Source organism: Rhinoderma darwinii, chromosome 3 (assembly GCF_050947455.1).
Source record: "Rhinoderma darwinii isolate aRhiDar2 chromosome 3, aRhiDar2.hap1, whole genome shotgun sequence".
Taxonomy (NCBI): Eukaryota; Metazoa; Chordata; class Amphibia; order Anura; family Rhinodermatidae; genus Rhinoderma; species Rhinoderma darwinii.
Genome location: NC_134689.1, coordinates 94,027,186 through 94,094,019, shown reverse-complemented (window position 1 = coordinate 94,094,019; position 66,834 = coordinate 94,027,186). Strand labels below are relative to the sequence as shown.

At 43.4% G+C, this 66,834-nt stretch overlaps 1 protein-coding gene across 1 annotated transcript; it reads left to right on the top strand.

Moving 5' to 3' along the window:
* The first annotated feature begins 9,549 nt into the window (after nt 1-9,549).
* Nucleotides 9,550-31,919, top strand: THOC3 (THO complex subunit 3). Its single transcript, XM_075860008.1, has 6 exons — nt 9,550-9,763; nt 9,986-10,142; nt 12,669-12,873; nt 14,655-14,816; nt 17,765-17,865; nt 31,503-31,919. The coding sequence occupies exons 1-6, from the start codon at nt 9,557-9,559 to the stop codon at nt 31,664-31,666; spliced, it is 996 nt and encodes a 331-aa protein (XP_075716123.1). The 5' UTR covers nt 9,550-9,556; the 3' UTR covers nt 31,667-31,919.
* Nucleotides 31,920-66,834: the final 34,915 nt, after the last annotated feature.

Genomic DNA, 66,834 nt, shown 5'->3' with positions numbered 1-66,834 from the left:
TACACATAGTATCAGTATCGAAGTCCAAATTCTGGTATCATGACATCCCTACTCCCAACCATTTGGTGATCAGGAGTTATGGAAACAACTGAGCTTAGCTATTTCCTTAACCCCTTAAGGACGCAGCCTAGTTTTGGCCTTAAAGGAACAGTGTCATGGCAAATAATTTTTTTTATATGTTAAAGATGTTAGTGCTTTAATAAAAACGTTTTTATTCATTTGTGTGTTTGTGTTTTACTTTTTCTTATTTTTACACTTTTTCTTCCCTATGGGGGCTGCCATTTTTTGTTCCATTTCTGTGTGTGTCGATTAACGACACACACAGACATGGAGTACGGCAGCCACAGTCCCATAGGGACTGTGAACGGCTCCCGTCCCATTCACGTCCGTGTACGGCGTCTGTGTGGGAACTGCGCATGCGCCGCTCCCACACAGTCCTATTCGAAATTGGCGCCGTCCGGCGCCATTTTCCTGTGGACCGGAAGTCGCGGCCGGACTGTAATATTACTACTTCCGGTCGCGGCTTCCGGACTTGTGCACATGGAACAGCGACAGCAAAGGGAGCGGACGGGCCGGAGGGAGCCGCGGCGGCAGGAGCAGGTAAGCGATTTCAATGTATGTTAGTGTTTGTGTGTGTTTACTACTGTATGTAAACCTACTACACTGTGGGTTACCTCAAAAAATGGCGACACACAGTGTAGGAGGTTAAACCTTTCAAACCCCTCGTTTATCCCGGCACTAGCTAGGATAAAGGAGGGGGGATGCAGAGAGCTCACTAGAGCGAGAGCTTTTAACCCAATGTTGCAATGCTGCAATTTTGGGAACTAGCTCCAACTAGCTCCATCTAGTGACCAAAAATGGGTAGTATTATAAATTTTGAAAAATTTGAAAAAATTTATAATATTTCCTGACTCGCGAAAAAAATAAAAAAAATTTGAACAATGTTTAATCACCCACACACTAAATGTTTAAATTTTAAAAAAAAAACATGTTTTTGGGGCGACACCATGCCTTTAACTGGTTGCCGACACAGGACGAGTATGCTCGTCCTGAGCGGCGAGCACTTCGCGCATTAGGACGAGCATACTCGTCCTGTGTGACAGCCGTCTCTGCCGTCTCTGTGTGTGCGATCGAGAGCGGGGCAACGGCTGTAATACACAGCCACGGCCCCGCTCTGACAGCGGAGAGGAGAGAAACATCTTCTCTCCGCTGTTAACCCTTTGAACGCCGCGATGACAGCTGATCGCGGCGTTCAAAGAGAGGGGACTGCACATTGATCGCGTCACAGAATATAACTGTGACGCGATCAAAGCCCACAACTCGTATGGCCAGACAGCCCAGGGTCCAGTGAAGGACCCCAGGGCTGTCTGAACATATTTCCTGTTGTTAGGGCATACTGAGGTATGTCCTAACAACTGCCTGTGTACGATCAGTAACAGGCTAATGTACTGGCATATAGATCTATGCCAGTACATTGCAGTTACAAAATAAAAATCAAAATAATAAATCCCTTTATGGGATTAACAAAAAAAGTTAAATGATTGTAAAAAAAAAATAATGGTAAATAAATAAATAAAAAGTTAAAAAAATACACAGAAACACACATTTTTTATAATAAATAAACTTTTTAAAATATAAGTCCAAAAACATGAAATAATATAGACATATTTGGTATCGCCACGACCGTAACAACGTGTACAACAAATGTATACCATTATTTATGATGATCGGTGTATGGTGTAAAAAAATAAATATTAAAACTGCTGCGCAACTGCTTTTTTTCTGCATTTTAATCTAATTAAAAATTTATAGAAATTAAACGATAATGTATTTGTACCAAAAAATGGTACGTACATAAAGTACAACTCGTCCCGCAAAAAACAAAGTCTCATACAACTACGTCGTACAAAAAATAAAAGCGTTATGAGCGTCGGGATGCAAAGAGGGAAATGTAAAAAAAATTGCTCTGTCCTCAAGGCTAAAATTGGCCGTGTCCTTAAGGGGTTAAAGAGGCTCTGTCACCAGATTTTGCAACCCCTATCTGCTATTGCAGCAGATCGGCGCTGCAATGTAGATTACAGTAACGTTTTTATTTTTAAAAAAACGAGCATTTTTGGCCAAGTTATGACCATTTTTATATTTATACAAATGAGGCTTGCAAAAGTACAACTGGGCGTGTTTAAAAGTCCAAGTGGGCGTGTATTATGTGTGTACATCGGGGCGTGTTTACTACTTTTACTAGCTGGGCGTTCTGACGAGAAGTATCATCCACTTCTCTTCAGAACGCCCAGCTTCTGGTAGTGCAGACACAGCGTGTTCTCGAGAGATCACGCTGTGTCGTCACTCACTTCCTGCCCCAGGTCCTGCATTGTGTCGGACGAGCGAGGACACATCGGCACCAGAGGCTACAGTTGATTCTGCAGCAGCATCGGCGTTTGCAGGTAAGTCGATGTAGCTACTTACCTGCAAACGCTGATGCTGCTGCAGAATCAACTGTAGCCTCTGGTGCCGATGTGGCCGACACGATGCAGGACCTGTGAGTGACGTCACAGCGTGATCTCTCGAGAACACGCTGTGTGTCTGCACTGCCAGAAGCTGGGTGGTAACGAACAGAAGTGGATGATGCCGATTCGTCAGCATCATACACTCCCATTCCTAACGCCCAGCTAGTAAAAGAAGTAAAAACGCCCCGATGTACGCACATAATACACGCCCAGTTGTACTTTTACTGTAAACACGCCCAGTTGGACTTTAGCAAGCCTAATTTGCATAAATACAAAAATGGTCATAACTTGGCCAAAAATGCTCGTTTTTAAAAAATAAAAACGTTACTGTAATCTACATTGCAGCGCCGATCTGCTGCAATATACAGATAGGGGTTGCAAAATCTGGTGACAGAGCCTCTTTAAAGAGGCTCTGTCACCAGATTTTCAAACCCCTATCTCGTATTGCAGCAGATCGGCGCTGCAATGTAGATAACAGTAATGTGTTTTTTTTTTCAAAAACTAGCATTTTTGGCCAAGTTATGACCATTTTTGTATTTATGCAAATGAGCCTTTCTTAAGTACAACTGGGCGTGTTTAAAGTTATGTCCAAGTGGGCGTGTATTGTGTGTGTGTACATCTGGGCGTTTTTACTTGTTTTACTAGCTGGGCGTTGTGAATAGAAGTGTATGATGCTGACGAATCAGCATCATCCACTTCTCTTCGTTAACACCCAGCTTCTGGCAGTGCACAGACACACAGCGTGTTCTCGAGAGATCACGCTGTGACGTCACTTCCTGCCCCAGGTCCTGCATCGTGTCGGACGAGCGAGGACACATCGGCACCAGAGGCTACATCGACTTACCTGCAAACGCCGATGCTGCTGCAGAATCAACTGTAGCCTCTGTCGCCTGGTGCCGATGTGTCCTCGCTCGTCCGACACGATGCAGGACCTGGGGCAGGAAGTGACGTCACAGCGTGATCTCTCGAATTTAAATTCATCTGCTTATAAAACAGACGGTTATACCACCCAAAATAGTCACTAGTTCACATTTCCCATATGTCTACTTTAGATTGGCATCGTTTTTTGAACATTATTTTATTTTTCTTGGACGTTGCAAGGCTTAGAACATAAACAGCAATTTCTCATAATTTTAAGAAAATTTCAAAAGCCTTTTTTTTTAAGGTACCTCTTCAGTTCTGAAGTGGCTTTGAGGGGCCTATGTATTAGAAACCCCCATAAAACACCCCATTTTAAAAACTAGACCCCTCAAAGTATTCAAAACAGCATTTAGAAAGTTTTTTAACCCTTCAGGCATTTCACAGGAATTAAAGGGAATGTGTTGCCAGAAAAACATGTTTTTTTTTAAAAAATTAAACATTTAGTGTGTGGGTGATTAAACATTGTTCAAATTTTTTTTATTTTTTTCACGAGTCAGGAAATATTATAAATTAATTCTAATTTATAATACTACCTATTTTTGGTCACTAGATGGAGCTGTCCCCAAAATTGCAGCTTTGCAAAATTGGGTAAAAAGCTCTCGCTCTAGTGAGCTCTCAGCATCCCCCCCTCCTTTATCCTGGCTAGTGCCGGGATAAACGAGGGGTTTGAACGGTGTAACCTCCTACACTGTGTGTCGCCATTTTTTGAGCTAACACACAGTGTAGTAGGTTTACATACAGTAGTAAACACACACAAACACGAACATACATTGAAATTTCTTACCTGCTCCTGCCGCCGCGGCTCCCTCCGGCCCGTCCGCTCCGTTTGCTGCCGCTGGTCCAAGTGCACAAATCCGGAAGCCGCGACCGGAAGTAGTAATATTACTGTCCGGCCGCGACTTCCGGTCCACAGGAAAATGGCGCCGGACGGCGCCAATTTCGAATTGGACTGTGTGGGAGCGGCGCATGCGCAGCTCCCACACAGACGCCGTACACTGCAGTCAATGGGACGGGAGCCGTTCGCAGTCCCTATGGGACTGTGGCTGCCGTATTCCATGTCTGTATGTGTCGTTAATCGACACACACAGAAATGGAACAAAAAATGGCAGCCCCCATAGGGAAGAAAATGTGTAAAAATAAGAAAAAGTAAAACACAAACACACAAATGAATATAAACGTTTTTAATAAAGCACTAACATCTTTAACGTATAAAAAAATAATTTGTGATGACACTGTTCCTTTAAAGCAAAGTGGAGGTGAAATTTGCAAATTTCATTTTTCTTGCTGAATTTCAATGCTATTCAATTTTTTTCTGTAACACAGAAGGTTTTACCAGAGAAACACTACTAAATATGTATTGTCCAGATTCTGCAGTTTTTAGAAATGTCCCACATGTGGCTCTTCTGCGCTCCTGGAATAAAACACAAGCCCTAGAAGCAAAGAAGCACCTAGTGCATTTTGAGGCCTCTTTTTTATTAGAATATATTTTAGACATCATGCCAGGTTTGAAAAGGTGTTGAGGTGCCAAAACAGTAGGAATCCCCCAATAGTGACCCTATTTTGGAAACTAAACCCCTCAAGGAATTCATTTATGGTTGTTGTTACCATTTTGACCGCACAGTTTTTTCACTGCACCTATTTGAATTGGGCTGTGAAATTAAAAAAATTTCATTTTTTCCAATAAAATGTCATTTGTGATCAAAATTTCTTATTTTCACAGAAAACAAAATACCCCATTTTGTTGCCAAATTTGTCCTTAGTGCGGCAATACCCCATTTGTGGTGATAAACTGCCGTTTGGGCCCATGGGAGGGCTCAGAAGGAAAGGAGCGCTATGTGTTTGTTGGAGTCCAGATTTTGCTGGATTGGTTTTCGGGTGCCATGTCGCATTTGCAGAGCCCCAGAGGTATCAAAGCAATGGAAACCCACCAGAAGTGACCCCATTTTGGAAACTACACCCCTCCAGGAATTAAAATATGGTTGTTGTTACAATTTTGACTGCACAGTTTTTTCACAGCACCTATATGAATTGGACTGTGAAATGAAAAAAATTTCATTTTTTCCAATAAGATGTCATTTTTTATCAAAATTTCTTATTTTCAAAGGAAACAAAATACCCCATTTTGTTTCCCAATTCTCCTGAGTGCAGCAATACCCGATTTGTGGCGATAAACTGCCGTTTGGGCCCATGGGAGGCCTCAGAAGGGAAGGAGCGCTGTGTGTTCTTTGGAGTGCAGATTTTGCTGGTTTGGTTTTCGGGTGCCATGTCGCATTTGCAGAGCCCCAGAGGTATCAAAGCAATGGAAACCAACCAGAAATTACACAATTTTGGAAACTACACCCCTCAAGGAATTCATTTATGGGTAATGTGACCATTTAGACCCCATAGTTTCTTCACAGAACTTATTTGAATTGGACTGGGAATTAAAACAAAATTTATTTTTTCCAATAATATGTAGTTTTGGCTGAAAATTTCTTATTTTCACAAGAAACAAAATACCCCATTCTGTTGCGCAATTTGTTCCGAGTGCCGCAATACCCCATTTGTGGTGACAAACTGCCGTTTGGGCCCATGGGAGGGCTCAGAAGGAAATGAGCGCTATTTGTTCTTTGGAGTCCAGATTTTGCTGGATTGGTTTTCGGTTGCCATGTCGCATTTGCAGAGCCCCAGAGGTATCAAAGCAATGGAAACCCACCAGAAGTGAACCCATTTTGGAAACTACACCCCTCAAGGAATTCATTTATGGGTGTTGTGACCATTTTGACCCCATAGTTTTTTCACAGAACTTATTTGAATTGGGCTGGGAATTAAAACAAAATACATTTTTTCCAATTATATGTAGTTTTAGCTCAAAATTTCTTCTTTTCACAAGAAATAAAATGCTCCATTTTGTTGCCCAATTTGTTCTGAGTGCCGCAATACCCCATTTGTGGTAATAAACTGCCGTTTGGGGCAATGGGAGGGCTCAAAAGGAAAGGACCAACATTTGGCCTACTGCAGATTTTCTGATGCGAAGTGATGTATTCAGAAGTCCCTGAGGTACCAGTACAGTTGAAACCCCCGAAAAGTGACCCCGTTTTAAAACGACACCCCTTAAGGCATTCATCTAGAGGTGTAGTGAGCATTTTGACCAGAGACATACACCCCATAAACTGTAATGTGGGTTCTCACGGGTATGGCAATACCCTACATGTGGCTGTTATCAGCTGCCTGGGCACACAGCAGGGCTCAGAAGGGAAAGATGAGGGGGATAAGCTGAGCGGAGTGCATCAGGGTATGTAAAATTGGGGTAAATGATAAACCATGGGATGTATGATACATTTTAAAACACTCTTCGATACAGAGCTCTGGTTTTTCAGGACACGTGTCACATTGATATATTGTGTCCTCCCTTATCCCCCTCTTATAGCAGACTTTGCACCTCTTTTGACTTTTTCCCTTCTTGCCAGTTTGGGGAACTTCTCCTGGAAAGTGTTGCCGCCCTGGTACGATGCGTGTGGCCTCGCTTCCAGAAGTACTGGGTGCCCCCCCTTCTCGGTTCCTAAAGATTAGGTTCTTGATAATCACCTCTTGAAATTCCAGGAAAGTTCCCCTCTGGCCTGCACATCGATGTAGCACGTACGCATTGTACAATGCCATCGGTATGATGTGCACGGCCAGCTTCTTATACCACACCGCATGGCGCTGTAGGGCTTCAGGACTTGATCTGACAAGTCCACCCCTCCCATGTACCTATTGTAGTCCAGGATGCAGTCTGGTATGGGGGTCTCTGTACTGGTACCTCGTACAGGTACATGGGTACTGGTGTGGGCATGTATTGTTGTCAATACAAGGACATCTCTCTTGTCTTGTACTTGACACACAATATGTTGCTGCTAGATTGTGCCCTGCTCTCACCCCTTCTTGTTTGCCCAAGCAGAGTCTTAGGGAGGCCTCTCAGATTTCTTCTAGCAGTGCCGCAGTACTTCTGGAAGCGAGGCAGTTGAAGAGTGGGACGCTGGTAGAAAAGTGATCCAGGTAGAGGTGGTAAACTTGGTCCAGCAGTGGGTGCACCAAATCCCAAACAATTTTTGCATTAACTCCCAGTAAGGAAAGGGGGGGGGGGTGGGCATTCTGGGGGCTGAATATTGGTGTCCCTTCCTTCATATATCCTAAATTTGTAGGTATACCCTGATGCACTCTCGCACAGCTCATACATCTTCACGCCATACCTTGCTCTTTTTATAACACAAAAGGTTTTTAATAGAGAAACACAACTCAATACTTATTGCCCAGATTCTGCAGTTTTGAGAAATATCCCACATGTGGCCCTAGTGTGGTAATGGACTGAAGCACCGGCCTCCGAAGCAAAGGAGCACCTAGTGGATTTTGAGCCCTCCTTTTTATTAGGCACCATGTCCGGTTTGAAGAGGTATTGTGGTGCCAAAACAGTGGAAACCCCCAAAAGCGACCCTATTTTGGAAACTAAACCCCTTGAGGAATTCATTGTAGTTTTCTTGGGGTGCATGCGGCTTTTTGATCAGTTTTTATTCTATTTTTGAGTGGCGTGGGGACTAAAAAACAGCAATTCTACTATTGTTTTTTTATTCTATTTTTTTTACTGCGTGCACCGTGCGCTATAAATTACATATTCACTTTATTCTGCGGGGCGATACGATTACGGCGATACCAGATGTTTATAGTTTTTTTTATGTCTTATGGCGTTTGCACAATAAAATACTTTTTGTAAACAATCATTTACTTTTTGTGTTACCTTATTCTAAGAGCCATAACGTTTTTATTTTTCCATCAATAAAGCCGTGCGAGGACTTATTTTTTGCGTAACGAACTGTAGTTTCGATCAGGACCATTTTTAGGGACATGCGACTTTTTGATCTCTTTTTATTCCTTTTTTGGGAGGTGAAGTGACCAAACAATTGTGATTGTGGTATGGTTTATTATTATTTTCTTTTACGGCGTTCACCGTGCGGGATAAATAACGAAATAATTTTGTAGTTCAGGCCGTTACGGACGCGGCGATACCAATTATGTATAGTTTATTTGTTTGTCTATATATTTTTATTAATAATAAAGGACTGATAAGGGAAAAGGGGGGATTTTTACTTTTAAAACTTTTATTTTCTTATTTTTACTCAACTTTTTTTTACTTTGTCCCACTAGGGGCCTTGAGGGTAGGAAGCCCTGATCGCAATTCTAATACACTGCACTACATGCGTAGTGCAGTGTATTAGAACTGTCAGCTACTCACTGACAGCAAGCATAGTGGGTCCTGACGTTGTCAGGACCCACCAGGCTTCCGTCGATGGCATAGCCGGACGCCATTGTTAGGTGTCCGGTTGCCATAGTCACCATCACCGGCCGCTATCGTGTAGCAGGCTGGCAATTGTAGCTTAACCCCTAATAAGCCGCGATCCGTATTGATCGCGACTTTTAAAGGGTTAATTAGCGGGGACACAGCGATCGGTCCCCGCTATGGGAGCTGCGGCAACCGCTGTACAAGACAGCAGCTGTCACAGCTCTTGCATGTGTCGGGAAGACGGCCGAAATGGCCGTTACTCCCGCGACGTAATATTCCGTCACTGAGCGCGAACTGGGCGGAAAGGTCTAGCGGAAACCCATCAACAGAACCTAACGCTGATGTGAACACACCCTTAGGGGCATACTGATGTCTCGTAGAGGCATCAGCACCGTTAGTCTATGCCTTCCCCGGTATTGCCACTGGAGAGATGCAGTAATCTGAAAATCACAAGACTCCTGTTTGGATTGCTAGCAGCTGCTAAAGCAATCATGGTAAAAAATAAATAAAAAAAATGTGTCTACTATATCTATTAAGGCCTGGCATTATATTTAAAGTGACTGTCACACTGGACGGTCACTTAGTTTAAAGGACATGCTCTTCAGGCTGCACAAATTGCAAACTAAGAATTCCATGTATAAACTTCCATATAGAAACCTAACACTAAAATCCTAACATTGCAAATCCATTTTTGGAAATGCTCTTTTCTATTATAGTGTGCAGGCCCTACAGAGTTGTCGCTGTTGCCCGAAGCGTACATTTTTCCGCAGAACTCTCCTCCCAGGTGCAGTAACCCGGAAGTGCTAGCTGGAGTTGCCTTGGTGCCGCGGCGCTGATGAGTGACGTCATTTGCCGGCGTCTTCCGTCCATCATGTCGGCTCCAGCGCTGCAGGAACATTTTAGAGCGAACAATAAGACCCGAGAGTTCCCCGCACACAGCGCTAAGGTGCACTCGGTGGCCTGGAGCTGTGATGGACGACGCCTCGCGTCTGGCTCTTTCGATAAGACGGCCAGTGTATTTTTGCTGGAGAAAGATCGGCTGGTGAGACTCGGTGTGAACTGTATGTTCCAATCATTTTTATGCGATTTTATCTCTACCTGTCGCACTAGTCGCGTGTATGTGCAGTGCAGGCTCAGTTGCAGTTGACTGTAACTTTGGAGCATTGTGGTAACTGGATCTGTATAACGTTAGGAGATGGCTTTGATTTGTGAGTTGTTGTACATGTTCTATATCAAGTCTGATATTTTTTTTTTACATTTGCAGATAAGAGAGACTAATTATCGCGGTCATGGCGATAGCGTCGACCAACTCTGCTGGCATCCCACAAACCCAGATCTCTTTGTTACTGCATCAGGTGACAAGACTATTCGTATATGGGATGTTCGATCTGAGAGGAGCCTTACAACTGTTACCACAAAAGGTTAGTATCCACGATACCCTGTGCTCATAGGAACTGTACAGTGAATTGTTAGGCTGGGTTCACACGACCTATTTTCAGGCGTAAATGAGGCGTATTATGCCTCGTTTTACGTCTGAAAATAGGGCTCCAATACGTCGGCAAACATCTGCCCATTCATTTGAATGGGTTTGCCGACGTACTGTGCAGACGACCTGTCATTTACGCATCGTCGTTTGACAGCTGTCAAACGACGACGCGTAATTTGACTGCTTCGGCAAAGAAGTGCAGGACACTTCTTTCCAACGTAATTTGAGCCGTTCTTCATTGAAGTCAATGAAGAGCAGCTCAAGATTTACGAGCGTCACAGACGCCTCGCATAATGCGAGGAGGAGCTTTTACGTCTGAAACGACGCAGCTGTTTTCTCCTGAAAACAGTCTGTCTTTTCAGACGTAAAAGCCTCTCATCGTGTGCACATACCCTTAGTCTGGCATCAATGGAAATTGATGGGTGCCAGATAATCAAATATTCTGGATTATTGGATGGTTATAGAAATTTACCTATGTGCGCGCGCGTGTTGCTCTCCCTTTTTCAGTCCAGGAAAGTTAAAGAAATCGTCAAGCAAGCAGCGCCACCTCTCCATTGAATCCTGTGGAGGATGTGAATACGCAAACTGGGGCATGCAACCCCCATTCACCCAACAGCGCCATGACTGGGGCACGCATCTATGGTGTATCTTGTGGATATTCCATAAATATTTAAGATGGAACTGTTTAAGGTCCCTATTATGGTGCATTACACACAGACCCCCTTCAGTTTTCCTAAGCTTAGCTTTGATAATAGTAGCGTTTAGCCTTAAAGGGCATGTGTCGCTAGAAAAAATAAATAAATATATATATATTTTAGTTAAACTGTTAGTATATAAATGATTACACATTGTTCTAATTTTTTCACAAGTCAGGAAATATTATAAATTAGATTCTAATTTATAACATTTCCCAGTGCTGGTCACTAGAGGGAGCAATTCCCAAAATTGCAGCATTGGCATGTGGTAAAGCAACCTCATTGCTTTATGCTGCAAAATTGGAGAAGACACACTCGCTCTAGTGTCCTCACAGAATCCCCCCTCCCTTATCCTGGCTAGTGCCAGGAGAAAGGAGGGGATTGAACGGTCAAACCTCCTACACTGTGTGCCGCCATTTTTTGAGCGAATACACAGTGTAGGAGGATTAGATACAGTGGTAATCAGACAGTATAACACGAACCTACACAAACATAACTTACCTGCCGCTGCTCCCTCCGCTCCTAGTCCTTGCTTCTGAACATATGGACGGAAGCCGTGTCTGTAAGTCGTCATCTTACTGTCCAGCCGCGGCTTCCGGTCCACATGAAAATGGCGCCGGATGTCGCTCTGCCGAAGACCTTCCTTTTAGTCTGTATGGGAGCGGCGCATGCGCTGTTCCCACACAGACAGCGTACACTATAGTGAATGAAACGGCTCCCGTTCGCATTCTCTATGGGGATGTATGTGCCGTATTCCATCTCTGTATGTGTCGTTAATCGACACATACAGAGATGTAAAAAAAAATGGCAGCCCCCATAGTGAAGTAAAAGAGAGAAAAAAAGTACAACACAAAGACACAAATAAATAAAATTCATTTTAATGACCTACTAAAAGCAATAACCTCTAAAAAAAATTTTTTTCCGTGACACCTTCCCTTTAAAGTGGTTGTCCCAGAATTGACAATTATCATCTACACAGGATAGGTGATAATTCTAATCACTGAAGGACCCCCGCCTTTTCGTGAGAATGGGGGGTCTTGAATCTCTAGCTCTTCTTATCTGCACCCCCCGCAGTGAGAAGTAGCTTAAATGGAGCAGCAGTCAAGCATGCCCCCCACTGCCTTCAATGTCAGAGACTAACTTAAACAGCCGACCACAGTACACGGCTTATTCTGTTATTCTTATAGACTTTAAATGGAGTGGCAGTGCACAAGCTTTGTCCGCTTCTCCATTCAATGTCCTCCTCACTCCGGTTGAGCATTTAGGAGGACGGCTGGGTCCGGGACCCCTACTCTCTCGATCGGTACTGGTCCCAGCAATCTGACAATAATCACCTATATACCGGATAGGTGATTATTGTCGATTCTGGGAACATCCCTTTAAAGATGTTTCTCAGGGATTTTAATCATATTCAAGTTTGCCATTTTACAGATTTCATATGTTTATAGATGGTTGCCAGTGGCTATGAAATATAAATACTTTATAAGTTAGCCACAAATATCATCCCGCACACCTATTCTTTATAATGTCTGTCTCTTGTCAGAATTGTTTGGAGGGTATTAGTCCAAACAGGACACGTACAACTGAAAAAGTTCTCCATCTGATATGTACTTATGCAGCTTAGTTCTTTTTAGTATTTCGCCACATACAACATCGTATGTACAGCCACAATAAGTGTACATATGTGATCCTACTTTCTGCAAAACACAAGACCTCAAAGCTCCGATCCTATTACCTATCGATCTTGTATTATGTCTTTCCTTTAGGTGAAAATATAAATATCTGCTGGAGTCCAGATGGTCAGACCATTGCAGTCGGGAATAAGGACGATGTTGTCACCTTTATAGATGTTAAAACGCATCGCCCCAGAGCAGAGGAACAGTTCAAGTTTGAAGTCAATGAAATCTCCTGGAACAATGATAACAATATGTTCTTCCTCACCAATGGGAATGGGTGCATTAACATTCTGAGGTACGGTGTCTTTCATTCATCACATATGTGTGTTATGTCGCTCTTTGTAATAATCCATCTTTTCTCTTTAGTGATTTATGATCCTATACATTTTTTACATTTTGCTAAAGTGTACCTCCTCCAGTGAAAAAAGATTATAAATCAGGAGTGTGCACTATAATCGTTGTATTACCGTTTTTGCTCCGAGCAGCAGCACAGACAGTCTATAGTCTGTGCTGCCAGCTGCTCATAATGATAGTGTCCTACTCGTTTCCATGGCTCCCGTTTCCAGAACGGCTGCCAGCGCTATAGGATCCGATAGCGCTGGCGGCCGCCCTGAATACGGGGAGCCATGGAGATGAGCAGGGTTCTGTCTCCTATTGAAGATGTATGAGCAGCTGACAGCACGTACTATAGACACTCTGTGCTGCTGCTAGAAGCAGAAACGGTAATACAATACGATTATAGTGCACACTCCTGATTTAGGTTGGGTTCACACGAGCACATTACGTCCGTAATGGACGGAACGTATTTCGGCCGCAAGTCCTGGACCGAACACACGGCAGGGAGCCGGGCTCCTAGCATCATAGTTATGTACGACGCTAGGAGTCCCTGCCTCGCTGCAGGACAACTGTCCCGTACTGTAATCATGTTTTCAGTACGGGACAGTAGTTCCACGGAGAGGCAGGGACTCCTTGCATCGTACATCACTATGATGCTAGGAGCCCGGCTCCCTGCCTTGTGTTCGGTCCGGGATTAGCGGCCGAATTTCGTTCCGTCCATTACGGACGTGATGTGCTCGTGTGAATCCAGCCTTATAGTTGTTTTTCAATGAAAGTGGAGGTACTTTACATAAATTCATAATGTTTTTCAATCTCTCTGTAAGCTGGTCATGCACAATTATTTTTTCGGTCACCTAGTTCCAATAATTTTCCAATTCTCCCCAGCTTTCTCTGTAAACCTGGTTGCTTGTCTCTTCTACATGGCATGTCAAAGGTAAACTCCGGCAGTGGCACACAGTCTCTCTATGCCAGCACCCTCCGAAACACTGCAAAATAAAATAAATCTAACCCCAGAAATTACCCATAAACCCACAATCAAGTTCTAGGTTATAGCTGCCACTTTTTTTTTTTTTTTTTTTATGACCGAAAATGCAGGATGCCCTTTGCTTTGGCACCTCATCTCTACGAGAGTGACAATACATATTATTTATGAATATCTACAGTGGGGACCTACACTGGAAGGTGCATACAAATTATAGTGTCATTTATTATAGATATAGATTTTTTTTTTTTTTTTATTTATTTATTTTTTTTTTCCGTTGGGACATCCAAAAAAATCCTAATATATTTTACAATACTCACTGGAAATCTTCTGTTGATCGTATCCCTATGTACTTTGTGATGACTCGGTTGCAGTGAGGTTTCATCCATGGTAATAAAATGTCACATGACCACAACATTCAATAGCGGCTAAATCCGCAGTGGAAATTATTCACCTCGTTTGGACTTAGCCTAAAATGTACAGTATCTTGTACATACACGCTCTTAGGCCTCTAAAACTTGGCGTTTACAGGTATATAAATAACCTCTGTGTGTAACGACATGAACTGATGTTCTACAGAACGCTGATGTGTCCCTGTCTTATTGGAAGATGGATCTGTCGCTTCACTGACTGCTTCCACAGCAACAAGCTTATTTTCATAATCTTGTACGGTTCTATAAAGGCCTAAGCTTCATCAGTGAATAACATCTGCTATTGTCTGTAAGTAATGTATTTTTTGGTTTTTTTCTGTATTCCAGTTATCCAGAGCTCAAACCAATTCAGTCTATTAATGCGCATCCCTCAAATTGCATTTGCATAAAATTTGACCCTACTGGAAAGTACTTTGCCACTGGCAGCGCAGATGCCCTTGTCAGTCTGTGGGACATAGAAGAGCTGGTGTGTGTGCGCTGTTTCTCCCGGTAAGAAGTTTTGGGTTTTCAGAGGTAATTTCTTAGGTCAGTTTTTCTGAGGATTGCATGCTGCAATTTTTTAAAATAAATATTGTAGTACTAGTATTAAATAATTTTCTACTCTGGAGACTGACTTTATTCATTGGCTGCAGTTAGTAATGTATCCTCAAAGATACTTTTCCCTAAATAAATTTACATGAAATAGGAACTACACTTTTGGTATGTCCATAGAGATATATCAAAAGTTTGAATCGGTGGTGGTCCGGCAGCTGAAGCCCCCGCCCTTGCTGAAACGAAGGTGCAGAAGCCCTCAGCTGAGCACCCTGCACCGTTGGTTATGATTTGAAGCTCCTAGTGTTAGGAAACGTCCGTCCCTTTAAGATCACCTTGACTACTAGTCAAGCTTCTGGGCTGTTCTGGTTTTACTGATCAGCCTATATCTTTTCTGTCTTTCTTCCTATCAGGTGTAGGATTCAGTACTTAAAACCTGGGTTGCTTCTATGTTGTTTGCTTGTGAATTTCCTTGCTGCATGTGTTTGATCAAGCTTCTGACTAAACCCTGTACCTTTTACTATTTGGACTTCTTGGAACTGGACCTCGGCTTGTCTCAGCATTACCCTTTGCTTACGAATTTGGACTTTCTGATCCCGGCTGGCACTGGCCTCTGCTATTCCTGACATTCCTCAGCTTTGTGATTTGGACTTTCTGTTTACCCTCTGGCTGTCTTGTTGCCTATTCTGGTAATGCCTGAATGGCACCTCTTATCCAACACCGAACTCTGTTTTAAACAACCTGGGTTCTATACAGCAAAAATCATCTGGCCTTGTGGTGGGCTCTGGAAAAAACCATAGAGTAGCCTTAGGGGTTGTTCATCAGAGTTGTGACGGTTGCGGATTTATTTGCACGCTCAGTCTCGACAGTCTCTAGCAGACTTTGGGGAATCGCTCACATAGCAATTCCATAAAACTTCCACCCCTGGGAATTGCTTAACCAGTTATTCCATAACCCCAGGGTAAAGACTGCTCTCATAGACGTTCTATGTAAGCCGTCTTGAGCTTGACAGAGCGTCGATCACAGCAGAAGGTGCAGGGCACCCTGCTCAGCTGAGCGCTTCTGCACCTTCATTTCAGCAGCAGTGAGGATGTCCGCACCCAGACCTCATCCGATCCATACTTTTGATATGTCTCTGACGTATCAAAAGTTTGAAGATGGTGTAGTTATTTAAGTATAGGTCTTAACAAAATATTCAGTGATTTATTTGTATTTTTTTTAAACTATACGGAAGTGTAAAATTGTATCTTATTTTGGAAAAGCTGGGTGACGCTATTCGTGTCCACAAGAATGTTATCGGTCTTTTTAGATACACCTGAAAAAAAAGGTTGTTTTTTTTTTTAGCTGTGGTAGCGGCCATATTGGCTGTCGCCCATATTCATGGTCAAGAAATTATTGAATAGACTTAAAGGGGTATTCTGATTTCAGAAAATCAGTTAAACTGTACCAATTCCTCATGTATTGCAAGATATCTGTTTGCTGTCATTTCATTACGAAACTTAAAGGTGTCTTCCAATACTTTTTTTAATCACTGCAACGCTTCTCAATTTATCTATTAATGCCCCCTGAATATCGTTATCTAAATTTTTATTTTTTAATTTACCATTCTATTTTGTCTACACTGAGAGGTTTGTTTACCTCTGTGTGTTCGTTGTCTTGCTCTTCCGGTCATACAGTTCCCGGCATGTAATGCGCCGACACCTTGGACTCATCACGCTTACTTCAACCGGCTATAAACCTTTTCTTATCTCCGTTGCCGTTTTACTGCTCTCATTATATCTGTGAGAGCTAAAGATAAACATGCAACGTATCATGGCTGTACCAAGCAACACTCTTACGTAATCGTATAAAAGAAAACTTAATTTGAGCCCAGAACTGGAGTTCCAGAGCATAGCGCTAGTATAGGATTTGCCCCGTGATTCTGTGGAATCCCCTGACATCACAGTCCGTATATGGACAGTGTTATCAGGGCCTTCCCCAGAGTCGTAGTCCCGGGCAGAGCGCTAGTATAGGCTCTGCTCCGGGACTATATAGAATCCCCTAACCCTAGCACTGGAGTCCTTGTCAGAGCGCAACTAGCTACTGGCCCCTGGCATACTTTATTCTGATAGTTTCCAGTCCGCTGCTAGGGGGAGAAAATGACACGCAGGCCCTGTGACAGCGCAGGAGTGGGCATGCATAGTGAATACTGCTAGTGTAGAAACCACACATGATCAGAGACTAGCCGTGTTTACCACGCATGCCCACTCCTGCGCTATCACAGCCCCTGCGCGTCATTTTCTCTCCCCTAGCAGCAGACCGGAAACTATCAGCAGAAAGAGAGTATCCAGTCCACCACTTCCCTCAGTGTACAGTGACGTCAGGGATGACATACCCGTACACTGAGCCAACTGGAAAATGGAACTCCGATCATGGACGGGCTAGCGCCTGAAGTAAGGATTTTGCTACTGGAGACGCATCACGTGACCGGCGCTGGAATCGGGTGTTAGAAGATTAAATCAAAACGTAAGTATATTACAAGTTACATTTTTTTTTTTTTTTTTTATACGTGTAGTGAAATAGAAATTGGTTAATTGGTTCCGAAAAAACCCTTTAATTGTTTACTTCCAGTTAAATCTGTCTCGGTCATGTGATGGACACAAGTGCATGGGTCGTTACACGACGCCACTCTGATACACATACTTTCACGTGCCCAGGCCAGACTTTTATCAAATGGAAGTAAAAAAAACGAATGTTCTATTGAATCACAACAAGAAAAATATATGGGAAAATTGTATAATTTGTTATTATACAAGAACCCAGTTCATGTGTGTGCGTAGCTTATGTAGTACATGAGTATTTTAGTAAAGTACCTGCCACTTTGTAGTACGCTGCATTTAAAGTCCTTCTTGTTTCTTGATTTCTAGTTTAGACTGGCCTGTGAGGACGCTGAGCTTCAGCTATGATGGGAAAATGCTGGCGTCTGCATCTGAGGACCATTTCATTGATATTGCACATGTTGAAACAGGTATCGGCTACAGTATTTAACCCCTTAATGACCAAGCTTGTTTGGCCCTTAACCCCTTCCCGTCTGACATTTTCTGGATTTTAATATTCTTTTTTTCCTCCCCACCTGCCAAAAGCTATAACTCCTTTTTTTTTTATTTTTTATTTTTTTTGTATTCCTGTCGTTAAAGCCATATGAGTGCTGGTATTCTGTGGAACGAGTTGTAGTTTTTCACAGCACTATTTATTGTACCATATAATGTATTGGGGACCTGGGAAAAAATTATTTGTGGGGTGGAATAGGAAAAAAAACTGATTCCTTAATCTTTTGAGGGGTTTCGTTTTGATGGTTTTCACCCTACCGTAAAAATGGCATGTTAACTTTATTCTACCGGTCAATAAGATTACGGCGATACCAAATTTATATAGTTTTTATATGTTTTACTACTTTTACAAGGAAGAGACTAATAGTTTATAAATAAAATTTGCGTTTTGTCGCCACATTCTGAGAGCCATAACTTTTTTTTCTTTTTTCAGCGATTGAGTGCCTTATTTTTTGCGGGGTGAGCTGAAGTTTCTATTGGTACCATTTTTGGCTACAAGAAAACTTTTTTTTTAATCACTGTTTATTTTTATTTTTTTGTGGGATATGAAGTGACCAAAAAAAACGCAATTCTGGTGTTCTTTAATTTATTTTAACCGTGCGGGTTAAATAATGGTATATTGTAATAGTTCAGACTTTTACCGACATGGCCTTACCAATCCTGTTTTATTTTAATTTTTTACATTACTTTAGAGGAAAAAGGGTTTTTACACTATATATATATTTCTCACACTTTGTTACTCGCCCTAGGGGACTTGAACAAGCAGTTGTTAGATCGCTCGTACAATACATTGCAATACTAATGTATTGCAGTATATTGTCATTTCTACAGGCTCCTGTTGAGCTGTGCCAGAGACACGGCTTAAAAGGAGATGAAGAAAGGCAGCCCAGGGGGCCTTCATTAGGGCCCTAGGATGCCGTGACAACAATTGGCGCCCCCCCCCCCCCCCATTGCTTTGCAGGGGGAGGTGAGCTGTCAGATGGGGGCGCGCCTCTGTTTCTAACATCTTAGCTGCTGCGATCGTGCTTGATCACAGCATCTAAGGGGTTAAACGGCCAGGAACAGTGTGATCGCTGTTCCTGGCCGTTAGTCCCGGGTGTCAGCTGTAAAACAGAGCTGACACCCGCTGCGGGCTCAGCGGGTGAGCCCGCCCCAAACATCACCTCCCCCACCACGACGCAATAGTACGTCTTAGTGCGGAAACAGGTTAATGACCAAGCCAGATTTTTCAAATCTGGTACGTCTGACTTTATCAGACAATAACGCTGCCCAACTGGGCGTGTTCTTTATTTTGACCAATCAGCATGATACACTTCTCTCCATTCATTTACTCTGCACAAGTTAGAAACTAAACAAAAAATATGAATAAATGAAATTGACTCCCTAAAAAGAATCCCCCACCCCACCCTTTTTGGTGTTACCTAAATGTTATATAAAACGAATTAGAAAAAGTGTTTTATATGTCTCAAAACAGGGAAAGTTGCACAGGCCTTGTCTTGAAGGGCACATGGGGCAGTAAAACAAGGTATCCCTCCTCCCATGGTTACTGCAAACCCGGCATCTCTCTTGGGGGTATTTATTCTCAGGGACGGGGTGAAGGAATTAGCGCTCAGTGAGCATTTGGACATCCTCTGACTCTAAAAAAATTCTCCAGGTGAGGAGGAGTGAAACTGGAGGTGCTCTATAATATTTTCTTGGTACTGTAGGAAACTGAGCGTTCCTTGTAGAGCTCATCGCTGTTAGGCCTTATTCACACGGACCTGTCCGTATTGCGCGCGCAAAAAAATGCTGCGTTTTGCATGCGCAAAAGGTCTGTGTGGCATCAGCATGTGGTGCGCGGCTGCGTGATTTTCACGCAGCCGGCATCGTGATGACACTCTGGTTTTCTGTTTACAAACACAAAAGCACGTGGTGCTTTTCTGTTTTCATTCATTCTTTTTACTACTGTAGCGCGCATCACGCGTGGCACCCGGAAGTGCTTCCGTGTGCCCAGCTCGATTTGCACGCACCCACTGACTTCAATGGGTGTGTGCAGCGCGAAACGTGGGCAAGTATAGGACATGTCGTGAGTTTCACGCAGCGGACATACGCTGCGTGAAATTCACTGACAGTCTGAACGGCCCCATTCATTAGCATAAGTCCATGCGATGCCCGTGAAAAGCACACGCGTAGCACGGACGTATTATACGTTCGTGTGAATAAGGCCTTAGATGTAGCCATCTGGTTGAGGTAGATCGCTACGTTTTTTAAATCAGGCCCTAGTCTTATGTTTTACTAAGTAAGGTTGTAGGACCTGCTCAGATCGACCCCCCCCCCCCCCACACCCCCACAAACTTATCGTAGTCCAATACACAGACCAGTTTCCTAATCAGTGGTAGCTCCCATCTTTCATACTGGCACTGTGGTGTCCTCCTGTACGGTGGTGAGCATGTACATCTCCTTCTTGTCACTTCACTTGACAGCAAGCAACTGGTCACTTGCAAATGAGTGCCCCCCCCCCCCCCCCTTGTTATATGTCTGGACACCCATTGTTCAGGCTCTTTTGAAGGGGATGTATTGGTGAAAGGATGGACTGCCCTTGAAACTCATGAGACTCGAGTACTGATAATTTTTGGCCCGGGGTGTATAAATTTAAAAATTACTTTTTAGGAGGGAGATGAGGGGTCTCAATTTGTTGAGGCGATCATAGCCTGGGTCACCTCTTGGGGGGGGGGGGGGGGGGGGGAGATTTGGGAATTGTCAGATAAGTGCATGAAACGCATTATAGTTTCACATCGCGTTTGGGCCATAACAGCTGTCTGTAAAAAACAGGGGTGTTGTGGGTAGTGCTGTTAGCCCAGAAAGACCGGATAGAAGGTTTTTGTTTTTTTTTTGTTTTTTTTTGTTTTTTTTTTCCGAGACTGTTGTGGGGGTCTATGCTCTAACATAGCAAGACCTTGGGTTTTCGGTCACAAATTCCTTGCCGTATATATTTGTCTGCAGGACAATTAATTCCAGGACCTATTCTATGAGCAATTAAAAAAATAAAAATGGTTGATTCCTGGAGTCGCTATAAATGGCAAAATTTGGGGGAAGAAAGAAATTGCAGAATCCCACATTGCGGGAGGGACTGCATTACTAGGCACTGCTTCTGACTGGTCAACAGTGGCAGCTGCGTCCACCACCATAGGGCTGGGGGGGGTCCAGTGGCAGAAGCAGAACTTGTGTAGCTTTCTGAATTAAGTTCTTCTGACACCGTGTCCATGTCGCTGCCTGAGCTGCCGGAGCACAGCAAGGTGTATGCCTGCTCCGCAGTAACATTTCTGCAATTTTTCGCTACACTAATAAACTAACTTTTGTTATATAAAAAAAAAATGTTGCCTTTTTTTAATAAGTAACTAAAACTATTTTTTTACCGATAAATCGCCGCGAATAACTGCTATTTTATCTCATAGTCCGCAATAAAAGATCACTGGTAATCTGGACGTGATCACGGGTAATCTGCTAACACAGGCGAATATGTGATGTTTTTCACAGTATGACCGCACAAGATTTGAAGCAGTATCTCTCTCTCCTCTCACAAAACTACAGTGAGAGTCAGCACAAAACCTGTGCTGTATTTACTAAATATATGGCTATGGTCACTGTGACCACAGTGGCCATATGATCAGGGACCAATTATAACGGTCCCGAGTCAATGTTCCAGAGCAGGGAGAGTTCCCGCCTCCTGGCAGCGCTACTTTGTTTTAATGCAGTGCCGTAAAAAAGCTACTCCATCAGAATAAAGCCCATTCGTGGTCGCCGTAAAAACACCTATGGGCGGTCACGAATGTTGGTGCTGCAGATGTTAACGGGTTCATCGATTCTGAGAGAAACCCAAAAAGTGAAGAGTGAATGAAATAAGACTTTTCTCAAATACATAGCATTAGCAGGACAGTGGATTTCCCTCAGTGTAAGGTCTAAAATGTGGCCTTTTCTGCTAGAAGAGGAGACTGCTGCTTGTAAAGGATTAATCTGCCACAGGAGGACACAGCTACTTGTTAGGGTCCATTCACACGCTGCGGTTAGAACCGCATCAAGAAAACCTCATGATTTTTTTTTACCTCAATATGATGTGCTTTAAATTGCAGTAAAAATGCATGCAGTTCTAGCCGCACCTTGGACGCAACTTGTGAATGGTCCCTTAGTGTTGGTGTTGTCAGACGTTTAGGTGCGATTTTAAAAAAGCATCCAGATTTCCGCATGTGTTTGTGCTGTGATTTTGCTGCGGTTTTTTAACCGCACCACAACCGCATAGAAAGATACACCAAATCAAAGGTAAAAACGTATGCTGTTATGGATGTGGTTGTTTTTTTTTTTAAATGCGGTTTTAACTGCACCTCAAAGACTAAATACACCCTAAAAGTTTAATCTGCTAGCGGAGGAGAACACAGGTTATTTTAAAGGGGTAATCTAGAGGAGGAGGAGGCAACTGCTTGTAATGGGTTTGTTTGAGTCTCTCACTACATAGACAGTCAGCAACAGACACACACTGATGAGAAAGCTGTGACAGGATTTACCTTTGCTGCTGCTTCTTCCTCCTACTGCTTCATAATACACAGGAATCCATCTTACATTGCTGCTAATACAACAACCTCCAGCTTGAAGTAGGATAGCTGTTCCCCTGTACACATGCTGCACACTCAGCCCCCCCCCCCCACACAAACTTGAGTTGATGGCATTTACTCTTTTATGTGTACTCGTGTCATCCGTGTACAGCATGAGGCTATAGTCAGGCGTTTCATTTAATCGCTACACAACCTTGTCATTTTTGCCATGGTTTCGCGGTAATAAATGGTTTGACCACACCGTCTGAATATACCCTTAGGCAGTCTTATTAATTTCAGAGCCCAGCACTAAAGAAATAGTATGTGCAGGCATTACCTGAGCTTAACTTCTTCGGCAGCAGTTCTAGTGAGTGATTTACACTTGGCAACCACTTTCTTAACCCCTTCCCTCTTTAGCCACTTTTGACCTTCCTGACAGAGCCTCATTTTTCAAATCTGACATGTGTCACTTTATGTGGTAATAACTCCGGAATGCTTTCACCTATCCAAGCGATTCTGAGATTGTTTTCTCGTGACACATTGGACTTTATGTTACTGGCAAAATTTGCTCGATATGTTCAGTATTTAATTGTGAAAAACACCAAAATTTAGCGAAAAATTGCAAAAATTAGCATTTTTCTCAATTTAAATGTATCTGCTTGTAAGACAGGCAGTTATAATACACAAAATTGTTGCTAATTAACATCCCCCATATGTCTACTTTAGATTGGCATCGTTTTTTGAACATCCTTTTATTTTTCTATGACCTCACAAGGCTTAGAACTTTAGCAGCAATTTCTCACATTTTCAAGAAAATTTCAAAAGGCTATTTTTACAGGGGCCAGTTCAGTTGTGAAGTGGTTTTGAGGGCCTTATATATTAGAAACCCCAAAAAAGTCACCCCATTTTAAAAACTTCACCCCTCAAAGTATTCAAAACAGCATTTAGAAAATGTCTTAACCCTTTAAACATTTCACAGAAATTAAAGCAAAGTAGAGGTGAAATTTACAAATTTCATATTTTTCTGCAGAAATACATTTTTAATACAATTTTTTTTATAACACAGAAGGTTTTACCAGAGAAATGCAACTCAATATTTGTTGCCCAGTTTTTGCAGTTTTAGGAAATATCCCACATGTGGCCGTAGCGTGCTACTGGACTGAAACACCGGCCTCAGAAGCAAAGGAGCACCTAGTGGATTTTGGGGCCTTATTTTTGTTAGAATATATTTTAGGCACCATGTCAGGTTTGAAGGGCTCTTGCGGTGCCAAAACAGTCAAAATCCCCCAAAAGTGACCCCATCTGGGAAACTAGACACCTCAAGGAAATTATCTAGGGGTGTAGTGAGCATTTTCACCGCACAGGTTTTTTACAGAAATTATTGGAAGTAGGCCGTGAAAATTAAAATCAACATTTCTTCAAAGAAAATGTAGGTTTAGCGATTTTTTTTTTCTCATTTCCACAAGGACTAAAGGAGAAAAAGCACCGCAAAATTTGTAAAGCAATTTCTCCCGAGTAAAACAATACCTCACATGTGGTAATAAACGGTTGTTTGGAGACACGGCGTGGCTGAGAAGGGAAAGAGCGCCATTTGGCTTTTGGAGTTCACATTTAGCAGGAATGGTTTGCGGAGGCCATGTCACATTTACAAAGCCCCTGAGGGGACAAAACAGTGAAAACCCCAAACAAGTGACCCCATTTTGGAAACTATACCCCTTGAGGAAATTATCTAGGGGTATAGTGAGCATTTTGACCCCACAGGTTTTTTGCAGAAATTTTTGCAAGTAGGCTGTGAAAATGAAAATCTACATTTTTTCAAATAAAATGTAGGTTTAGCTAATTTTTTTTCATTTCCACAAGGACTAAAGGAGAAAAATCACCATAAAATTTGTAAAGAAATTTCTACCGAGTAAAACAGTACCCCATATGTGGTAATAAACGGCTGTTTGGACACACGGCGAGGCTGAGAAGGGAAAGAGCGCCATTTGGCTTTTGGAACTCAAATTTAGCAGGAATGGTTTGCGGAGGCCATGTTACATTTACAAAGCCCCTGAGGGGACAAAACAGTGGAAACCCCCCACAAGTGACCCCATTTTGGAAACAACACCCATTGAGGAAATTATCTAGGGGTATAGTGAGCGATTTGACACCACAGTTTTTTTGCAGAAATTATTGGAAGTAGGCCCTGAAAATAATAATCTACATTTCTTCAAAGAAAATGTAGGTTTAGCGATTTTTTTTTTCTCATTTCCACAAGGACTAAAGGAGAAAAAGCACCGCAAAATTTGTAAAGCAATTTCTCCCGAGTAAAACAATACCTCACATGTGGTAATAAACGGTTGTTTGGAGACACGGCGTGGCTGAGAAGGGAAAGAGCGCCATTTGGCTTTTGGAGTTCACATTTAGCAGGAATGGTTTGCGGAGGCCATGTCACATTTACAAAGCCCCTGAGGGGACAAAACAGTGAAAACCCCAAACAAGTGACCCCATTTTGGAAACTATACCCCTTGAGGAAATTATCTAGGGGTATAGTGAGCATTTTGACCCCACAGGTTTTTTGCAGAAATTTTTGCAAGTAGGCTGTGAAAATGAAAATCTACATTTTTTCAAATAAAATGTAGGTTTAGCTAATTTTTTTTCATTTCCACAAGGACTAAAGGAGAAAAATCACCATAAAATTTGTAAAGAAATTTCTACCGAGTAAAACAGTACCCCATATGTGGTAATAAACGGCTGTTTGGACACACGGCGAGGCTGAGAAGGGAAAGAGCGCCATTTGGCTTTTGGAACTCAAATTTAGCAGGAATGGTTTGCGGAGGCCATGTTACATTTACAAAGCCCCTGAGGGGACAAAACAGTGGAAACCCCCCACAAGTGACCCCATTTTGGAAACAACACCCATTGAGGAAATTATCTAGGGGTATAGTGAGCGATTTGACACCACAGTTTTTTTGCAGAAATTATTGGAAGTAGGCCCTGAAAATAATAATCTACATTTCTTCAAAGAAAATGTAGGTTTAGCGATTTTTTTTTTCTCATTTCCACAAGGACTAAAGGAGAAAAAGCACCGCAAAATTTGTAAAGCAATTTCTCCCGAGTAAAACAATACCTCACATGTGGTAATAAACGGTTGTTTGGAGACACGGCGTGGCTGAGAAGGGAAAGAGCGCCATTTGGCTTTTGGAGTTCACATTTAGCAGGAATGGTTTGCGGAGGCCATGTCACATTTACAAAGCCCCTGAGGGGACAAAACAGTGAAAACCCCAAACAAGTGACCCCATTTTGGAAACTATACCCCTTGAGGAAATTATCTAGGGGTATAGTGAGCATTTTGACCCCACAGGTTTTTTGCAGAAATTTTTGCAAGTAGGCTGTGAAAATGAAAATCTACATTTTTTCAAATAAAATGTAGGTTTAGCTAATTTTTTTTCATTTCCACAAGGACTAAAGGAGAAAAATCACCATAAAATTTGTAAAGAAATTTCTACCGAGTAAAACAGTACCCCATATGTGGTAATAAACGGCTGTTTGGACACACGGCGAGGCTGAGAAGGGAAAGAGCGCCATTTGGCTTTTGGAACTCAAATTTAGCAGGAATGGTTTGCGGAGGCCATGTTACATTTACAAAGCCCCTGAGGGGACAAAACAGTGGAAACCCCCCACAAGTGACCCCATTTTGGAAACAACACCCATTGAGGAAATTATCTAGGGGTATAGTGAGCGATTTGACACCACAGTTTTTTTGCAGAAATTATTGGAAGTAGGCCCTGAAAATAATAATCTACATTTTTTCAAAGAAAATGTAGGTTTAGCTAATTTTTTCTCATTTCCAGAAGGACTAAAGGAGAAAAAGCACCACAAAATTTGTAAAGCAATTTCTCCCGAGTAAAACAATACCCCACATGTGGTAATAAACGGCTGTTTGGACACACGGCAGGGCTTAGAAGGGAAAGAGCACTATTTGACTTTTTGAGATCACATTTAGCAGGAATGATTTGCGGAGGCCAGGTCACATTTGCAAAGCCCCTGAGGGGACAAAACAATGAAAACGCCCAAAAAGGGACTCCATTTAGGAAACTACACCTCTTGAAGAATGCATCTAGGGGTGTAGTGAGCATTTTGACCCCACAGATGTTTCATAGAATTTATTAGAATTAGGCAGTGAAAATAAAAACAGTCCTTTTTCTTCAATAAGACGTAGCTTTAGCGCAAATTTTTTCATTTTCTCAACAAATAAAGGAAAAAAAGAACCCAACATTTGTAAAGCTATTTCTCCCGAGTACGGCAATACCCCATATGTGGTCATAAACTGCTGTTTGGGCAAACGGCAGGGCTCAGAAGGGAAGGACCGCCATTTGGAGTGCAGATGTTGCTGGATTGGTTTCTGGGCACCTGTGGGCCCAAAACAGTGGAAACCCCCCAGAAGTGACCCCATTTTGTAAACTACACCCCTCAATGCATTTACCAAGGGGTGTAGTAAGCATTTTAACCCTGCAGGTGTTTTGTAGAAATTAGTGTGCGCTCAATGTTGCAGAGTGAAAATGGGATTTTTTTCCATAGATATGCCAATATGTGGTGCCCGGCTTGTGCCACCATAACAAGACAGCTCTCTAATTATTATGCGGTGTTTCCCGGTTTTAGAAACACCCTACATGTGGCCCTAATCTTTTGTCTGGACATATGACAGGGCTCAGAAGTGAAGAGTACCATGCGGAGTGGAGGCCTAATTTGGCGATTTACAAAGTATTGGTTCACAACTGCAGAGGCTCAGATGTGAAATAATAAAAAGAAACCCCTGATAAGTGACCCCATTATGGAACTGCACCCCTCAAGGCATTTATTAAGGGGTGTAGTGAGCATTTTCACCCCACAGGTCTTTTCCATAAATGAATGCGCTGCGGATGGTGCAAATTAAAAATTTATATTTTTCCCTAGATATGCCATTCAGTGGCAAATATGTCATGCCCAGCTTATGACGCTGGAGACACACACCACAAAAATTGTTAAAAGGGTTCTCACGGGTATGACGGTGCCATATATGTTGAAGGAAACTGCTGTTTGGGCACGCTGTAGGGTTCAGGGCCGAGGGAGCACCATTTGGCTTTTGGAGAGCGGATTTTGCTTGGTACTATATTTGTTTGAGTATTGCTGGTGTTTTATAATGTGGGGGTACATGTAAGCGGGGCGGAGTATATAAGGGGCATAGTCAGGTGGTATAAAAAAATAAAAATAATCCATAGATGTGTGTTACGCTGTGAAGCAATCCTTTCTGCACAGGCCGGTGTCGCACTGATAAATGGTGTCATTTCTTATCCCCCTTTTGGTCCACACTCCGCGCCTTTGTAGTTTGGGGAATTTTGCTGGGAAAGTATTATCCTGGTATAATACGGGCACCGTCGCTTCCATCGGATATGATTGGGCCCTCCCTTCCTGGTTCCCTAATTTTAGGTCCTTGATAAATCGCCTCTTGAAACAGAAGAAATGTTCTCCTCGGGCACAACTGCATATTTTTTTAATTCCTGACTTATTGGAGCCATAACTAATTTTATTTTTCATAGACGTAGCGGTATGAGGGCTGGTTTGTTGCGGGACGAGCTGTAGTTATTATTGGTACCATTTTGGGGTACATGTGACTTTTTGATCACCTTTTATCCTATTTTTTGGGATGCCAGGTAAACCAAAAAACGCAATTCTGGCACAGCTTTTTTTGGTTTTTTTTTATACAGCGTTCACCACGCATTATAAACTACATGTTCCCTTTATTCTGCGGGTCAGTACGATTCCGGCGATACCTCATTTATAGAACTTTTTTATGTTTTACAACTTTTTGCACAATAAAATTACTTTTGTAAAAAGAATGTATTTTTTCTGTCGCCAAGTTGTGAGAACCATAACGTTTTAATTTTTTTGTCGACCGAGTTGTATGAGGGCTTGTTTTTTGCGGGACGAGCTATAGTTTTTATAGGTACCATTTTTGGATACGTGCGACTTTTTGATCACTTTTTATTGTAATATTTGTAGGGCAAAGTGACTAAAAAACAGAAACTCTGGTAACGTTTTTTACGGGTTTTTTTTACGCTGTTCACCGCGTGCAATAAATAATATAATATTTTGATACCTCCGGTCGTTACGGTCGTGGCGATACCAAATACATATGGTTTATTATTATTTTTCAATAATAAAGGACTTGATAAGAGTAAAAGGGGGATTGTGTGTTATTTGATTACTTGAAACTTTTATTGTTTTCAAACTTTTATTTTTTGCACTTTTTTTTACACTTTTTTATACTTTTTTTACACTTTTTCTCAAGTCCCACTAGGGGACTTGAAGGTCCAACGGTCAGATTTTTTTTTTTCTAATACATTGCACTACCTATGTAGTGCAATGTATTAGATCTGTCAGTCATTCACTGACAGCAAGCCGTTTAGGCTTCGCCTCCCGGCGGGGCCTAGATCGGCTTCCGTAATGGCAGAGCAGGAGACCATTGTGTCTCCTGTTGCCATAACAGCAGTCGCCAGTCCCGATTGCCTGTCAGGGCTGGCGATCTGCTTGTAACCGCTACGATGCAGCAATCGCTTTCGATTGCTGCATCGAAGGGGTTAATGGCAGGGATCGGAGCTAGCTCCGGTTCCTGCCGTTACAGGTGGATGTCAGCTGTACAGTACAGCTGACTTCCACCGCTGATGACGCCGGATCAGCTCCTGACCCGGCGCCATCTTGCCGGCAGCTACGGAAGCCGATCAGGCTCCGCCGCCGGGCGGATCTTGACCGGCTTCGGTGCTAGGCAGACCGGGAGGCCAGTATTAGGCCTCCGGTTGCCATTGCAGCCACCGGAACCCCGGCAATTTCATTACTGGGGTTCCGATGAGCTGCAAACACCTTAAGTGCAGCGATCGCGTTTGAGCGCTGCACTTAAGGGGTTAATGGCGGGGATCGAAGCTAATTTCGGTCCCCGCCGTTACAGTCGGATGTCAGCTGTAAGATACAGCTGAGATCCGGTGATGATGGGACCGGCTCAGCTTCTGAGCCGGTGCCAAACGTTTGACGTACATGTACGGCAAGATGCGGGAAGTCAGTACTTTCCATGACGTACATGTACGTCAAATGTCGGGAAGGGGTTAAGGTTGTATTCACACAAACCCTTTCTGTTGCAGTTTTTGCTGCATTTTACTTGTAACAATGACAAAAAGCCGCAGAACCATAACAAATGGCATGTGTAAATACAGCCTTAGAACTCCTAGATACGTTCCAGTTAGAATTCAGGTTCTGCCGTGATTTTCCTCAGTTGTCACATGGAATTTTAAAGGGAAGGTGTCATGAATTTTTATTTATTTTTTTATATTATTGCTTTTAGCATGATATTAAAATAAATTTGTATTTATTTGTGTTCTCATGTTCTACTTTTTACTGTTCTTACTTTTACTTCTCTATGGGGGCTGCTATTTTTTTTCATCTCTGTATGTGTCGATTAACGACCAATACAGAGATGCTATATGGCACTTACATCCCCTTAGAGAATGCGAACGGGAGCCGCTCCGTTCTCTGCAGCGCCGGCTGTGTGGGAACGGCTCATGCGCCGCTCCCACACAGACCAAAACGAAGCTCGTTAGCAGAGCAAAATCCGGCGCCATTTTCATGTGGACCGGAAGCTGCTGCCAGACAATAAGATGACTTCTTCCGGCTGCGGCTTCCGGCCATATGTTTAAGGAAGCTAAGGCGCAAGGCATAGGAGCGGAGGCGGCAGGAGCAGGTAATTTATGTTCGTGCATGTGATGTGTGTATTATGTTTGTGTATGTTCGTGTTACAGTGCTAAGCCGACAGTATATCTAATCCTCCTACACTGTGCAGTCGCTCAGAAAATGGCGGCACACAGTGTAGGAGGTTTGAAGATTCAACCCCCTCCTTCTCCTGGCACTAGCCAGAATAAGGGAGGGGGGATTGTGTGAGGACACTTGAGAGTGTGTGTCTACCCCAAATTTGCAGCATAGAGCAATGAGGTTGCTTTACCACATTGACCATGCTGCAATTTTGGGAATTGCTCCCTCTAGTGACCAGCACATGGAAATTTTCTAAATTAGAATCTAATTTATAATATTTCCTGACTTGTGAAAAAATTAAAACAATGTGTAATCACTTAAATTTTTCAACTAAAAAAAAAAAATAAATAAATAAATCTCTACCGACACATTTCTTTTAAGTTCTTGCTTCCTTTGAGTCAAAGAAATGTAATTTTTTACATTTGTAATAAGTTAGGTTTTAGGCCCCATACACACAACCATAGTTTTCATCCATAAATTTGGATCTGTAAATACTGATGAAATTGCAGGCCTATTCATTTCTGTTTCCACGAACACCTTTTTCGTATATTTACAGATGTAGGTCTGTGCCGTATAAATGATCCGCAAAATAAAGAACATGTACTATTCTTGTCCGCAATTGCAGCACTGATTCGCCAATAAGTCTATTTGCGCTTCCGCAATGACGGACTGTTGAGGATGTGTATCCGTAGCTGTCGGATCTGTATTTGCGGATAGTAAAATCCCTTAGGGTATGTTCACACGAGGTCATTACGTCTGTAATTGACGGACGTATTTCGGCCGCAAGTACCGGACCGAACACAGTGCAGGGAGCCGGGCTCTAGCATCATACTTATGTACGATGCTAGGAGTCCCTGCCTCACTGCCGGACAACTGTCCCGTACTGTAATCATGTTTTCAGCACGAGACAGTTGTCCGGCAGCGAGGCAGGGACTCCTAGCGTCGTACATAACTATGATGCTAGGAGCCCGGCTCCCTGCACTGTGTACGGTCCGGTACTTGCGGCCGAAATACGTCCGTCAATTACGGACGTAATGACCTCGTGTGAACATACCCTTACAGTCGTGTGCATAAAGCCTTACTGAGTAAGTGCACTTCAGAAATTTCTAATGTGTATAGCGATACAAAAATTCCTTTATTCTCTTTCTAATTATGTTTATTCATGTTTTTAGGTGAGAAGTTGTGTGAAGTTCAGTGTGAGTCGCCCACTTTCACTGTTGCCTGGCATCCTAAGAGATATATTTTGGCATTTGCCTGTGACGACAAAGATGGCAAATATGACAGTAGTCGTGAAGCTGGCACTGTAAAATTATTTGGTCTTCCAAATGACTCTTGAAAAGCAAAAATGGCTCTAGCAATGACCGTTTACCTCCTGCCAATACTCACAAAGCTGAGGGCTGAAAGAGGCATGAATTAAGACAATAGGTGAAAGCAACATCTGCGGTGTGGCAGGAACGCATTACTTTTACCCTTCTAGGATCAACCCATATGATGAAATTGAAGTCTTTTTAACGTCGCTACATTACTGATACAAATTTATTTTGTTTTGTAGTAAAATTTGAACTTGTATTAAAACTTTTTTTTTTTTATATTGTACTATTGTATAATATGTGAATTTAAAAAAATAACATTGGAACAGTCGGGATGGAGGGGCTAGTGCAGGGGGAAAGGAAAAGAGTCATCCAGAGCAACCAATCGTATTCCAGCTCCCATCGTTAGAAGTCTTTTGGTAAATTAAAGCAATGATTTATACACTTTTTCCCTTGGGCTAGGAATATGTAGATTGGTTGATCCCTAAATATTATATTTCTAAAATCCTGAGATAATTGGAGCTTAAGAGCTGGATATCCTTTCACCTTAAATGCAAGAAATGCTGCACCTATTATTCAGGAAGGAGCATTCTTAGCAGTGTGGCGCTGCTACGGCAGACCTATAGTCTCGCAATTGCATGAATTTACTGGCTGCTCACTCGTCACCTACAGGTGCTTCAAAGTGAGATCTCCTCTATATTGGGAGTTTCGTGGGAACAGTACATGGTGCCAATTGGGGGCAGCCCTGACGTTTAACATGGAGGTGCAACTATCTTGCGTCAGTGGAAAGCACTGTTAAGTGAAACTCCTCTGCACCCTGTTAGAGTATGTTCACACGCTTAGCAAAATACGTCTGAAAATACGGAGGTGTTTTCATGCGAAAACCGCTCCTGATTTTCAGACGTTTTTGTTACAACTCGCGTTTTTTGCGCAGTATTTTACAGCCGTTATTGGAGCTGTTTTTCAATGGAGTCAATGAAAAACGCCTCCAAAAATGTCCCAAGAAGTGTCCTGCCCTTTTTTTGACGAGCCATCATTTTACGTGCTGTATTTTGACTGCGACGTGTAAAATGAAAGCTCGTGGGAACAGGACACAGTAAAACCCATTGCAAGCAATGGGCGGATGTTTGAAGGCGTAATGGAGACTGTTTTTCAGGCGTAATTCAAGGCGTAAACGGTACGAATTACGTTTGAAACCACTGCATGTGAACATACCCTTACCGTTCAATGCTAAACTTGGATGTTTCTGTGGACAGTGTACAATCCGATATAACGAATAATCCTGATCACAGTCCAGTAGGATTATACACTTGGAGTGAGACTATGATTTTATTTTTGCTTCATATTGTCATGGTGTATTTGGTAGCTATTACTTCAGCCAGGAGAATATGTAAGATCCATGCCATTTCTGCTACTCGTCGTTCTAGTAAAATAAGGGAGGATGCCAGCCATAAAAAAAAAATGGTGAGTCCAATAGACTAAGGATGTAGTGCCAGCAAAAGTACCATCACTAGGTTGATTAAACAAGCCATCTCTAACTTAAAGGGGTTGTCCATGTACTGACAACTGATGACCTATCCATGGGTCAGGTCATCGGTATATGATCGGTGGGCGTCTGACACCCGGACAGGCAACGATCAGCTGGCGCCGGATGTTATGCGCGGTATGCATTATTCGGATCCAGAAGCAGATGGCTCAGACTACTGTATAGTGGCTGTGCTGCAGCTCTGCCGCTATTCCGAGACCAGAGCCATCTGTTTTCAGCATGAACGCTGGCGACTTATGCACTATTCGCCTCGGCACTCAGTGACCCCACTTAGTTGCTGTGGTTCCTAAATGCTTACACTTTGCAATAATAGCACTCATTATTGATCGTGGAACATCTAGGAGGGAAGAAATTTCACAAACTGCACCTAAATGGAAGGGGGTCCGCTGTGCTGGGGGAGAGAATTCTAGCTGGGGTGGCGGAGTATTTAAACTAGGGCTGAGGAGGGAGGCCAATGTAGAAAATAAAGGGGTAGTTAGGTTAGAGAGGGGACAGACTATATTGGTGGGGGGGAGAAACAGACAGTGGGGAGAGGACTAGGCAACAAGATAAGGCGATCCATGTGTTACAAAACAGCAGTGAAAATAAAAAAGCCCAAATGTCAAATCACATTTCTGATACTGAAAGTGAAACATTTAAAGGCAAGTTAAAGTGAATGTTCACAAATCCAAGAAGTCTAGCAAGCAAAATGGGGGAGCTGGAGGCCTTGATACTGGAAGAAAATATAGATATAGTTGGTGTTGCTGAAACATGGCTGGACTCTTCACATGACTGGGCTGTAAATCTACAGGGTTTTACACTGTTTCAGAAAGACAGGGCGAATAGGAAAGGTGGTGGTGTATGTCTGTATGTGAGAAGTGATATGAAGGCGAGTGTGAAAGAGAATATAGTGGGTGAAGACTGAGGAGGTTGAAACCTTGTGGGTGGAACTAGAGAGGGAGGTAAACACTGAAAATATTACTTTTGGTGTAATCTATAGACACCCCCCCCCCCCCCCCCCAATATAACTGATGGAAGGTTAGCTATCTAAACAGATGGAGCGGGCTGCACAGGCTGGTACTGTAGTGATAATGGGAGATTTTAATTACCGGTATATTAATTGGTGTAATGGTTCGGCTTCGGCTGCAAAGGGGAGACCTTTCCTAAACCTGTTGCAGGAAAATTTTAAGGGCCAGTTTGTGAAAGACCCGAATAGAGGTGAAGCTCTGTTGGATCTGGTCATTGCTAATAATGCAGATCTTGTTGGGAATGTCAATATTTTGGAAAACCTTGGTAACAGTGATCATAATATAGTTAAATTTTACATATACTCTAAAAAACAAACACAGGCTGGGAGGGCAAAAACATTTAATGTTAAGAAGGCCAATTTCCCCAGGATGAGGGCTGCAATTCAGGATATAGACTGGGAAGAACTAATGTCAAATGGTACAAATGATAAATGGGAGATTTTCAAATCTACTTTGGGTAATTATAGTGCAAAATTTATTCCTATAGGTAACAAGTATAAATGACTAAAATTAAACCCACATGGCTTACACCTTCTGTAAAAAGGGCAATACATGACAAAAAAAGGGCATTTGAAAAATACAAATCTGAGGGTACAGCTGTAGCCTTTGTAAAATATAAAGAGCTTAATAAAATCTGTAAAAAGGTAATAAAATCAGCAAAAATGGAAGGAAGGTGGCCAAGGATAGTAAAACAAATCCCAAGGAATTCTTCAAGCATAAAAATGCAAAAAAGCCAAGGTCTGAACATGTAGGACCCCTAGATAGCGGTAATGGGGAGTTGGTCACAGGGATCAAGAGAAGGCCTAGTTACTAAATGGGTTCTTCTGCTCTGTATATACAACAGAAGAAAGAGCAGCTGATGTAGCCGGTGCCAGTGCTGTTAATATATCAGTTGATATACTGAATTGTTGAATGTAGATATGGTGCAAGCGAAATTAAATAAAATAAACATACACAAGGCCCTGGGACCAGATGGGTTACACCCTAGATTTCTTAAGGCGCTTAGTTCAGTTATTTCTGTCCCCCTCTTCATAATATTTAGAGATACTCTTGTGACTGGTATAGTGCCAAGGGACTGGCACAGGGCAAATGTGGTGCCTATTTTCAAAATGAGCTCTAGGTCTTCGCTGGGTAATTAGAGACCAGTAAGCTTAACATCAATTGTGGGGAAAATTTTTGAGGCTATATACAGAATTATATGACATAGTATTATAAGTGACAGCCAGCATGGTTTTACTAAGGACTAACCTGATTTGTTTTTATGAAGAGGTGAGCAGAAGCCTAGACAGAGGGGTCGCTGTGGATATAGTGTTTAGGCATTAAGGTTTAGAAAGTATAGTTTGTAATTGGCTCAAGGACCGTATCCAGAGAGTTGTGGTCAATGATTCCTACTCTGAATGGTCTTCAGTGCTGGGACCACTATTATTCAATTTATTTATAATATAGAGGATGGGATTTATTATTTATTTCAGTTACTTATATAGTGCCAACATATTACACAGCGCTGTACAGAGGTCCTCTGTTTTTACTGTCCCCATTGGGGCTCACAATCTAAATTCCCTATTGGTATTTTTTTGGGGTATAGGAGGAAACCAGAGTACCCAGAGGAAACCCACACAAACACGGGGACATGCAAGCTCCATGCAGATGTGTCCTTGTTTGGATTTGAACCCAGGACCCCAGCGCTGCAAGGCAATAGTTCTAACCACTGAGCCACCGTGCTGCCCTCTATTAATAGCACTAGTTCTATTTTTGCAGATGACACCAAGCTATGTAATATAGTTCAGTCTATGGAATATGTTCGTGAATTGCACGCGGATTTAAACAAACTTAAGTGTTTGGGCGTCCACTTGGCAAATTAAGTTTAATGTAGATAAATGTAAAGTTATGCATCTGGGTACCAACAACCTGCATGCATCATATGTCCTAGGGGGAGCTACACTGGGGGAGTCACTTGTTGAGAAGGATCTGGGTGTACTTGTAAATCATAAACGAAATAACAGCATGCAATGTCAATCAGCTGCTTCAAAGGCCAGCAAAATATTGTCGTGTATTAAAAGTGGCATGGACTCGTGGGACAGGGATGTAATATTACCACTTTACAAAGCATTAGTGAGGCCTCATCTAGAATATGCAGTTCAGTTCTGGGCTCCAGTTCATAAGGATGCCTTGGAGTTGTAAAAAATACAAAGAAGAGCAACGAAGCTAATAAGGGGCATGGAGAATCTGAGTTATGAGGAAAGATTAAAAGAACTAAACCTATTTAGCCTTGAAAAAAGATGACTAAGGGGGGACATGATTAATTTATATAAATATATTAATGGCACATACAAAAAATATGGTGAAATCCTGTTCCATGTAAAAACAAGGGGGCACTCCCTCCGTCTGGAAAAAAAAAGGTTCAACCTGCAGAGGCGACAAGCCTTCTTTACTGTGAGAACTGTGAATCTATGGAATAGCCTACCGCAGGAGCTGGTCACAGCAGGGACAGTAGATGGCTTTAAAAAAGGCTTAGATAATTTCCTAGAACAAAAAAATATTAGCTCCTATGTGTAGAAATGTTTCCCTTCCCTTTTCCCTTCCCTTGGTTGAACTTGATGGACATGTGTCTTTTTTTCAACCGTACAAACTATTCAACTATGCTGGAATTCAGTGAGCTCTTTAGAATGGCCTGTTCTTTCACAAATGTCTGTGATGTAGACTGCATGGCTAGGTGCATGATTTTATATACCTGTGGAAATGGGAATTAATGAAACACCTGAATTCAATGATTAAGAAGTGTCCCGATACTTTTTCCCATATATATATATATATATATATATATATATATATATATACACACGTGAGGAATAACACTATTTCTGGCCATTACATGACTTGTAGTGTCTGTTTAATATATACCAAATAACCTTTTCTATATGACTATTAGTAGATCTCCTTTAAACCTTATGATAAAGTTTTACTTGTGTGTGTTTTTGTGCGCGCTAGCGATTCATCAAAAAGTCAGGATAATTGCATTCTTCCATCATCTGATCATGTAAAAAGTAGAGAGCAACATGTACTTAGTACTCTCTTGACCCAGAGAGTCTAACTGGACAGGCAACGATATTCATTCGATGTATGATTGATTCAATCATACATTGACAATCAGTGGTGTACACCTAGTGTGAGTTACTCCGACATATATTATATATAAATTGTACGGGGGTAATACCCATCCAAATATATAATGATATTCATTCGATAACTGCTTAGAGACAAATTGTATTGGAAAATGTCATAATTTAAAATGCGACCTTTCTTCACCTGCGTTTCAATATTCCCAAAGTAACAAAGTAACAGCATTACGAATCAATATGCGTATTCACTGTCTAGTATGATGTATTAACCAAGGCAGGAGATTAAATCTTCCTCTCGGCATTAATACATTTACAAACCGAGCTGTGTCTACGTGGAAATGGTGTCAATAGGTTTATGGAAAGCAGTTTGTACAGTTAGCGGTACAAGTAGACATTGTATTTTCATGCATGATACTGGTTATGCATGCTTGAAAAAGAAAAAGTTTGTATTTCAGCTCACCCATTGGTGCTTGGACTGAGAGACTTTCATGAGCCGATGCATGGGTAGCTGTAAAAGCGATCAAAAACGAGCTACTCCCTAAAGTTAGGGCTAGTGGTTGGCGTCTTTGCAGGTTCAGAAGGCTGCTTCTACACGCGACATTACAATTTGTGTGTCAGACTTCGGTGTAGCCCCGAGGCCGGAGCAGAAGAGAGCCCTGACGTGCCAGGATCACGTAAGAAGTTTTGTGAAATGACAAGTACACAACCTGTATCTAATCTATCACAAACCATGCACCACTACCTTTTTGGTGGACCCTTGTGGTAAAAACTAATGACAAGTAACCAGAAACGATGAGCACTGATGGTATTGTAAAAATTGTGAAAAAGCCTGATGGCAACTGATACATTTTTGCATCAGTTGTAATCAATTGAGAGAAAAAAAACTGATGCTGATGCAACTTATATATGTGAACGGAACCTTAGTATTGCAGTGTATTGAGCTTTTGCCATCTATTAAAGGAAAAAAATGTAAAGTGCCCCAGGATTTGTGCTGCCCTGCCTATTACATGGTGCACTCAGCTGCCCCTGACTATGATCTGAATGGAAATATCAGTAAGGGGTTAACTACATGTCACAGAATCATTCACATAAACATAAAGCAGCAAAATCATGATGAACACCAGGCTTCTTAAAGAGGCTCTGTCACCAGATTTTGCAACCCCTATCTGCTATTGCAGCAGATAGGCGCTGCAATGTAGATTACAGTAACGTTTTTATTTTTAAAAAACGAGCATTTTTGGCCAAGTTATGACCATTTTTGTAATTATGCAAATGAGGCTTGCAAAAGTCCAAGTGGGTGTGTTTAAAAGTACAAGTCCAAGTGGGTGTGTATTATGTGCGTACATCGGGGCGTTTTTAATACTTTCACTAGCTGGGCGCTCTGATGAGAAGTAACATCCTCTTCTCTTCAGAACGCCCAGCTTGTGACAGTGCAGATCTGTGACGTCACTCACAGGTCCTGCATCGTGACGGCCACATCGGCAGCAGAGGCTACAGTTGATTCTGCAGCAGCATCAGCGTTTGCAGGTAAGATCGACTTACCTGCAAACGCTGATGCTGCTGCAGAATCAACTGTAGCCTCTGGTGCCGATGTGGCCGTCACGATGCAGGACCTGTGAGTGACGTCACAGATCTGCACTGTCACAAGCTGGGCGTTCTGAAGAGAAGAGGATGTTACTTCTCATCAGAGCGCCCAGCTAGTGAAAGTATTAAAAACGCCCCGATGTACGCACATAATACACACCCACTTGGACTTGTACTTTTAAACACACCCACTTGGACTTTTGCAAGCCTCATTTGCATAACTACAAAAATGGTCATAACTTGGCCAAAAATGCTCGTTTTTTTAAAATAAAAACGTTACTGTAATCTACATTGCAGCGCCTATCTGCTGCAATAGCAGATAGGGGTTGCAAAATCTGGTGACAGAGCCTCTTTAAGAAGAAAAAGTAGGTAATTTTTTTTTTTTATTTCCTCTGTGTCGTCACCATATTACCACATTGTCCATGGTCTTGGGCACGCGCTCAAGGATGCACACAAGTATTTTAGCTTTTAAATCTGCTGCAAACCATGGAAAATCTGTATCTTTCCATATCCTCACTTTATGTACAATAGCAAATTCACAGTTAGGTCTCCCATAAGGACTGGAATAATGTGTTCTAGTATGTGATCATTAGTTTTTATAGCATATTGAACTTCTATTTCAGTAGAACAAAGTATTTCCCCAGAGTTGTATAAAAAATTCACTATTGTGTTGAGTTTTAGTGATCTGCTACCCCCAAAGCGGTGCTCTCAAATGTAACATTGCTTATTAACGTGCATGCTTGGAGCGGCTGAATGTGAATGTTTATTTCGACACGGAGAGGGGATAAGCCTCTGCTAAACATCCTTTAACATATTTCTGAACGTGTTGTTGGACAGTTCATTAAAGTGGTTCTGTCTATTTAAGGGCAATATATTATAGTGACAGGTCTGCCAAACAGCAGAAATAGTCTTCTGTATTCATGAGAAGAGTGCCCCCCCAGACGCCTCCCCTTTCACCAATGATTGACAGTCGTAGTATATTTGAGTGTATACACAGCGACTCAGGGGTGGACATACCATTAGTGCAACCTGTGCAGCTGCAGAGTGGCCCAGCAAGTGAGGGGGGACAATGCCAGGTTAAAAGCAGCTTTGTACCCTCTATTGGATTGCAAGGATGGATTGGATGTAAGAGACTGTGCTATGGACAATGTCTCACAATTATTGATGGAGTGCTAGAGAGACATAAGGGCGTTCTTTGAGCTATTGGAGAATAAGGGGCCCGCATACCGTTCATTCTGTCTATATCGGCCCCTGCAACGACCATCAATCAGGGCAGGGCAGCTGGAGGCAGGGAGCGCTCTCCTCATGAATTAATGTATTCTGTTTGGCACGGGTTGCAAGAGTCTTAAAAAAAGCCTGGGGCATTGGTTTATTGGCGAAGAGCTGTGGACGCGGAAAATTTGTTCCTGCTTTAACCCTACCCCTAAATAATTTGCCCATCATAAGTTTTGTACAGCAAACCTCTAAATAAAGAAAATACCACAGTAACATGACCAATTATTACCACCATAGACCGGACAGGTAAATACAGTACTGATCAGGTGGAGTCAGACAATAAAAAAATGACATCCAATGACACAATTAATGTCTTCTCTGATTGTAGTCATTCACTTTCCCCTTTTTCATCCAGCATAGACCGCTTTGGCTTCCCGCTTTTACAACACATACCTCTTATGACAGATTGTCCCCACGACCGCCACAATGTCCGCAATACTCTCATGGCATACACAATTTTTTCTTTGCCATACACTATGCTATCCACAATGCCCCCATGACAGGCACAATACTGTTTATGTCAGCCACAATGCCCTGTTTTTGTTTTTTTTCACTTCACGACCTGGGCACATGTCAAGACTTGTTCAGCCTCTGTATGTAAACAAGAATTTTGCCCTTCACTGACAATGAGCAGAGATCTTGAAAATGATGAGGTATTGAAGCAAAAATGATATTAGAAAGTTGCAGAGTTCTACTAAAAAAACCTGTTTTGAAAGGGGTTATGTGGGGACCGAAAAGTATTAGCTGTGTACTCACTGCAATATGTGTGTACACTTGCAAATATACATTCCAGTCCCCTGTCGCACCGATTATGATATTTTAATAGATTTATACATAGCTGGCGGGGGACCGGAAGTCTAGATTCCCAGTTTTCCTTCATGACAACACGACTCGTCACGTGACCATCCCCGCTGTACTCTATGTAATCGCTGTAGCGGCGCTGTAAAAATCTATTCAAATCTCAGAATCAGTGCAACGGGGGACCGAAATGTACATTAGCGAGTCTACTCCCATACTGCAGTGAGTACACTGCTAATACTTTTCGGTCCCCACATAACTCCTTTAACACCTTGCCATATATTTCTAGCATCGCTATTCTCTGCTCATAGAGCCCACTAGATGGTACTATATCATCAGCCACAATACTCTTAGCCTTTGGAAGAAAAACTAAATTTTGACTCTAAAAGCTTTTTTGGCAAATGATAAATGTACTTTGTAGTCAGTGAATACAAGAGGGAATCACTGCTACAAGCTGTGATGCGTTTTAAGGCGTATTAAAAGTACACCATGCACTTTCAATACACAATAAACTGCTTATGGATTGTATTGGGACTAGGGATGAATACATTTATTTTATAGTACCAGCAAGTTAACCTTATTAAAAGACTCATTAAAATTGTGATTAATATTTTGTATTTTCAGTCCTGACTACAAATGTTTTTTTTTTTCTATTCCACTTGATTTAGAAATTGATTTGACGGTAAATTGTGTAATTACGTTTATGAACTGATGTACAATAAAACTGCACTATAGTAAATGAGGTTGAACTGTAGGAGTCAAGAAGACAGCAGCGGATTATGATGCAATTCTATAACTTGTATAGACAGGACTAGGTCTCGATAAAAAAAATAACTGATGTAAATATTGGTTGGCCTGTGTCCTGAGAATTATGGATGGGAAAGACCACGTCAATGTGGAAAAACTGAGAGCATACAAAACGTGTGTGGTTTTCCATAGAAGCTAGTTGATTTTCTAGATCTGCTTCTATAAAAAGCACCTTTTCTGGTTTTCTCTCATTGTCACACCTGTATTTTTAAGATTCTTTGAACTGACGGCTCGGTTAAGAGCGGGTCCTGCGTGTCTCTGACCCACAGGATCCAGCTAATGCTGATCACATTTATGTTCATAACTTAGAAGTGATTGATAATAGGTGGATCCTGTGTGTCAGAGACACGCAAGACCGACTTTCGCCGGAGCCGTCAGTGCAGATAAACTGACGGATTCGGCTCAGAGAGAACTGTACAGCTTTCATGTATACAGAATACATAGAAGCGTATCTTGAAAAGTAAAAAACATTTTAAGAGTTGCTTAAAAACAATAAATACATTAATTTAATTTTAAAAAATTGCTAACAAAAGTGCATATAGCCTTACAGCAAACTCCCTCAGTGGGATGAATCAGGAGGATCGGGATGAACATTGATATGAAACCTTATGGTTTATCTACCCTAAAGTAATTTAAGTTTCTGTATTTTCTAAATACTATGGTCCTCTTCCCTCTGTTAAGTGATGGGACATGGCTGCGTTGCATAGAGTCTATTCTAGGCTTATTCCAATGAAAGTTAATGCGGCTCCTGATCTAGTCATATGAACTGGAAGTTGGCAGAGGGGGAGAGATTTGGCAGGTGTACAGAAACCTGGCTTTCTTCTCTTTTGAGAATGAGATATCCATTCTGCACCATGGAGTGAGGATGATGGTGGCTAAGTGCCAGCTGTCTCATTACGGATAGATGGATGGGCTGCACAGACCTTCTGGTGGCAGGCAAAACTCTGCTGCGGACATTCAAGCAAGCGCCAGGTGTTGGGTTAAACACCCTGTTTGCTTAAAGTCACTGACTGCTCTTCTCCTGGCACACGCAGCAGTATACTTTTCACTAACCTCAGGCAAGCGTCAGCCAAGTGTTGCAGACGCTTTTTCCTGTCTTATCGAAAGTATTGGCTCATATTAGGTTTCTTTAAACATCCAGCTCTTTCCTGTTACTGCAGTTAACTACATTCTCCCATCTAGGTCATTTTCTCAATGGACATAGAGTGTATATCTATGAGGGCTGTTAGTGCTAGGAGATTACTTTGGCAGTACATGACTCTGAAAAATACATTAAAACAGTGGAATTGTGCTTGAATATTTAGAATTACTATCGTGTAAACATCGATCCCTTACACTGAAGCGTTAAAACGTGGACAGATTTTATAAATGTTCATGAGTTTTCCCACTCCTCTGTGTATAATATTGCCTGATCGCAACATCTTGATCGTTTTATTCTTCAAACCAATAGCCGAGAGCCGTCAGTATCATAAAAGCTTGTTTTTCCCAGATATGAAAAGCACTTAGGAACTATTGTACATTTCAGCTGCAGAAAAATGACAGAGCTCGGCCATGAATTTCAATCTTTATACTTTCTAAAGCTTTATCCAAATGTAATATAGTTTGTCCATTCACGGCTTAATGAGATCAACACAAAGACTAATGATAATTACAAGAACTGCTAAACAAAGAGCTTTTATGAAGGTCACACGTAGAGGGCATGGCCAACTAGATATTTGCTCTCCACAACCTCCAAGATAATGGTATTGACAAAGGAAATAGACCATGGAATCCTTTAAAGCTTTCCTGAAATTGAAAAGTTCACGGAGATTTCGTCCAGGATGACTCTGAATATATTGTCATTTCACTTCTGCAGAACATCTCTCATGCTTCTATTAACAATTCAGATTTCATTGATTCTCTACATTGTCTAGAGATCTGCAGAATATGTATTTTTGTCTTTATCAATCACTTTTCAACAGATAACTATTGACATATATTTAAGAGAATCCTTCATATGGACAAGGGAGCAGGATCCAAGATAGATTTATGTGGATTACATCAATATAGAAAATCCACACGTCCAACTTTATGTCATCAACCAGTTTGGACATATACGTCAGGGGCACCCGCACAGATGCCGTGATAATCGGGTCTTGGGAGCAGGAACCAATTGAAATGAGTCTGTTCACTCAACACTATCTACATGCCTGGCAAGTTGTTGTAGTTATACGAAGTTGGGAAGGGCGTGGCTTAGTGGTAAAAGTGGGTGTGGCTCAGCAGGTGATCTTTTCTTTCTGCGTGAATTTCACAAGGAGTCAGCTCTGGGGAAAAAAATCTGGTAAGCATTCATTACAGTGTGTGTGATAGGTATAGATGGATAATAGTATTGGGGCACTCCTCTTATTCATTAAATTCTGGTGTTTCATTCAGTCCAATTGTGACAGGTGTATAAAATCCAGCACCTAGCCATACAGTCTGCCCCTACAAACATTTGTAAAAGACTGGGTTGTTCTAAAGAGTTCACTGAATTCCAGCGTGGCACTGTAATAGGATGCCACTGTTGTAACAAGTCAGTTCTTCCCTCCTAGATATTCCACGATCAACTGTGAGTGGTATTATTGTAAAGTGGAAGTGGTTAGAAACCACAACAACTCAGTCACGAAGTGGCAGACCACGTAAAGTTACAGAACAGGGTATCTGGCAGTCTGATAGTCGAGTCTGGGTTTGGCAAATACCTGGAAAACGTTACCTGCCTGACATTGTGCCAACTGTAAAGTTTGGTGTAGAAGGGATAATGCTATAGGGTTGTTTTCAGAGATCGGCCTAGGCCCCTTAGTTCCAGTGAAGGGAACTCTTAGGGTATGTTCACACGCACTAATTACGGACGTAATTCGGGCGTTTTTGCCCCTAATTACGTCCGAAAATAGCGCCTCAATAGCGCTGACAAACATCTGCCCATTGAAAGCAATGGGCAGACGTTTGTCTGTTCACACGAGGCGTAATTTACGCGCCGCTGTCAAATGACGGCGCGTAAATAGACGCCCGCGTCAAAGAAGTGACCTGTCACTTCTTTGGCCGTAATTGGAGCCATTATTCATTGACTTTAATGAATAGCAGCGCAAATTACGTCCGTAATGGACGCGGCGTTCAAGCGCCTGCACATGCCGGTACGGCTGAAATTACGGGGATGTTTTCAGGCTGAAACATCCCCGTAATTTCAGCCGTTACGGACGCCCTAGTGTGAACATACCCTTAATGTTTCAGCATTCCAAGACATTTAGGACAATTGTATGCTTCCAACTTTGTGGGAACAGTTTGGGGAAGACCCTTTTCTGTTCCAGTAAGGAGGAGACCAACACCATATTAATGCCTAAGGATTTAGAATGGGAGTTCATAAAAGTTCCTGTAGGTGTCCCAATATTTTTTTTCATATAGTGTATTTATAATGCCCACTGTTATATCTGGAATTGGTCCAGTGTGTGGTTGGTGCATGTCCATTTTGTTTTTAATTTACATTCTATATTTTTTATTATTATTTTATGTATGAATAATATAATATAGTCCACACACCTTCAGGAATTTAGAGGCAGATTTTGACCTGCCTGCACTTTCTTTGCCGTGTTTTTTGTTGCATTTTTTGCAGAATTTTTTTGGCCGCGGGCATAAAATGCAGCGAAGAACTCTTTCTCTGCCTCCCATTGATTTCAATGGAAGGTCAGAGACAGAAACGCGAGAAGAAAGAGCATATCACTTGCTGGAAAAAACACCTCCACCTCCCATTGAAATCAGTGGGAGTCAATTTTAGGCGTGGTTTCCAAGTCAAAGATAGCGCCAAAAAACTTTTTTTTTTCTTTATCAAAGTTTATTACATTTTCAATACAAACAAATAACAACTTCAATGCATTTGAACGAGTGGCAGTTCAACTGAACCACTTTACATAAGATTTTTGCATACAATGCGAATGTTATACATGTTATACATAAAGAGCATATGCATTATTGGCATTAAGCAGTGTACCTTGCGTAAGAACCATTCAATAAGGCACAAATAAGTACTGAAGAATTAGCACAATATAATCAATCTGATGTATTATATAATATAGTGCAAAAAAAAGGGAACATATAATAAAAATAAAATTAAGAGACAGGGGGGAGAAAAGAAAAACAAAGAAAACGGAAGAGGGAAGGACCGTGGGACAGGTAAGATGTATAGTGGAGAGGGGGGGCCTCTGATCAAGACGTACGGACGCCAAAGAAGATTAAGGTGTGTTCTTCCAGCCAACGTGGCAGGGCTTCGCTTTCTGCAAACAGAATCCAGCTCCTCCATGTAGCCATGAATCTGTCTCGTTTGCCATTGTCTCCTGCCAGAAGGCCTTCCATTCTCATGATATGAGTTAATCCGGTAACCCATTCACGAAGAGAGGGGCATCTCGTGGATTTCCAGTGTCTAGGAATCACGCACCTAGCTGCAGTGAGAAAGTGCCTGAAAATACCTTTTTTCAAGGCTATGACGTTGCCTGGCAAAAGGGACAGTAGTCCAATGGCAGGTTCAATAGGAGTCTGGGAATCAAACAGCACATTATATAGTTCGAATATGTTAATCCAGAATGGAGATAATATGGGACATTCCCACCATATGTGCAACATGGTTCCCAGAGCGGTAAGGCAGCGCCAACATTGGTCAGACACGGAGGGAAAAGCTTTATGTAACAAGACCGGGTATCGATACCAACGGGTGAGAATTTTAAAATTATTTTCCTGTGCGTAACAGGCTGATGGCAGTTTATGGGTAAGCAAAAAATTTTTTTGCCAATCATCCTCCTGTATGTGCAACCCCAATTCGCGCTCCCACGCCTGTACATATCTAAGTTGAGACAGCTCCGAGCAGTCACGAAGAAAGACGTGCATTGTTGATAACAGTTTGGTCGGCATGGAGGGTATCAGTAGGAAGACTTCCAGTGCTGTTTTGTCTAAGGTGATAGCCTCATTGTCTGGGAAAGAGGAAATGTATGCCCTAAGCTGTAGATACTCCATCCAAGATAGTCTTTTGTGAGGACACGATTCCCTCAAGGACAGTAAAGTGGGGAGCTCATGAGTGTCAGTAAGTGTGGAAGCTAGTCTGACATTGTCCTGCTTCTTCCAAGAAAGAAATTCCTCGACTCCCACTGCCGGCGTAAAGTCTGGATTGTCAAATAAAGGAGTGAAAGGACCAGGACAATGGGTTAGAGCCGCTGCCTCCCTGTCCCAAGCCACTAAAAAGTTTTGAGTTAACGATGGTAGCATAGAGGTGTTTCTGAGCTGTTTGGCCATCCATGGGAGAGATGTTGGTCGTAAAGGGGAAATTTCAAATTCCAAACGAACCCATTGTTTGTGTGTATATGATCTAAACCAGTCAGCGATTCTCATCAACAATGCTGAAGAGTGATATTTTTTAAAATCTGGTAGCCCCGTCCCTCCCTCCGATTTTGGTTTACAGAGCACTTTCAGGCTTATTCGGGGTTTTTTAGATCCCCAAATAAATTTATTTATGCTTCTATGTAATTGACGGAAGTAGGGTTGAGTTGCCAGAATCGGGACCGTCTGAAATAGATATAAAAATCTAGGTAAAATGTCAATTTTTACCGCATTAATTCGGCCAAACCAAGAAAGGCGAGCCGAAGAGTATTGCTCCACGTCTTTCATTGTGCGATGCAATAAAGAGGTGTAATTCAGACGGAACAACTCTGTCAAATCCGTTGGGATATTGATTCCCAGGTACTTTAGAGATTTTTGCTGCCATTTGAATGGGAAGTTTTGTTTTAATTGTTCCACCAACTCACTGCTGAGGGAGACATTTAAAGCTTCAGTTTTAGAGTAGTTGACTTTGAAGTTGCTGAGCTGACTGAAACGTTCGAATTCCTTAAGGATGGATGGCAGAGTCACAATAGGTTCAGTTACATATAAGAGGAGGTCATCTGCATATAAAGCAAGTTTAGTATGCATTGATCTCACGTTTATTCCTTTTATGGAAGAGTTTTTCCGCAATGCACTAGCCAAATGTTCCATGGTGAGCACGTATAAGATAGGGGATAACGGGCATCCCTGTCTAGTACCATTTGAAATATGCAGTGGATCTGATAATAGCCCATTCACGCGAACCCTGGCTGTAGGTTTTGTGTATAAAGACATTATTTTTCCAAGCATGTTGTTGCCCAAACCAATTTGTGACAATGCCCTCCCAAGGAATTGCCAACTTACCCTATCGAACGCCTTTTCGGCGTCTACTGAGAGCAGGCAGGTAGGGATCCGTTGTCGTTGTGCATAAGACATGAGAAGGATGGTCTTGTTTGTATTGTCTCTAGCCTCTCGTCCCTTGACGAATCCCACCTGATCATCGTGGATGAGAGACGGTAAAATAGGAGACATGCGTGATGCAATGATCTTCGCAAATAATTTGACATCCACGTTGATCAGTGAAATCGGGTGGAAATTAGGGCAAGATGTAGGGTCCTTCCCCGGTTTTGGTAGTAATGTGATGTGTGCCTCAAGCGACTGTTTGGCGAAGCCGCATGTTGGAGTGATGGAGTTGAAAACCCTTGTTAAAAAAGGAATTAGAAACTCCTGGAATGTTTTGTAGAATTTGTAATTGAAACCGCCAGGTCCCGGACTTTTTCCCAATGGAGAGTCCTTAAAAGCTTGCAGCACTTCGTCCTCTGTGAAATCGGATTCTAACATGTCAGAGTCTGCATGGGAAAGAGTAGAGACTGGAGTCTCGTTCAAATACTCATCTATTTTGGACTGTAATGTTTCCACTGGAATGTCATGTAAGCTACCCTTAATATTGTATAGGGAAGAATATTATTGCTGGAAACCCATGGTGATGTCCTTGGGATCAGAAACCACCTGCCCTGATGCTGTATGTAATTTAGGGATATATGCAGCCTGTGATCTGGGATGCAGCGCCCTTGCGAGAGGTCGTCCACACTTATCAGCGAGTTCATAAAAGTACTTCCGATTCCTGTCTCTATACCTCGTGTATGTTTGGTCGAGCAGCTCCCTAAGTTGGTTCCTAGCAAGGCCGAGTTCTGAGAATGTAGTGAGAAGTTGCGTGCGTTTATGTTGGGTCTCAAGGACATTGATTTTATCTAATAATTTGGTCATTTGGGCTCCTTTCTCCCTCTTCAGGCGTGACCCATGTTGAATGAGAACTCCTCTTAACCCCTTCCCGCTCCTTGACGTACTATTACGTCATGGCAGCTGTATCGTTCGCGCTCCATGCCGTAATAGTACGTCTCGGGAGTAACGGCCGTTTCGGCCGTCCTCCCGACACATACAGGAGCTGTGACACTGCTGTCTTGTTCAGCAGCTGTCACAGCTCCTACAGCGGGGACCGATCGCTGTGTCCCCGCTGATTAACCCCTTAAAAGCCGCGTTCTATAGAGATCGCGGCTTTTTAGGGGTTAAGCTGCCATCGCCGGCCTGCTACGCGATAGCGGCCAGCGATGGTGACTATGGCAACCGGACACCAAACAATGGCGTCCGGCTATGCCATAGACGGAAGCCTAGTGGGTCCTGACAACGTCAGGACCCACTATGCTTGCTGTCAGTGAGTAGCTGACAGTTCTAATACACTGCACTACGCATGTAGTGCAGTGTATTAGAATAGCGATCAGGGCCTCCTGCCCTCATGTCCCCTAGTGGGACAAAGTAATAAAGTAAAAAAAAAGTTAAAAAAAGATGTGTAAAAATAAGAAAATAAAAGTTTTAAAAGTAATAAAAGTAAAAGTCCCACTTTTTCCCTTATCAGTCCTTTATTATTAATAAAAATATATAAACAAACAAATAAACTATACATAATTGGTATCGCCGCGTCCGTAACGGCCTGAGCTACAAAATTATTTTGTTATTTATCCCGCACGGTGAACGCCGTAAAAAAAAATATTAATAAACCGTACCACAATCACAATTGTTTGGTCACTTCACCTCCCAAAAAATGGAATAAAAAGAGATCAAAAAGTCGCATGTACCTAAAAATGGTACTGATGGAAAATACAGTTCGTTACGCAAAAAATAAGTCCTCGCACGCCTTTATTGATTGAAAAATAAAAACGTTCTGGCTCTTAGAATAAGGTAACACAAAAAGTGAATGATTGTTTACAAAACGTATTTTATTGTGCAAACGCCATAAGACATAAAAAAAAACTATAAACATCTGGTATCGCCGTGATCGTATCGCCCCGCAGAATAAAGTGAATATGTCATTTATAGCGCACGGTGAACGCTGTAAAAAAAAAAGTATACAAAAACAATAGTAGAATTGCTGTTTATTAGTCACCACGCCACCTAAAAATGGAATAAAAACTGATCAAAAAGCCGCATGCACCCCAAGAAAACTACAATGGATTCCTCAAGGGGTCTAGTTTCCAAATTGGGGTCACTTTTGGGGGGTTTCCAATGTTTTGGCACCACAAGACCTCTTCAAACCGGACATGGTGCCTAATAAAAAAGAGGGCTCAAAATCCGCTAGGTGCTCCTTTGCTTCGGAGGCCGGTGCTTCAGTCCATTACCGCCCGAGGGCCACATGTGGGATATTTCTCTAAACTGCAGAATCTGGGCAATAAGTATTGAGTTGCGTTTCTCTGATAAATCCTTTTGTGTTATAAAAAAAATGGTATAAAAAGAGTAAATTTCACCTCTACTTTGCTCTAAATTTCTGTGAAACACCTAAAGGGTTCATAAACTTTCTAAATGCTGTTGTGAATACTTTGAGGGGTCTAGTTTCTAAAATGGGGTGTTTGATAGGGGTTTCTAATATATGGGCCCCTCAAAGCAACTTCAGAAATGAACTGGAACCTAAAAAAATAAATAAATGAGGCAATACTTCGCTTCTTACATTATACTGATAATGAGCCGTGCCCACTCCGAGATGACCCCAGTTTTGACCGTTTGTATAAACGGAGACCCCTATTAGACCGTTCCAGTGCCCGGTTTTCCCAAGCATACACCCCCGAGAAGTGTTTTTCTATTGATGAGTCCCTGGTACATTTTAAAGGGAGGGTTCAATTCCGCCAGTACCTGCCAGGTAAGAGGGCAAGGTATGGCGTGAAGATGTATAAGCTGTGCGAGAGTGCATCAGGGTATACCTACAGGTTTAGGATATATGAAGGAAAGGCCACCCCCAAACCAGACTGCATCCTGGACTACAATAGGTACATGGGAGGGATGGACTTGTCAAATCAAGTCCTGAAGCCCTACAGCGCCATGCGGTGTGGTATAAGAAGCTGGCCGGGCACATCATACAGATGGCTTTGTACAATGCGTATGTGCTACGTCGATGTGCAGGCCAGAGGGGAACTTTCCTGGAATTTCAAGATCTAATCTTTAGGGACCAGGAAGGGGGGGCACCCAGTACTTCTGGAAGCGAGGCCACACGCATCGTACCAGGGCAACACTTTCCAGGAGAAGGTCCCCAAACCGGTGGAAAGGGAAAGAGTCAAAAGAGGTGCAGAGTCTGCTATAAGAGGGGGATAAGGAAGAACACAATATACCAATGTGACACGTGTCCCGAAAAACCAGGGCTCTGTATAAAAGATTGTTTTAAAATGTATCATACATCCCTTGATTTTTAATTTACCCTGATGCACTCCGCACAGCTTACCCCCCTCATCTTTCCCTTCTGAGCCCTGCCGTATGCCCAGGCAGCTGATAACAGCCACATGTAGGGTATTGTCGTACCCAGGAGAACCCACATTACAATTTAAGGGGTGTATATCTCCGGTGGCGCATGCTGGGCACACTATATTGGACACTGAAATGGCATATACATATATAAAATTGCAAATCTCACACTGCACCATCTGCTGCGCATTATCTTTTACACAGTACCTGTGGGGTCAAAATGCTCACTACACCTCTAGATGAATGTCTTAAGGGGTGTAGTTTTTAAAATGGGGTCACTTCTCGGGGGTTTCAACTGTACTGGTACCTCAGGGGCTTCTGCACACATGACTTAGCACCAGAAAAGCTCCAGTAGGCCAAATGGTGGTCCTTTCCTTCTGAGCCCTCCCATGGGCCCAAAGGGCAGTTTATCACCACAAATGGGGTATTGCCGCACTAAGGACAAATTGGGCAACAAAATGGGGTATGTTGTTCCTTGTGAAAATAAGAAATTTTGATCAAAAATGACATCTTATTGGAAAAAATATAATTTTTTTCATTTCACAGCCCAATTCAAATAGGTGCTGTGAAAAAACTGTGCGGTCAAAATGATAACAAAAACCATAAATGAATTCCTTGAGGGGTGTAGTTTCCAAAATGGGGTCACTTCTGGTGGGTTTCCATTGCTTTGATACCTCTGGGGCTCTGCAAATGCAACATGGCACCCGAAAACCAATCCAGCAAAATCTGGACTCCAACAAACACATAGCGCTCCTTTCCGTCTGAGCCCTCCCATGGGCCCAAACGGCAGTTTATCACCACAAATGGGGTATTGCCGCACTAAGGACAAATTGGGCAACAAAATGGGGTATGTTGTTCCCTGTGAAAATAAGAAATTTTGATCAAAAATGACATCTTATTGGAAAAAATATAATTTATTTCATTTCACAGCCCAATTCAAATAGGTGCTGTGAAAAACCTGTGCGGTCAAAATGATAACAAAAACCATAAATGAATTCCTTGAGGGGTGTAGTTTCCAAAATGGGGTCACTTCGGGTGGGTTTCCATTGCTTTGATACCTCTGGGGCTCTGCAAATGCGACATGGCACCCGAAAACCAATCCAGCAAAATCTGGACTCCAACAAACACATAGCGCTCCTTTCCTTCTGAGCCCTCCCATGGGCCCAAACGGCAGTTTATCACCACAAATGGGGTATTGCCGCACTAAGGACAAATTGGGCAACAAAATGGGGTATGTTTTTCCCTGTGAAAATAAGAAAATTTTATCAAAAATGACATCTTATTGGAAAAAATATAATTTTTTTCATTTCACAGCCCAATTCAAATAGGTGCTGTGAAAAAACTGTGCGGTCAAAATGATAACAAAAACCATAAATGAATTCCTTGAGGGGTGTAATTTCCAAAATGGGGTCACTTCTGGTGGGTTTCCATTGTTTCGATACCTCAACGCCTCTTCAAACCTGGCATGCTGCCTAAAATATATTCTAATAAAAAAGAGGCCTCAAAATGCACTAGGTGCTTCTTTGCTTCTAGGGCTTGTGTTTTAGTCCACGAGCGCAGTAGGGCCACATGTGGGACATTTCTAAAAACTGCAGAATCTGCACAATACATATTTAGTAGTGTTTCTCTGGTAAAACCTTCTCTGTTACTAAAAAAAAATTGAATAAAATTGAAATTCAGCAGAAAAAATGAAATTTGCAAATTTCATTTCCACTTTGCTTTAATTCCTGTGAAATGCCTGAAGGGTTAAAAAACTTTCTATATGCTGTTTTGAATACTTTGAGGGGTCTAGTTTTTAAAATGGGGTGTTTTATGGGGGTTTCTAATACATAGGCCCCTCAAATCCACTTCAGAACTGAACTGGCACCTTCAAAAAAAGGCTTTTGAAATTTTCTTAAGAATATGAGAAATTTCTGTTTATGTTCTAAGCCTTGTAACGTCCAAGAAAAATAAAATAATGTTCAAAAAACGATGCCAATCTAAAGTAGACATATGGGGAATGTGAACTAGTAACTATTTTGGGTGGTATAACCGTCTGTTTTTCAAGCAGATGCATTTAAATTCTAAAAAATGCTATTTTTTGTAAATTTTCTCTAAATTTTGCAATTTTTCACAAATAAAGACTGAATATATCGACCAAATTTTACCACGAACATGAAGCCCAAAGTGTCACGAGAAAACAATCTCAGAATCGCTTGGATAGGTTTAAGCATTCCGACGTTATTACCACATAAAGTGAAATATGTCAGATTTGAAAAATGGGCTCTGAGCCTTAAGGCCCAAACTAGGCTGCGTCCTTAAGGGGTTAACACACATTTCAACGCCTCCCATTGCAGTGGTAGGGCTGTTGTGTCAGCTGTATGATTAAGAATGAAGGACTGAATAGAGTTCTTCATTGCGGTCATACAGACTGTGTCATTTAGGAGGTTGTCATTCAGCTTCCAGTTCTTAAAATGTTTCGGCTTATCTGGGATATCTAAAATCAGATACACCGGAGCATGATCCGACCAGAGTACATTCCCAATCATTGTGGTGGGTTTCCATGTGAGGAGATGGTGGCTGAGAAGGAACATGTCAATTCTACTATATGAATTGTGCAACGCTGAAAAGTAGGTGTAGTCTTTGGTTTGTGGGTGGAGCGTGCGCCACACGTCGACTAACTGCATTGTATGTAATGTAGATGATAAAGCTGACAAATGTGACCTAGGTACCGAGCTTTTACCAGACGAAGAGTCAAGATATCTGTCCAACACTAGGTTAAAATCGCCTCCAATTACCAGCAGCCCTTCTGAGAAATCCTCCAGCCTACGCAACAATGACCTGCACACCCTAGCCTGATCCTGATTAGGCAAATAAAAGTTAGCCAACGTAATCACCTTGCCATGTAGAGAAATTTTGACAAATAAGTAGCGACCCTCCGTGTCTGACGCCGTCGCCAATACCTCGTGCAATAGGGACTTATGAATTGCAATACTAACCCCTTTGCTTTTGGACTCCGTATTCGTGCTATGATACCACTTGGAGTAATATTGAGTGCTAAGACGAGGGATGTGTGCTGTTTTAAAATGGGTTTTTCAGGAGTATTAAATCCCCTGACATTCAGAGTGCACATCTTTAGGGAGGCCATCTCCTCACACTAAAAAGGCGGGAAGGGGGGGAGGAAGGGGAATAAGTTTAGGTATAGGAGAAATTAAGACAAAAATACAAAAAAAACGAACTTCGAAAATGAAGTATAGAATGAGGGTGAAAACCCACTCTCTGATGACTAAATCAGAGAGATATTACAAACCAAGTAACACTGGCGAACCAGTGAATCCCTAATTGGAAGAGTGTCTAGTCAGGAACCCAGCGAACGCTTAGACTATCACCCCAGCAATATTACTGAAAAAATATAGCAAGAAGAACAACATGAAATAATACAATATGAATAAGTATCAAGATAACAGTATAGTATAGCACCAAAAGGAGCTATGGAGAACACCCGTTAAGCGGTATTATCTAAGGCAGTATGGTATGCCCCATGAGATGGTGCGGAACCTTAAATATACATTCAGAGGCAAATATTGGAACAGTGTACCATTAAAGTGACACATTTATGAAAAGTGCTAATGAACCTCGTCTATCGCTAACCGGAGCACAGTTGTATAAAAGCATATCACATCAAGGTATTCGTTCTAGATTCTCTCAAAAAACATCATGAACCCTCGACCTGTGTCCCTGTAGAATGAATAGAATACAAATAGGTAATCATGAGAGTTCCGCATCAAAGCCGGCAAGGGCTTATAATTATGCTACCTGTGGGTGAGTATTTATACTCACGTCCACCACTTAATTTTCTGGAACCGGTTCCATCTGTCGTCGCTCCTGACGCCGTCCACGAAGGGCTGGAGATCTGCCGCGCCGACCTTGGTGCGCTCTTTGGGGAAAAAACGGAGTTGAGGGCCAGTCCAATATGGAGACTCTTGGGATGTCTAACGCCTCACAAAACTCTGGAATGTCGGCTAGTTCCCGGACGAAGAAGAGAACGCCATCTTTCCTGACTTGAAGCTGGAATGGATATCCCTAAGAATATGGAATCCCATTCTCACGCAGAACATCCAGTAAAGGGCGCAAGTTCCTACGTTTATCCAAAGTCATTTTGGAGAGATCAGATAAGAGTTGAAGTTTCGTCCCCTCCCATACAATATCGCCCTTATCTCTGGCTTTTCGTAATATTTCTTCCTTCAGCGTGAAGTAGTGAATGCGGCACAGGATATCTCTCGGCCTATCAGGGTCTGCGTTTCTAGGACCCAGAGTGCGGTGTGCTCTATCAATTTCCAGAGCAGATTCAGGCTCACGTCCCAGGAGAGAGGTAAATAGGCCCTTCAGGGTAGGAACTATAGAGGCAGTGCTATATGTCTCCAGCAGGCCACGGACATGCAAATTATTCCGCCGGTTGCGGTTTTCATGATCTTCAGCGATATTAAACAGCATATGGATTTGCTGAGTATGTTGCTCCAGTGTCGACTGATGTGCTGCTTGTGCCTGAGAAGTCGCTGTAATATCTCCATCCATGCGCTGTACCTGGTCTGTAAGCTGAGAAAGATTGCATGTCAGCGCCTGAATCTCAGATTTGTACGTTGTCTCCAATCTGCTCACATAAGCTTCCATGTCTCCCTTTGTTGGAACTGCAGCAAGTTGTTGTTTTAGCTCCATAAGCATATTCCCTGGAACAGAGATCATATCTGTCGCAACCATTTGCGTGGTTAGGCCTGTGTCATTCTTCTGAGGCAACGAGGAGCTAGGAGAGGAGTTTTGGGCTGGAGATGGGGGAGCTATAGGAGAAGCGTCCTGTACTGTGCTTCCATTTCCCCTGTCCGGCGTTCAGGGCCCGGCGGCGCCATCTTGGATTTCTCTCCCCTCACTCTGTCGCCAAAATACCTGTGAATGCCTCCGGTTAGTGCCCTTGATTGTGGTCTGGACGGTGTGCCTGTATGCCTGGGTGTTCTCCTGCTCATCGGGGTGCCGTTTGCCTCTGCCTTCTCATGCTAAAGAGCTTGCTGGGATGAAGTCTGTAGCGGAGCTCTCAGTCCACACGTCCGCTCGGCGCCATTACCAGGCCACGCCCCCCAGCAACCAAAAAACTTTGTGTGAACTAGGCCTTACAGCGTACACCCAATAAACACCATTCTATATTTGTCCACCACAGATAGCAATATAATACACAACCAGATCCTTGTAGTTTTTAACTAAAGTTCATAATCCCATTGCTCTAGGATTAGTTTCCATGTGCAGCCTTTTTTTGGGCTTTGCAGTCATGAGATCTATTATGGTCATATACTAACTGCGATTTTAACATGTATTTAAACTATAATGGCAACAAATACTATTTTTCATGTGGGTGTGGGGGATAAATTAATAATGTTTTTTAAAGATATTCTAAATTAATATAGTATCCTGAAAAGAGGTGACGGAGCATAATCTATGTCTATAGAACACCTTTTTTTCCTGGGGAGGACATAAATTAAATACGAGCTATTAAAGGAGCACTCCCATAAATATTTTTATTCTCTGGCCCATTAGAGAGACACATTATGTAAATTGTGGTGAAGGTAATCTTCTTACCGGTGGTTGTATTTGTGAGTTTTCCACTCCCCTCTGGTTCTCAGATGTGTCATGTGACCAGCAATAGGACTCTCTAACTCCCACAGCGTCTCGTGTGGACAGGAAGTCAGTTTCTCTATTCATTACTATCACAGCCTCGATGTGAGTCTTATAGGAATGAGTGGACAAACTGACTTCCTGTCCACACATGAGATGCTGTGGCAGTTGGAGAGTCCTATTGCTGGTCACATGACACAGCTTAGGACCAGAAGGGAAGGGATAACTCACAAATACAGCCACCGGTAAGAAGATTACCTTCACCAGAATTTACATAATGTGCCTTTCCAACGGACCAGAGAATAACATTATTTGTGGGAGTGCTTCTTTAACCCCTTTACGACTGCCATACGGCTAAATACGTTCTAACTGCCGTTGCCCCGTGCAGATAGCATGTGTATAGACGTTGACAACCTGGAACGGGTTTAATGAGTGCAGTGCTGCTTCAGTGTGAGCAGCACTGCACTCTCATGTCGGCCGGGGCTTTGAGGGACCCGGAATACAACCCCACTGTAGATAGTGCCACCCACAACCCCCTGTAAGCAGCGCAAAACCCTCTGTAGATAATGCCACCTAAGCTCCCTCCAGCATCGGAATCCCCGGACAGCGCTCTGGCCCGAGCATTCCCCTCCTAGAGCGAGCCCCCGCCGTCTCTCCATCCCCGCTGTAGATAGTGCCACCACCCTGCAGATGGCAACCCCCCCACTGTAGATAGCATTGCACCCCCCACTGTAGGTAGCGCCAACTGAACTGACTCTAGGAGCAGAATCCCCGGTGTCAGATCGCACTGGCCTGGGATTTCACTTCTAGAGAGAGCCCCTGACATCACTGCCCATTTGGACAGTGACGTTAGTGGCTCTCTCTAGGAGCAGAATCCCCGGCCTAAACTCTGGCCATCGATTCCGCTACTGGAGAAGCCCCTGGTGGCACTATCCATATATGGACAATAACGTCAGGGGCTCTCTCTAGGAGCAGAATTCCTGGTGTCAGATCGCTCTGTGCCGGGGATTCCACTACTGGAGAAGCCCCTGGTGTCACTATCGATATAAGGACAATGACGTCAGTGGCTCTCTCTAGGAGCGGAATCCCTGGTGTCAGATCGCTCTGTGTCGGGGATTCCGCTACTGGAGAAGCCCCTGGTGTCACTATCTATATATGGACAGTGACGTCAGGGGCTATTCCTGGAGCGGAATCCCCGCTCTGGCAGGGATTCCACTTTTAGAGTTAACCCCTGATGTCACTGTCCATATATGGACAGAGACATCAGGGGCTTTCTGTAGAAGCGGAATCTTCAGCCAGAGAGACTCCGCTCCTACTGGCAGCTACAGTGGTGCTATTTACAGGAGGTGGGTGCCATTTGCGGGGTGGGGGGAGGCTCGGCACTATCTGCAGGGGGGGATATTGCTAAATACAGGGGGGATGTTGCGATCTACATGGGTGGTGGCGCTATGTACAGGGGGTTTCGCTTTTTACGGGGGTTGTGGTTCTATCTACAGGAGGGTGCTATATACAGGGGGTCTGGCACTATCTACATGGGCACTGTGGCATTATATTGACACTACCTACAGGAGACACTGTGGCACTATCTACATGGGCACTGTGTGTGGCACTATGTGGGCATTATCTACAGGGAGAACTGTTGCACTATGTTGGCACTGTGGCACTATTTACAGTGGGCACTATGTGGGCAATGTGGCTCTATCTACAGTGGTATTACGTCACTATCTACATGGGCACTGTGGTGTTTTCAGAGGGTTGGGACAAAAAACCCTAATGAATAAAATTCAATTTTTTTTAACGTCCATGAAAAATGGATGGCAAATGACGTTTAGAAACGGTCAGACAGCCGGGAAATGGATTCAAATTTTTAGACACATTGATGCAAAACAGCCATGAAAAACTGACAGTTGATCCGTTGTTGACTGCCATTTTTTTCACGGTTGTGTGTATATAGCCCTCTTCACTCTCCCCTCACAGCGATCCAGGGTAACGGAGAAAGAAGAGGACTAATTGTTACAGAGCTCTACAGTGTAGATAGATAGATAGATAGATCGATCGATCGATCAATAGATAGATATAAAAAAATTACAACAGTGTTTTTTTTTCAAATTTTTTTGGTGATTTGTCTGCACTGAATTAATTAAACTAATCTAAAAAATGAAAGCCTTATAAGTCTTGTAAAAAACAAAGTAAAAATAGTTGTGATATTCAAAACGGTTCCAAAGATATTATTATTTAAAAAAGTGCATATCAAAAATGAAAAATTTGACCTGGACACAGGTGACCATGAAAGGGTTAACTATTCTGAGAAAAACGCAGAATGGGCATATTACCTTCATACAATGTGAACCAAAATGACCCGGGAATATGCGTAATGTATATGTATAATATTCTCTTACTATTATAGGCTAAAATGTTGGATTTTCATTACCACCTAAGTGTATACCTACCAAACAGTGCTTGGATTCTAAGGGGTTAATGGCAGGGATGCCAATGCTTTCTGGCCTCTCCTATGGTAGGGGTACCTGTCATTCTCTTTCCCAGCTTTGTCGTTTACACAGCACAGCAAAAGGTAATTTTCTTTTCTATGGAAAATAACAGTCCTGTCGAGTTTGCGTGGGAAAGTCAAAGGTCGGAACGCCGCCAGGCCTTAATTATCCTCCAAAATCTCTCACTTTGAGGCAGCAGCCGTGCTTTCATGAGTTCTATAGAGCCGTCTGCCTCTTAGAAAGCCACCGCTGGTAAAGTAATGACAGGTTGTACTTATATACACATACACACTTACACACGTGTGTGAATAGAAAGACACAGTCAGGTCTAGGCTAATATAGCTATTAAGAAGAAGGAAATCGCAGGGAACAGGTCGCAGTACAGCAGGGATCGCACACACCGCAAGCTTCATTCCAGTGAAATATCTAAAAGTGGGGGACAGGCAGAGCATTGGTTAAAAGCTTTAGTTACTATTAGAGATATAGCTGTTTTTTTGTAATTCAGCTTGGTTACGTGATGGTGGAACTTGCTCTAAAACAAAGCCTGCACAAACATAAGATAAGACATTTAAAGCATTCTAAATGTTAACCTCTAAAGTTAAGAGTTTTCTAAGTTCGTCAAATTATTGTAACTGGAAAGACATCGACAGATGTGCTCTTCCCCATTGCAAAAATGTAAATTCTATTCCTGCCTGTTAGTTCATGCCATCACCTACAATTCCATTCATGGGAGAAGGGTGGTTTGACTATGTTTGTCTCACCGTGGTTAACTAAAGGTGGTCTTACACGGGCCGACGTGGGCCGTGTAAACAAGCGCCGATCAACGAGACAGCTCGTTGATCGGCACTCGTTTGCTCCTTTCACAAGGAGCTATATATGGGGATGGTTACTACAATCACTCATCCTCATGCATTTCTATCATGTCGGCAGCACGTCTCCTTCTTTACACAGGGAGATGTGCTGCCGACAACGATAATATTTTCGGCATTTAAAACGATACAAACAGCCGATGAACGAGCGTTTGCTCGTTCATTGGCTGATCGTTGCCCTATTTACACAGGTCAATTCTCGGGAACCGATAATTGGCCGGGGTAAAAGGGCCTTTACAATCAAGCCTCTTTGGAGAGCTGGAACCCTGTAAAGGTTCTCACTTCTCACGGTTAAGGGGGATAAGAGTATCCATGAGTACCATAGCACCCCTTATTTAAAGGGAACCTGTCATCTACCTTATGCTGCCCTCACCGAGGGTAGCATACCGTAATGACAGACACACGCTCTGTCACTTATTTGGTAAAGTAAATCTGGTTTGGAGAACTATTACTTTGCATAGTGAGAAATCGGTCAATTAGCGGCGAGTGGGCGGAGGGAGCGGTATCTCTTCTCTGGCAACGCTGGCCATTCCCTGCATGTCAGTTCTTTAAAACGGCTTTACTTTACCAAATAAGTGACAGACCGCTGAAATTAGCGTGTCTGTCACTACATTATTCTTCTCTCAGTGATGACAGCATAATGTAGTAGACAGGATCTCTTTAAAGTTCAACAATTGTAAGATTTTGATTCAATGTTACCTTTATATGTTTTTTTTCTTCTTCTATTTTTTCTATTTGAGTTACTGACAGCACCAGGCCAGAACTCTTCTATGTAAACATACAAAGATTTATCAAATCACTTTTTGTTACTAATACTAGTATATGCTGACACATATTCTTTTTTTCTGATTACAATTTTTTTTTATTTTATTTTCTGTACATGATTATCGGGTCCGCCATTTTGTATGAGCTGCTGGGAACCTCAGTCCAGAGATTTGCTTTACAACAGCCATGTAGACATAGCCACAACACAATCTATTGACTTCTATGGGAGAGTGTTGGGGCATGCTCTGTGACATGTGCAGAGGTCACTGTGCAGGGAGGAGGTGGAAGTAAGCTGTCCCCAAAACCTATTGTCCGTTGTATGATCCTGTGTCATCTCCTCCTGCTTTATAATAGAAGTAATACCTTTTATTGCACTCTGATAATTAGATTGCACCACCAAAAATGTTTAAAAATATGTTTTACATAAAAACTTGATTTAAACAAAAGATAATTTTCTTACAATATATTCCTTTTAAATTTACAGAAAACAAATAGGTGACTCTTTAAAGTGAAACCCAGTCTTCCGACTCCCCAGGTTTCACTTACCTCCTCAGCACTGATCCTGAGATTCCCCGCTGTGTCTTTGATATTACTCGTTTGCTCTTATAAAAATGTATTTTCACAATGGTTGAGTAACTTTATTATGGTCGCTGATGAGTAAGAACAGTGTCTTACAGTTAGCGCACCCATATCATGAGTGATGGTCATTTGTACACATGATAGATGTGGGTGGAATACCTGTCCTTATAATTGGGGCTATAACTGGTTCATTTCAAGCAGATGGTTATTATGATAACAGTACATGTCTGTTCACAAATTGTCTACATATTTGGTGGTCGTATTTTATGTGTGTCCATTCCCCTGAATACACTCGTACTAAAATCTGGTACAATGATGGTTTTGGGAATAAGGTAAGCTACTCAGAGCATTTGTTTTCACTTTTCCTAGCTCCCTGTGTCACGTCCACTGGGTTGTGAACCCTCTGGACTACTCCACAGAGGAGAGTAGTAGCTGGCAGCAGATATACGCAGGCAACAGGTAGCTGGAATACTGGATACAGGCTGTTACCGGATTACTGGACTCAGGCTTGTGCCGGTACTGGATACAGGCAGGAGCTGGATTACTGGATACAAGCAGGAAATGGATTACTGGAAACAGACAGGAACTGGATTACAGGATACAGGCAGAAATCGGATTACTGGATACAGGCAGGAACTGGATTATTGGATACAGACAGGAACCGGATTACTGGATACAGGCAGGAACCTGATTACTGGATACAGGCTGGTGCAGGATTACTGGAAGCAGGCTAGTGCCTGATTACTGGAGTCAGGAAACCAACAGGTAATGGACACAGGATACCGACCGCTAACGGACACAGAATACCGACTGGTATTGGACACAGGATATGGAGCCTTTGCAGGATAACACAAGGTTAGTACAACTTTGCTCAGGCGCTGGTGCAGTCGGCAGATCAAACTATATAGCCCTGGGTGCACAGGGATAGGCTGGGGACACTTTACTGGTGTGCACTGGCCCTTTAAGAAACCACAAGAGCGTGTGCACCATAAGGGCACCCGGAGCCAGAGTGCGCTGGCATCCCAGGGAAGGAGGAGGGAGACACTGGCAGTGAGTATATACCAACTGACGTCTGCTGCCACCAGGGGGAGGGGTAATGCTGGAGATCCGTGTCCGTCGGTGCTACACCCTGAGTAATGACCAACTTTTGTTACAGATCATACATTTTCTTACAGCTGCCGAATCATCCAGCTTTAATCTTGCAGCGCCATCACAGGAGTAAAGAAGAGGCTGGACGCAGCCTGCAGGGCTTAGGAGGGAAGCCTCCATGACAGCCCTAGGAGGGAAAGGGTTAAGGGTTGAGGGAAAGTTAGAAGGAGGTGGAGGAGGGACAAGGAGGAGTTGGGGGCCGTTACTGAGCTTCCCGCTGTTTTCGGCATTGAGCCGGAAGCAGCGGGAGGAGTAACACGCAGCTAGACAAGCTCCCCGTTGCCCCGCTCTGTGTGCCATGTCAGAGGCTGCAATACTGCGCCGCTGCTGTGCACCACGGTCCCGGATGGTTGGAGGAGACCGTGGCAGCACTGACAAGAATCACGGACGCCGAATCGCCACGTCAGGCCCGGCGTTCGAGGTCTGTTGTTGGGGACAGGCTCCCCTCCCCCGGCCCCCTTCCTAGCAGTAATATGGCGGCGGGGGGGGGGAGTCGGCAACACCCGCTCCTGCTCAGAGCAGGCTGGGAGCGTCGCCAGGGGTGATGGTGACTCAGGCTGGGTCTACCCGTCGCTCTCGGCGGTCCCGACCTCCAGAACGCCTCAGCCCGGAGGTGGTCCCGCGGACACGGCGTCGCAGGGGGAGCCCTAAAATGGACGCTGCAGGCCAGGCAGCTGGGAGGGCCGCCTCTTCCCAGGCCCTGCGTCCTGGCAGGAATCCCCGGCCGCGACGGGGTCCGGCGGTTATCAGGGAGTCGCAGGCCGGGCTCCCTGTCACCCCTCCCCCATCAGATGCAAGATTTGGAGGACAAGTTACGGCCGCCCCGCCTGGTGATGTTCCGGCCAGGGGGCAGGCTTCATCAGGATCGTCGAGACGGACGCCTAGACCTGCAGCGACGTCGAGGCAACAGGTCCGGTCGGAAGTCTGGGTCCCTGCGGTCGGGCGGCAGGTTGCCGGCCCATCGGTCAGCGCGTCATCATCCCCGTTTCGAAGATGTCGGTGGGATGGCCAGTCGTCAGCGAGAGAGGAGCTGGAGGAAGGGGAACTGGACGTGTATCGGCGAGGTCAGGATGGTCCGGCTGACGGGAACACAGCGCCTGTGCAGCCCGGTGAGTGTATAACTCCATCCTTGTCGTATCCAGCGATTTTTATGTCGGGTGTCGGCGGGGGGGGGGCTGCTAGCGTCGCATCGGTGGCCGGTAGTGGCGCGAGCGGGCGCGACGGCGCAGGTCTGGCGGACTTAGTGGGTTGCTTGCGGGAGCTGGTCGGGCGCCTAGATAGGGCGGCGGCGGCAGTAGTTACGGAGGTGTCCCCGGCAGAGAGGCGGTCGCGGTGTCGGTACAGACTGAGGCACAAAAAGAAGGCGATCGGGTGCGTATTGATGATCGTGCTCGTGGGGAGGTGTATGTTTGCTTCGAAGGTCCGTTAGGGGCGCACTTAAAGCAGGAGGTGCGTGAGCGGATCTGGAAGGACGAATATGTCGATTTTTTCTCTCCTGCCGCTTGCAAAATTCAATTTGGATAAGAGCAAGCGGGACGAGAGTAAGAAGGACGAGGAGGAACGTCGGCGGTATAGGCTTATCCCGCAGACGTTCGTTAATTGGTCGCAGGCGTTCGCCATATTAGCCAGTGTAATAGGAGAAAAGGCGCCGGAAAATTGTTCGGCGTTGTTTTGCTATTTTGATGCCATTGGGGAGGCTCATAGGGCGTACGGGGGGCAGGCTTGGCTAAGATACGATGAGCAATTCCGTCAGCGGAAAGCGGTTCGGCCGGCGATTCGGTGGGACCAGAAGGATATTGCTCTCTGGTTACGGGTTACGGCTCCGGTTAGGCAGTCCTTTCCCGGGAGCGCTGGCCAAGGGGGCCAGTCCAGTCAGGTCGGACAAGGGGGCGGGGTGAAGTTGGGATTTTGCTGGCAATTTAACGAGGGCCAGTGTAAGTTCGGGGCCACGTGCAAGTTCAAGCACGTGTGTTCAGAGTGTAATGGTGCATCACACGGGGCTGCAAAATGTATGCGAAAAAAGAGGTCAGGGAACCAGTCCTCCTCGGCTGGTCAAGGGGTTGTCACCGGTGAGGGTGGAAAGGATGGCCCCTTATCTAAATGAGTACCCGGATAGGGCGGCGGCCAAGTTGCTTTACGAGGGGTTTTGTGTTGGTTTTATTATTCCTCAGCCTCCTTATGAGGTCCCGGTTACGCGGAGGAACCTTAAATCGGCCTACTTGCATGCTGAGGTCGTGTCGGAAAAATTGTTTAAAAAGTTTCGTTGGGTCGCATGGCGGGGCCTTTTGTTGATCCGCCAATAAAAGATTTAGTGGTGTCCCCGTTGGGCATCGTTCCAAAGCGCGAGCCCAGGAAATTTCGTTTGATTCAGCATTTATCGTTTCCCAAGGGTTCGTCGGTAAATGACGGGATTGATCACGAGTTGTGTTCCGTAGTGTATACCTCATTCGATAAGGCGGTGGGGTTGGTTCGTGCTGCGGGTCCGGGCGCACTGCTAGCAAAAACCGACATCGAGGCGGCGTTCAGGTTGCTGCCAGTTCATCCAGAAAGCCAACGGCTGTTGGGTTGTTTTTGGAATGGGGCTTTTTACGTGGATCGTTGCCTTCCGATGGGGTGTTCCCTTTCTTGCGCATACTTCGAGGCGTTTAGTAGCTTCGTGAAATGGGTGAAGAAGAGAGTAGCCGGGGTCGACTCGTTGATACATTACTTAGATGATTTGTTGTGCGTCGGCCCGGGGGGTTCGCCGGTTTGCGGTAATCTGCTTCATGCACTGCAGAAGGTGGCGAGGGATTTTGGGATCCCTTTGGTGCCAGAAAAGACCGAGGGTCCGGTACGATGATTTGTTTTTTGGGAATTGAAATAGATCCGGTAGCAATGGAGTGTCGTCTTCCTGCGGATAAGCTGGGGGCTTTGAGTCAGGAGGTACGTCGGGCTTGTAAGTTAAAGAAAATTACGTTGCGTGAGCTTCAGTCGTTGCTGGGGAAGTTGAATTTCGCTTGCCGGATTATGCCAATGGGGAGGGTGTTTGGTAGACGGTTGGCGGCGGCAACGGCAGGAGTGCGTGCGCCACATCATTTTGTGCGGCTTAAGGAGGAGCATCGGGCTGATCTGCAGGTATGGGATGACTTCCTGGGCCAGTATAATGGTCGCTCGCTATGGATGGCTCCAGCGCAGGATACGGGTGATTTAAGTATCTTTACGGATGCGGCTGGGGCGGGCGGTTTTGGAGCTTACGGGGGGGGGGGGGGGTCCGTGGTGCGCAGGTCGATGGCCGGTTAGTTGGGTGTCCAGTGGACTCACGCGGAATCTGGCCCTGCTCGAGCTGTTCCCCATCGTGGTTGCGGCGACCATTTGGTGGGACAGGCTCAGGGATAAGAAGGTTCGTTTTTACTGCGACAATATGGGGGTGGTGCTGGCTATTAATAACATCACAGCGTCCTCTCCTCCGGTAGTGCAGTTGTTGCGACATTTAGTATTGGTGTGCTTGTCGTTGAACGCGTGGGTGGTGGCGGTGCATGTGCCGGGGGTACGGAATTGTATCGCTGATGCTCTTTCTCGATTGCAGTGGGACCGGTTTCGGCAATTGGCACCGGGAGCGGAACGTCTCGGTTTGGCTTGTCCGGAACATCTTTGGGATCTGGTCTCGGTCCCGTAGAACGATTGGTAAAGAGGTCCTTGGCGCGCACGACGTGGAGTGCTTATTCTGCTTGTTGGAGGCAGTGGGAGGAGTGGGTAAGAGAGTTGGGTGACGTCAACACGGATAGAGACAGGTTGGTGGCACTTTTGTACTGGTTAGGGGACGCCTGGGAGGCGGGGTTTTCATTGGCAAAGGTTAACCGTTTCATGTCTGCGGTGGCGTTTGGTTTTAAGTTGCGGGGCTTTCAGGATGTATCTAAGGAATTTTTAGTGGTACAGGCTTTGAAGGGTT

Excerpts from the sequence above, each read along its gene's own strand:
- THOC3 (XM_075860008.1), top strand. The coding sequence starts at position 9,557 with ATGAGTGACGTCATTTGCCGGCGTCTTCCGTCCATCATGTCGGCTCCA. Across the intron at positions 10,143-12,668 it reads TACAACTGTTACCACAAAAG|GTGAAAATATAAATATCTGC; the intron begins GTTAGTATCCAC and ends TCTTTCCTTTAG. Across the intron at positions 17,866-31,502 it reads TATTGCACATGTTGAAACAG|GTGAGAAGTTGTGTGAAGTT; the intron begins GTATCGGCTACA and ends TCATGTTTTTAG.